Source organism: Apium graveolens, chromosome 8, assembly GCF_009905375.1.
Source record: "Apium graveolens cultivar Ventura chromosome 8, ASM990537v1, whole genome shotgun sequence".
NCBI lineage: Eukaryota > Viridiplantae > Streptophyta > Magnoliopsida > Apiales > Apiaceae > Apium > Apium graveolens.
Window position 1 is genome coordinate 143276749 of NC_133654.1, and position 72089 is coordinate 143348837.

Consider the following 72089-nt stretch of genomic DNA (forward strand, 5'->3'; position numbering starts at 1 on the left):
TTCATAGACGACATTCTGATCTATTCCAAAACAGAAGAGGAGCATGCAGAGCATTTGAGGATAGTTCTGGAAACACTGCGACAGAAGAAATTATACGCAAAGTTTTCCAAGTGTGAATTTTGGTTAAAAGAAGTACGATTTCTTGGGCACGTGATTAACAATAAAGGAGTGGAAGTGGATCCGTCAAAGATTGAAGCTATAGTCAACTGGAAAAGGCCAAAAACACCAACGGAAGTACGAAGTTTCATAGGATTAGTAGGTTACTACAGAAGATTCGTGCAAGATTTTGTGAAGATAGCTACACCATTGACAAAGCTCACCAGGAAGAACCAGAAGTTTGAATGGGACGAGAAGTGCGAGGAGAGTTTCCAAGAATTAAAGAATAGATTAGTGTCTTCACCAGTGCTAGTCTTGCCAGATGATCAAGGAAATTTTATGATCAACAGTGACGCGTCTTATAAAGGATTGGGATGTGTTTTGATGCAGCATGACAAAGTGATAACCTACACTTTAAGACAGTTGTTACCACATAAAGAGAAGTATCTGACGCATGATCTCGAATTGGCAGCTATAGTGTTTGCATTGAAGATATGGAGGCATTATCTGTATGGAGAAAAGTGTGAGATCTACACGGACCACAAGAGTTCGAAGTATATCTTTACCCAGAAGAAATTGAACATGGGGGAGAGAAGATGGCTCGAATTGATCAAGAACTACGACTGTACCATCAACTATCATCTAGGAAAATCAAATGTGGTGGCAGACGCTCTGAACAGGAAAGAAAGGTTAAATATGATTACTTCATCTGAGGAATTAATCAAGGAATTTGAGAAGCTTGAAATAGAGGTTAGTAATCCAAGTATGTCTATAGATGTGTTGTGTGCAATGTCTTTTCAACCAGAATTATTAGAGAAGATAAGAAGATGTCAGGAAGAAGTCATGAGCCATGAACGAGATAGTTTGACAGGAGAAGAGATAGGGAGTCAAAAGGATGATAAAGAGATATTAAGATTTTCTTCCAGAATATGGATACCCAATGTAGCCGAGCTGAAGGATGAAATTCTTCGAGACGCTCACAACTCTAGATACCCAATTCATCCCGGAAGTACGAAGATGTATAGAGACTTAAGAGAATTTTTTTGGTGGCCAAGTATGAAGAACGAAATTGCAGAATGGGTAAGTAAGTGTTACACTTGCCAGCGAGTTAAAACGGAACATCAAAGGCCCAGTGGATTGTTACAACCATTGGACATTCCAGAATGGAAGTGGGAGCACATTGCGATGGATTTTTTAGTTGGATTACCGAGGACCAAGTCAAATCATGATGCTATTTGGGTTATTATTGACAGATTGACGAAGTCAGCGCATTTTCTTCCTATCAACGAGAGATTCTCAATGGATAAATTGGTTCAGTTATACCTGAAGGAAATTGTAGTTCGATATGGAGTTCCAGTATCCATAGTTTTAGACAGAGATCCTCGATTTAATTCAAGATTTTGGAGAAGTTTTCAAGATTGCCTCGGAACGAAGCTGAACATGAGTACCGCGTATCATCCGCAGACAGACGGTCAAAGTGAAAGGACGATTCAGACTATTGAAGATATGCTAAGGGTATGTGCGCTAGACTTTGAAGGAAGTTGGGACGAACATTTGCCATTGGTTGAATTCTCCTACAACAATAGTTATCATGTCAGTATTGGAATGCCGCCTTACGAAGCTTTGTACGGGAGAAGATACAGATCTCCAATATATTGGGAAGAAGTTGGTGATAGAAAGATTTTGGGTCCAGAATTAATCCAGCAGACAAAAGAGAAAATAGAACTCATTCGGAAAAGATTAGTAGCGGCTCAAGATCATCAACACAAATATGCTGATCCTACCAGAAAGGATATGGAATTTGAAGTTGATGAAGCAGTGTTATTGAAGATTTCACCTTGGAAGGGTTTATCAAGATTTAGAAAGAAAGGAAAGCTGAGTCCGAGCTATGTTGGCCCTTTTGAGATTTTGAAGCGTGTGGGAAAGGTTGCTTACGAGTTAGCATTACCATCTCACATGCAACATATTCACAACGTGTTCCACGTGTCAATGTTGAACCGTTATTTTCCTTACTCAAACCATGTGATAGAATATGAGCCGATCGAGATTCAGCCAGATTTATCTTTTGTAGAGCGACCAGTGCAGATTTTAGATAAGAAAGAAAGAGTGCTTAGGAATAAGTCTATGTCTTTAGTGCGAGTCTTGTGGAGGAATCCCAAAATTGAGGAGTCGACCTGGGAGTTGGAAAGCAAAATGTGATCCAAGTATGCTCACTTGTTTTCTTAGGCTGATTCTGAGGACAGAATCCTGTTAAGGGGGGAAGGATGTAATATCCGGGAAAATTATGTGAATATTACATGTTAAATGAATTAATATAATGTATTTTATAAATTTAAAAGTGATTATTGCCATTAGATTAAATGTTATAACTGCTATGTGTATTTCCGTGCGAGCCAGAAAAATTTTCAATTAATTATTATGTGTTTAAGCCGCAATTATATGAATCGATATGTAATTTGGAATCATATTTAATTGTGTCTTTATCGAGTTACCTGTTTTATCTCATTTATATGCATCTGAATGTATTTTGTACATATTCGGGTTTTCTGTTAATTTAAGTATCGTTTGGTTTTTCAAAAATAAACGGACCGAGACCCCACCGGGATATTAAACCTCAAAAAATCTGTGTTTTTTATAAATTTATTCGTATTTTAAATACCCAATATTTTTGCATTCTCGAAATATTCGCAATTTTTGGGGAATTTTGATATAAATATTGTATTTAGTTAAAAATTATATTTTTATAGCATTTCCCCGCAAATTATTATATTTGGGCTTGTGATTTTAAATTACGATATAAAATGATACCGACTTGTGAATTATCAGGATTAATTTTTGGGTATCAATAAACCTCGTACTTATCTGTACAATTAAATAAAAAAATTAGAACTAAGCAGATAATCACTCTCATATCTATCCCTCTCGTTTATCTACGAACCTCGACTCAAAGAAATTCAACTTTTGATCGATCCATCTATTCATTTGTATTGATCTTGGTGCTGTATTAAAGCCCTGATCGAGACGGCCGTGTTGATATCTGAATCACTTAATAAGGTCGAGTTTTCTGAACCACCCTTGTTCGTCGGAATCGATGGAATTGGGACTTCTAATTTCTTGAATCATTGGATTGTTTTGATGATTGTATAAGATTATAGAATTGATAAGGACTGTTTTGATGTATAAATCGCATAGTTTCGACCCTGTTTTGCTTAAAATTTGAAATTGGCCTATTTTTCAAAATAATCTTGTGATTTTGTGTGTGAATTTATGATGTTCTTGTTCCTGTTAATCGATTATACATGTTCCAGGCTTTATTTTCATATATGATTCATTAATTATGGTTGAGAAATCACGAAAGTAAGGTTTTCGCCGGATTTTATGAGTTCACCGGCCGTCATGGTGAATTTTGATCGGAAATCGCTGTTCTTTAATTGTTTTTGTGTTTGTGGCTTCGAGTGAGGTGTTTAGAGGGAGTAGGGTGAGGTTGGATTGAATTCAGAAGGAAAGGAGAGTGTTTCAGTGACGTTCGGGGCTTGCCGGAGTCCGGCTAGAACCGCCGGAAACTGGGTTTAATCCCAGAAACCGGTGAGTTTATGCCCGACCCAGACGGGTCATGAACGACCTGGTTTTAACCCGTTCCCCTGACCCGTTTTTAATCTGAATTTCCCCAATTCCCTTTTCAAAAATATGTTTGTGCAATTTTCTTTTAATTTTAATTCAAAAATATAATTTGATTTAATTAATTATTTATGAGTTTAATTAATTGATATGCTTCGGCATACCGATGTTGCTCCGCGGCTGATCACCGGCGCCAACACACCGTCGTTCGAGGATTCTAATCCCAAAACAAAATGCATATACAAATGTTGTTTATTATCAAATATATATCAGTTTTGTTACTGTTCAGGTATTGTGGTTTGGTTTGTTCATCATATATATTGTTGTTGTTGTTCTAAATCATAAGCTATATACTACTTGCTGAGTATTTCTTTCGCTCATACTTGTTTCATATCCCGATTCTTTCAGCTAGGCCAGGACAAGCTTGAGTTCCAGGTCTGACCAAAAGTTGTGTGCTTGTAGATAGTTTGGTGTGTTTTCCAGGTAGACAGTTTGGGACGTTTGGCTTGTCTAGAGGTTTGTAATAAAATTTGAATAAGTTGTAAAACTAATTAGACTTATGGTTGGTGTGGTTGCAGCCGTGTGATGTGGCTGTGTGCGATGCTTCTCTGTGGTTTGGGTTTACAGTTGGGCCGGGCATTTTGGGCCTTACTGTTGGGCCTATTTTTGCAGTTGGGTTTCTGGTTGTTGGGCCTTGTTGGGCTGTTTGAGTGTTGTTGGTTTGGATTTTTGTGGGCTGTTTATGTTTTGTTGGGTTGTATTATTGCAGATTTTAATTTTTTTAAAATTCCATTATTACAGGGAATTATTGATTAACATTCTTGATATTAATTTTTTGTGTTGGAAATAAATTTTAAAATAATCGGTATAATTTATTTGGGAACCCGTAATATATCGGGCACCAATAAATTGTGCCGCCGTTGACGATGAACTTCGGTGAGTCAATGGTGGACGGTGATGACGATGTTCTGAGTCCTAAATTCTATAAATAAATAAAATAAAATAATTATGTAAATTATGTTTGGATTTAAATAACTAATCTTGATTGGTATTGGATTGTACGGAATAATGTTGTGGATTGTTGAGAATTGTTGACGTCGATTATAATCGACGGGTAGTCTTATAAATAAAGAAGTTGCTGCCAAAATTTTCTAAAAAAAAATATATTTGTAATCGTACATAATTATGTTTTACGTGATATTCCTATTTATGTTCGAGAAATATAATTACATGGTTATATTTATAATAATATTACGAGTCGGGTTGTCGGATTTGGGGTTATTAGGATTTGAGGATATCAAGCATGTCGGTATAACTAATTAGGGTATTCTGTAATTGTAGATCCCAGTCGAGTTGTTCCAGGATCAAAGTCAGTGTGAAAGCTATTAGGGTTTGTAAAGCGTTGCAAGGCAAGTATCCCTGACCATTCTTTTATGGTTCAGTGTATATGAATAGCTAAATGTTTTATTCTCGTAATCGAACAGAAACGTTTTAAGTTACGTATCCCCCGTAGTTATAAAATCACTGTTTTCGAATTGTTTTGGGGAGAAGTAACTTCAAAAGGTACCTATCTCGAATGAAATGATTTGCGAATTGGATTTTTATATGTGTGCTGGTTAAATAAATGGTTTTGAAATGAGATAGGTACGAGTGTTTTGAAAACTGGATAAAACGGTCAGATATGGGATACATTGGGGATAGAGTAGGCCTATTGAGGTGGCGTAAGAGGCTAATTCAGTTGCGCACATTATAAAACCGATTAGTCCAGCAGGTCAGAGACCTAGCTAGTCTCTGAGTTCCGGAACAGGTAAATGGGATGGCAGTTAGAGCCGTCTGGTATTGATAGCCTGATCAGCTGTCTTCACATATCCGCTATATATCTGATTGGGATTTGTGAATTATATAAAAGCATGATTGATTGATACAACGGTTTTTATAAAATGATTAGCATGCTAAAATTGGACTCTGGTATTACGCAGCACACTATAATGTTATTTTCACAAAGCATGCTAGTTAGTGATATCCAGTTACTTTGATTATCATTATGAAATGTTGATATCATGATTACAGCTCTGTTCCCATTATTGTTACATTACTGTTTTAATCTGTTATTCATATTTGGTACTGCTGAGCGATTATGCTCACCCTTGCAAACTGTTATGTATATTTCACAGATGCCTAAAAGATCAGTCAGACCGACCCGTGTTCCCGCCCCTACTGGACCTGGCTCCTCTGAGGTAGTTTGTATCAGACCATGAGGTCTGAAGAGTTGCAGAATAAAGTTAGTGTGTCTTAGATAGTGAATAAAGAGTTTGTAATAATGAGAATCTGAATTATACTTGAACCTGGATCGGATCTTGGTTTGGGGTCAAATTAGTATATTTTAATAATATCTCTATTGTTATAATTTTGGGTAATTTGTTTAGTGACGTCAACTCCTGACCCCGGGGTTGAGGTCGTCACAGTTGGTATCAGAGCTACAGGTTCAAGTCCCTGATTCAGGTTAGGGATTGTGTCAAGTAGGTGATAATGTGAGTCTTTAAGTGTGAGTCAGCAACTCTTATAGAGGAGCAAACCTTTAGAGTCAGTCGAGGGTTCCGACGGCGTTACCCTGACATCTATTAAATGTTTTGATAGAATTGCCTTGACCTGGTTGTGTCTTGTCTGTATACTATTATGTTGACAGTGGCCTATTGCGATTTCGAGTTCTCCATCTCGGGCTTCTGATTCGGATAGCTCAGATTCGGAGAAACCCCTTGATGTTGTTGCCGAGGAGACCCCTATGCCTCCTCCACCAGTCCCTTCTTTTGTGCCTCGATGTAACACCCCCAAATCCGGGGTCGGGGATCCGGGTTGTCACGAGTTCCATTTCCCTTAATAACACCCAATCTTAATAATTAATTGACTACTCTATACTGTGACCCCATAATAAACACACACACCACACGTTATAGTCTCAGAGATGAACATCCAAAAATAATCACAATTCATTTTATTCCACAATTATCTGCCAATACACCTTAAAAGGTTTTCTGAATAAAATTTACATTTTCTTTGCCATTATTACAATTCATAAATATACATAAATCTGGTACATCAAAAGTTGAAGCCTAGCCTATTGGTAGTTCCTACCTCAGCTACAGCGACATCAATGCCCATAGGAAGCTGCGGAACGTTTCCTATCCGCTCGCGAATTGGGAGCTTGGTCCTGTTCATCTTGTCTATCTGATGTTGTATGATGGAAGAAGAAAGCAAGGGTGAGCAGCAAGCCCACCAAAATAGTATGTATAATGATTTACAGTATATGAGCCTTCTCATAGTATTCATGAAAGTCTTGGTCAAAAGAAATGAACCAAGTTGATATCTTAATGCGATGAAGTCGCAAAATATTCAGTATATATACATATATACTTTTCAAAATCTTGGAAGTCCTCTTCCATGTATAATATACACAAAGTTCCAGTTTATAACTGTATAAAAATATCGTTGCAAGGTGATCTCATATATCTAACCTTGTCTCAACATTTTTCTGAAAGTCTTTGATATGCATAAGATAATCATTTACTAGATATAAGTTTAAAAGATGAAGTTACAAGATACTCCAATATACTTATATCTTTTCCGAATACTACTTGAACTACCACCGTTCAAGTTATAATTAGTTTCAAAAGTTCATCACACTGATGAGACTACAAGATAAGACTTGAATAGATTCAATCTTTGAAATATTTTGAAGGAAATGAAGTTATTATATACTTCATTAAGTCCCGATATATATATACACCTATATATATACATACATTTCCTGAAAACCTCTGTCATGTAAAGTATGAACAGAATTGCAATATCCAATAAATTTGGAAATGAAAGAATTTTGGCATAAACCTGATATCTTGCTGATCAGGCAAAGATACCAATAAGTAACCTTTTCTACTAGTAGATGGACGAATTCCCCACTGGTCATCACCCTGGTCGCAATAGGACCTTATGCTGGACTGCCACTCAGCCACTTATGCATTTGATGGACTCCCACTGAGCCACTTACACTATCATGGACGCCCACTGAGCCCATGTTGCTTATGCCGACTCAATAGATGGACTTACTTCCCGAACGTTGGGTAAGTAATCAATTCATTTACCAAAACTGCAACCTTGTTGCGAATATAAAATACACCACAGAGCCGGATCCCTCAGGTTTTGAGAGAGTATTTAAATTCCCTTAAAAAGGAAGATCTTAAATATAAAAATGAGTTTTGGGATCCGCTCTAACTTTTAAAAATCACTTTGAAGACTCGAAAACACTTTAAAGAGTGTTTGGAGTAAAGCTGATTTAATGAAGTAAATCAGTCCCCATATATTTAGAAAATGTCTGAATATTATTATTTAAATAATATTCTCATAAAGATAATCCTTATAAAAATAATCGAAGTAGAAGTATTAAAACTTATACTTGAAATGGATATTAAATAACCAAAGATATACTTATATAAAAGTACTATCTTTATTTGAATAACCGAAAATAAGTTTGATTATTGACACCTTATTCTTTAATAAAATAAAGAATATATTTCAGTAATAAGCGGAGTCATAATACCTCGAATGAATATTATAAATAATATTCATAAAATAAAGGAGTCATACATCCTCGAATGAATATCCAAGTAATATTCAATAATAATATAAAGGAGTCATAAGCCCTCGAATAATATTCGAAATAATATTCAATAAATAATATAAAGTTATCGAATAAACCTTATTCGATTAATAGTTTTGAAAACTATAACCATATATATATATATATAAATATATATATATATAAAAATCTACTCGGGATCCTCGACTCCCGGTTTTAGAAAATGTTTTCACCTTTGGGTCCCTATACTAAGGGTATATGCAAATTACTACTATTCTCTAGCATAGGTATTATCAACTGAACCAACAGATATATTTGGCAAGAATACGAAACAGGCATGCATATATATATACCATATCAGCATGCTTCAATATATCGCAACATTTGCTAATTAACCAACATGCATCTATCGCAAGATAATGCATATACATATATACATCACAACAACAGTATAACGGGTAGAAAACTTGCCTGAGCGACTGGGGGTTACGAATGGCTTGGAACGAGTCTGGTAACCTATAAGCAACAAGTAAGTTGGAATTAAACCAAAGTCACTTGTAAATCTATACTTTAACTAACTTAGACTCTAACGCTTGTTTTGCGCTTATTGATTCTCTTAAGTCACTCGGGTACCCTCGGCTCCACCATTTTTAATAATTTAACCTTTACGAGTTTTAAGGTGATTCCTTCGCGAGTGTCTTACCAACTGCCTAACACTCTTACCATAATTGTTTCATACATTAATTAACCCATTTTGGTCTTTAACCTATGTTTCAAAGTAAGGCGAGGGGAAATGTTTCTTTCTCGAAACGCCGTTACTTGAAACGGTCGTTTCTCCTAAACCGTGCATCGGAATCGAACGAACTACATATCAAAACGAAGCTCGTAACATGAGCTATCTAAACATGGCAATGGTCAACATCTAGCAGGGGGTTCTCGGGTCCTAATGTTATGCACAAAAACAGTCTAAAGTAAATCGGACATTACGACGGCTATGTTTACGCGATTTCCCAAATTTAAACCATTCAAAACCAACCACAATTCAACCCCAAATCAATCATACAACCAACATCCATCCAAACCACATCATAACAGCCCCAACAAATCCACATTAACCATTTATACTTATTCCCCACATGAACTAAAAGCTTTACTTAGGTTCCTTAACTAATTATCAAGATTTACAACTCCACCAATACCACAAAACCAACTAATCTCTACAAACTCAACCAAACTTCAAACAATCAAGCATCATGCTTCACATATACTATATCAATCATATTCAATCCTAATTACTCAAAACTAAAGCTAGGGTTTGTAGTTTATACCTTCCTTGGAGAGTGAAGAATCAAGAGAATGACTTGGAATCACCCTTAAAGTCCTTATCCAAGCTTAATCTAAACAAAACTTCAAGAACACAAATTTTAGTTCTTGAAAAACACTATTCACCATCTTCTTCCATGATTTATAGAAAAAGATTGGCTTGGAATTAGAAGCTTAAACTTATAGGAAGTATGTAACTATCCATGGGGAAGCTTAGATAATTACCTTGCTAAATAGTAAGTGGTGGAGCTTGGATCTTCATTTTTTAAGAAAGAAGCCGAGAGCATGAAGAAGAAGAAAGAGAGATTTTTGTGTTTTGATGAAAATGATTTGCTTGGCTTGGTTGATTTGATTTTGTTTTTGTTTTAGTTAATTACCTAATTAACCTTGGACTTTGTGTGGTTCTCATTCAACCACACCTCCTTCCTTCCCATGTCATGCTTGTGTCATCCTCATGATGTCATCCTCCCCTCCTTGTCCTCTTCTCATTGGTTGGGTGACATCATCTTCTCTTATCCCTTTGATTAACTTCCTAATTGCTTGCCTAATGATCGTTGATCTATTATACGGTTCGCTTAACTTTCGTTTTCGTTTATCGTTTGAGGGATCATACCCGGGATCTTATTACTTAGGTTCCCTTAACCTTTCTCAATACATTATATTCTTTTTTATGATCCTCTATTATAATCCTTGAATTTAAATCCTTTTAATCATGTTACCTTATACTCAATTCTTTCGGTATCTGGTGGATTTTCGGGAAAAAATCAAAGTGTTCGAATTTGGATTCTGACGATCTTTACATACACTTATATCCCATATAAAGTACTAATAAGACCTCAGAATAACAATAGAAGAACCCCTACATAGTGTGGCATGAGAAGTTTTCTTATTCAACAAAATCACTATTCATAAGGGTTTCAAAAATTCCAAAATTTGGGGTTATTACAGTCTCCCCTCCTTAAAAGGATTCCGTCCCGGAATCAGATAGAAAATGAATAGGGATACTCTCTTAACATTGCACTTTCTAACTCTCGAGTAAATTTTCCCACATTGTGGTCCTACCACCAAACTCTGCCTAGTTTGATAACCCTTCTCCTAAGCACTTGTTCCTTTTCTCTCTATACCCTTCCTGGTTGCTCCATATAGGTTACGTCTGGTTGCATGTCTATGCGCTCATATGCCCCTATTTGTCTGGCATCCGAATTACACTTTCTTAACATTGATACGTGGAACACGTTATGAACTTGCTACAGGTTCGGGGGTAGGGCTAGCTCATATGCTAACTTCCCAACGTCTTAATATATCCAAGGGTCCAACAAATTGTAGACTTAGCTTTCCTTTCTTTCCGAACCTCATCAATCCTTTCCAAGGGTTTCCAAGGGGATACCTATAACATTACTAGGCCCTCTATTTCATACTCTTTGCCCTTTTTGAGTCAAATCAGCATACCTCTTATGTCCATCTTTGGCTACTACCAGCCGTCCTCTGATTAAATCTATTAAATCCTTGGTCCTTTGGACCACTGCTGGTTCGAGCATCTTGCGCTCTACAACTTCATCCTAACATAAGGGAGATCGACATTATCTACCCTCAAGGATCTCATAAGGCGACATCTCGATAATGACATATGATCTATTGTCATAAGAAACTCAATCCGTGTTAAGTGATCATTCCAATTTCTTTCAAGTCTATTGCACAGACTCTCATTATAACTTTTAGCATTAGAGCTTTTGCTTCTCAATACCCATTCTTTTCCAGTTCGTAATCGCTACTACCTTCCGTTCCTAATATTATACTGGTTATACATCTGCTCGTTAGCATTCTATAACCTTTTAATACACGCGTCAACCTTAGTATCACGAATGTGTTTCCATTCCGAATACCACCATAACTTTACTACTCCTTTTTCAGTTGCTTCTATTTTCCAAAGTTTGATCCATCATGTAGAAGTAAAAGAATTTATTGAGAGATCATTATGATCATGAACACTTGTTATATCGCATAGTTAGTACAGAAGGTGGCCAGCCTTTAGTACTTGACAAGCAATTAAATAATAGACGGTATCCTACTAGGCTTCTATCACACAGATAGATAGTCATTCGGCAATACCTCCCCTTCTGGAAGGGTTGTTCTTCTCAGTTTATATGAAATGAAAAGAAGAGAAAAGAACGAACTGAAGAGAATTGTATATATGAAAAAATATACTGCCACAAAATATCTGGCTTGGAATCTACCTCTGAACTATAGAGGTCTGTCATAGGAGAACAAAACATATATGTATTTATATCAACATCAAGTATTATAGCATCGTATTTCATATGCCTAAATATTTTTTGCTATTCCGTCCATCATTCTATGGACCCAGGCTCTTCCTTGAGCTTATACACAATCACCTTTGAAACTCCCTCGATTTCGAAAATCGAACCTGGGATCTCATTCTAGACATCATCGTTACTAGAGTTCTATGCTTGCACCGCAACCTTCCTCGTATAATAATACGACTCTCTATTGATAAGAAAGAATAAATATACAATAGGTAGATACTCTACTTAATTAGTCTATCAATGATAACTTATACACTACCACGACCCGATTAGTGGTACTCAATCTCAACACCCATTCCAATACAACTCTCACGGTTGTAATCAGCTCAATACTCGCAGAATCATTGCTGCCTTACTATAGTCCACCACTGACCTACTGTAGTCATTCATTTTCCATGAAGTCTTAATAGCTAACCATACGGAGTCCATACATATCGTATCGAATTCTTCTAAGGAGGTAACATAATCACCATTCATGATTCATGAAGAACACTCCTGATCCTGACATACATACATGACATGAAGCAAATAAAATTGCAGAAGAGTTTCCATCAAAGCAACGATAGCAGGTTAATACCATTCTTAATTATATGCCTCAAATAGAAGACTTAACTCAAAGGTTCGTCTAGTCCTTTTTGAAACATGGTCCTGGCTTATCTCAAGATAGTATCTTCTGAGATAGATAGCCTGCTTATGGCGATTACACGAATTAAACCTTTACCGAACTACTATTACGGTTGGGTATTGCACAGTCATCAGAAGGAATGTCAATCTTCCAAACCATAATACAACCTTCATAGCTTTAACCATCATCACTGTATTCCTTTGGCACAAGCGCCTATAATTATCCTCTTACCTTTTAAAGTGTCGGCCACCTCTTTGGCCTTTCCTGATAGTAAAATTTCCTTACAGTCAATGTCATTTTAACCACTTCCAAATAAATTTTCTACCTTATTCCAATCACCGCTTATGTGAAGAAGTTTTCCTTAAAATCAGACGAGTTAAAAAAAAATATCACCATTTTTCCATAAGTTATTGCCTCAGTCTTTATAGGCTAATCACTATCAAGACTGACTCTCAATCATACTTAGAACATCTTTTATCTTAAGTCCTAATTGCCCTGAACAATTTCGACCATTACTGGTTCGATCCATACTTTCTCGTGGTTTAACACGTGCCCCCCTTGGCATCATTATAATTACGTCATATTTCCTTTATCAACATTTCTATTCTTGAGAATTTTGAATATTACCTTTCTCCTTGTAAAACCTCTAAGGTTATCCTTCAATTGTTCCTCCTGTATTCCCTAGATACAGGGCATATCAAAATACCATTTACTATTACTAGAACCATTGTCTATATACTTCTGAAAAATTTCTCCACTGATTCTTAAAGGTTGTTGTTACCTTAATCCTTTCCAATTCATACTGTCAAAACTCATACTATCCCTATTAAGGGTGAAATGCCAACCTTTATGCATTCCCCTAGGATTCATTTTAAGTTACCGATGTTCTATCCTTAATTCCACCTTTAAAAGGTACCTGCATCCTTCCATGGATAAATCAAGTCATATATCCCTGATAAGGGTGTCTTATTCCATCATTCCCACCTCGATAGTATATACCTAATTTCACAATAACATCTGTATTCAAAATGAGGTCAATCAATATGGCCTCCAAAAGATAACAACGGTTATCCGCTTTTCTTTTCCTGATTTGGTAACGATAACAAGGATGTTCTGGAAGATATTGGTCGTGTTCAACGTGAACTTCTTCTTAATAATTCCTTATTTACTTATGTTGTTTATCTCAACAGTCATCTCAATATTGGGATATCTTTCATATCTGGCGTCTTCCTTTCTGGGTATCAAGCCACCGGTCTTACACTTCACATTCTTGAAGGTCACTTCCTTCATCCAATTTTCCTACTTTCTTACTTTCTTGTCTCCTTATTCTATCCGCGTCTCATTATTTATCCGTCGAACTATCTCAAGGTTTCCTCAAATCCTCCCAACTCACAGGGGATAAAATATATGTATCTCTTATGCCTTCAACCATCAATTTTAACTCATGGTGAATCACCCTCATCCTGATGATTACATACTTTTCTATTTCTATTGCTACGAGTCTTTAGGGTTTCCTCATACCCAACTCCCTTATCATTCCTCAAACTCTATTGCCTTTATATTCCTTTCCACTTCAATTTCTTTTTATTTTCCTTTCTCTTATCATTATTTCATGAACCAACACAACATAAGCATTGATTTCAAACATCCCGTCATTCTGGATTCGTGCCCTTAGAACAAATCTTGACAACTTTTACAACTTAAAGTCACAATTCATCATACTCGTCTGCCTTTGTTCTGGCTCTAAAGCTTTTACACTCTCTCCATAACCTCGGGAATTACTTTCCCGAAAACAATTGGCTGAACCTTAATCAGTTTATCATAACCTCTGGCTCCGTGCCTTTCTTGGTCTTTCACCAGCGGGTGGCCTCTCTCTTAGGAGGGTAGGTGACAAAAACAGTCCTTTGTGGTTCATCAATCATTTAGAATCTCAAATGATTCCTCTATTTCCTTTAGCCAGGCTCTTGCCTCGGCTGGGTCAGCTTGTTCCTTGGAACTCTGAGAGCTTAGCGACTTAAAGGTCATGAAAGAATTTCCTACCGCATTGTTTCCTCAAGGTGGTGGTTGGGGATAATAGTCTAAGTTCTTTTTAGACAGGTCCATGAATTGCCGTATAGGAGTACCTTCTTGGGTCTCCTTTCCTTACTCGACTTTCTGTTTCCTTAGTATGAAATGTTTCATCCTACTCCCCATAATTGGGGTCATCATTTAATTTAAAATCCTGATTTTCCACTCCATTATGTCATGGGTTCCTTCTATCTTGATGGCGACCTCCCTGACTATCACGTTCAGGGTTTGCTCTAAATCTTATTCCTCAACTAGCTTTCATCTAAGATTTCATCTTTAGGCTCTTGAACATTTGGAACCCAAATTCTGTAGGAATACCTCATTATTCCTTTATCATCTTTCTCGGTATTAATCTCATATTTATTTGTTGGCTCTCTGCCTTCATTCATTACCTTTTTCTGGCACAATATGCTCTTTTCTAATAATTCGGTCTTTATTGCAATCTCAAACAGCTTTTCGGTACCGGCTCCGGTTACCTTCACTTCTATTTCCATCTTCTCAAAATCTCTTATAAACTCTCTCAAAGACATTATCATCTTGAGTCTCTCCTTTTTACGAGTAAGCCGCGTTAAAGGGGCTACTATCTTTACAAACTTGAACGAACCTCCGGTAGTGACCGGCCAATCCTACCTCTGGTAGTCGACTAACCATGGTCATCAATTCATCAGTAGTCCTTTATCCAATCTTGTCAAGATCCTCCATGGGATCCTCCTCAACAACTATCCCTTCTAGGACAACATCCTCAACCGCTACATCCTCAATATCAACATCATCCGGTCCTGCATTAGGACACTCTATCGGATCCACAATCCGATCTCCAATTAGTAATAAAACATCATCGCGCTGTTGCTCCTCAACCTCAGGGTTCGGAGTCCCGCTACTATATACGATAACGAACTACGCTCCTATCACGATATTTATAAGGGTTCCCATAAGGGTTTTAACTGTCAGTACTACGTTAGGTAGCCCGACTATGAACTTGGCAAGAGTTCTTATTTATCTTAGTGTACTTATTATCTTAACGTCACTTCATCTCTGAGGTTTATAACGCTTAGCTCTGATACCACTTCTGCTACACCCCCAAATCCGGGGTCGGGGATCCGGGTTGTCACGAGTTCCATTTCCCTTAATAACACCCAATCTTAATAATTAATTGACTACTCTGTACTGTGACCCCATAATAAACACACACACCACACGTTATAGTCTCAGAGATGAACATCCAAAAATAATCACAATTCATTTTATTCCACAATTATCTGCCAATACACCTTAAAAGGTTTTCTGAATAAAATTTACATTTTCTTTGCCATTATTACAATTCATAAATATACATAAATCTGGTACATCAAAAGTTGAAGCCTAGCCTATTGGTAGTTCCTACCTCAGCTACAGCGATATCAATGCCCATAGGAAGCTGCGGAACGTTTCCTATCCGCTCACGAATTGGGAGCTTGGTCCTGTTCATCTTGTCTATCTGATGTTGTGTGATGGAAGAAGAAAGCAAGGGTGAGCAGCAAGCCCACCAAAATAATATGTATAATGATTTACAGTATATGAGCCTTCTCATAGTATTCATGAAAGTCTTGGTCAAAAGAAATGAACCAAGTTGATATCTTAATGCGATGAAGTCGCAAAATATTCAGTATATATACATATATACTTTTCAAAATCTTGGAAGTCCTCTTCCATGTATAATATACATAAAGTTCCAGTTTATAACTGTATAAAAATATCGTTGCAAGGTGATCTCATATATCTAACCTTGTCTCAAAGTTTTTCTGAAAGTCTTTGATATGCATAAGATAATCATTTACTAGATATAAGTTTAAAAGATGAAGTTACAAGATACTCCAATATACTTATATCTTTTCCGAATACTACTTGAACTACCACCGTTCAAGTTATAATTAGTTTCAAAAGTTCATCACACTGATGAGACTACAAGATAAGACTTGAATAGATTCAATCTTTGAAATATTTTGAAGGAAATGAAGTTATTATATACTTCATTAAGTCCCGATATATATATACACCTATATATACATACGTTTCCTGAAAACCTCTGTCATGTAAAGTATGAACAGAATTGCAATATCCAATAAATTTGGAAAGGAAAGAATTTTGGCATAAACCTGATATCTTGCTGATCAGGCAAAGATACCAATAAGTAACCTTTTCTACTAGTAGATGGACAAATTCCCCACTGGTCATCACCCTGGTCGCAATAGGACCTTATGCTGGACTGCCACTCAGCAACTTATGCATTTGATGGACTCCCACTGAGCCACTTACACTATCATGGACGCCCACTGAGCCCATGTTGCTTATGCCGACTCAATAGATGGACTTACTTCCCGAACGTTGGGTAAGTAATCAATTCATTTACCAAAACTGCAACCTTGTTGCGAATATAAAATACACCACAGAGCCGGATCCCTCAGGTTTTGAGCGAGTATTTAAATCCCCTTAAAAAGGAAGATCTTAAATATAAAAATGAGTTTTGGGATCCGCTCTAACTTTTAAAAATCATTTTGAAGACTCGAAAACACTTTAAAGAGTGTTTGGAGTAAAGCTGATTTAATGAAGTAAATCAGTCCCCATATATTTAGAAAATGTCTGAATATTATTATTTAAATAATATTCTCATAAAGATAATCCTTATAAAAATAATCGAAGTAGAAGTATTAAAACTTATACTTGAAATGGATATTAAATAACCAAAGATATACTTATATAAAAGTACTATCTTTATTTGAATAACCGAAAATAAGTTTGATTATTGACACCTTATTCTTTAATAAAATAAAGAATATATTTCAGTAATAAGCGGAGTCATAATACCTCGAATGAATATTATAAATAATATTCATAAAATAAAGGAGTCATACATCCTCGAATGAATATCCAAGTAATATTCAATAATAATATAAAGGAGTCATAAGCCCTCGAAGAATATTCGAAATAATATTCAATAAATAATATAAAGTTATCGAATAAACCTTATTCGATTAATAGTTTTGAAAACTATAACCATATATATATATAAATATATATATATATAAAAATCTACTCGGGATCCTCGACTCCCGGTTTTAGAAAATGTTTTCACCTTTGGGTCCCTATACTAAGGGTATATGCAAATTACTGCTATTCTCTAGCATAGGTATTATCAACTGAACCAACAGATATATTTGGCAAGAATACGAAACAGGCATGCATATATATATACCATATCAGAATGCTTCAATATATCGCAACATTTGCTAATTAACCAACATGCATCTATCGCAAGATAATGCATATACATATATACATCACAACAACAGTATAACGGGTAGAAAACTTGAGATGAGAGGGGCAAATCAAGGTGTTAGTTTTAAGTCTTTTCAAGCAGTGAAGCCCCCAGAGTTTAAAGGAGGTAGATCCTGTTGCTGCCAGGATATGGTTTAAGGAAATGGAAAAGGCGTTTGCGCTCACCAAGGTGAGTGAGGATTTAAAAACTGATTATGCTAGTTATTTTCTGAGAAATGATTCGAATTATTGGTGGGAATCTACGTGAGCCCTAGAAGGAGAAGGTCCAGTTCCCTGGGCCAGATTCACAGAGTTGTTCTTGGAAAAGTATTTCCCAGCCTGTCTCCAAAGTCAAATGGAGATGGAGTTTTTGGAGCTGAAACAAGGAAATAGGAGTGTCACGGAATATGAAGCGAAGTTTACGGAATTGGCTCGTATAGCACCGGAATATGTGAGTTCAGAAGCCCAATGAGCAAAGCGGTTTCAACAAATATTGAAGCCAGAAATAAGGAGTGGAGTTATAGCCTTACAACTCAAGAAATATACTTCGGTAGTCCAGGCTGCCTTGATAATAGAGAGTGATCAGAAGTTAGCTGTAAAGGAGCAGGGTGAAAAGAAGAGGAAATTTGAAAGTGGACCTGCAAAGTCAGAATCAGGAATAACGAGTCGGAAGTTTCAGCGTTGGTTCGGCAGAAATAAGAATAAAAAGTTTAAAGGGCAGAACTTTCCCCAAGTTAAGCCCGATGCAACATCAGTTAATTCTGCCCCGACGAGGATGAGTAAACCAGTAGTTGATTGTAAGACGTGTGGGAAAAAGCACAGTGGACAGTGCCAAGAGAATGTTAATTATTTTAAGTGTGGACAGAAAGGTCACTATTCTACGGAGTGTAAGTCTGAGATTCAAAGAGTTACTTGTTTTAGTTGCGGCAAAGTGGGACACATAGCTAGGAATTGCAAGTCAGTGACCCAAGGTAATGCGGGAAGGAATGTGTCTCAAGGACCAGCAACCAGTACTGTAAGAGCTAGGACTTTTAAGATGACCCAGAAGTCTCCAGTTCATGATTCTGATGTGGTTGCAGGTACGCTTACTCTAAATTCCGTACCTGTTAACGTTTTGTTTGATTCGGGAGTGTCCAAATTTTTTATATCTGTGAGTTATGTGAATAAAATGCAATTGATGCTAGAAGATTTAAATGAACCCTTAACTATAGAAGTGGCTAATAAGGATAAAGTACTTGTAAAACAATTTTGTCCAAGTTGTTCCCTAGAGATTTCGGGGTATATGTTCCCTGTTGACTTAATACCCTTCGAGTTGGGAGACTTTGATGTTATTCTAGGTATGGATTGTTTGTCTCGATATAGGGCAAATATTGATTATAAGAAAAAGAGAGTTATTATATACACCTCCGATAATAGAAGGATCAGTTACCAAGGGCAAAGGCAAGATAGAAAGTTTCTCTCAATGATGCAAGCAAGAAGATTGTTGAGACAAGGATGTGAAGCGTACTTGGCTCATGAAGTGGATACAAAGAAAGAGACCCCTATTTTGGATGACATCCCTATAGTAAGAGGATTCTCAGATGTTTTTCCAGAAGAATTACCAGGATTGCCACCTGATCGTGAGACAGAGTTTTCCATTGATTTGGTACCTGGAGCTGAACCAGTTTCTAAGGCTCCATACAGAATGGCTCCGATTGAAATGAAAGAATTGGCTAAGCAACTTCAGGAGTTATTGGATAAAGGAGTTATTCGACCCAGTGTTTCCCCGTGGGGTGCTCCAGTGTTATTTGTGAAGAAAAAGGATGGAAGTATGAGATTGTGTATTGATTACAGAGAGCTGAATAAGTTGACGATAAAGAATAAATATCCTTTGCCGCGGATCGATGATTTGTTTGACCAGCTTAAAGGAGCATGTTACTTTTCAAAGATTGACTTAAGGTCTGGCTACCACCAATTGAAGATAAAGCCCGAGGATATCCCCAAGACTGCATTTTGAACAAGGTATGGCCATTACGAGTTTCTAGTAATGTCATTTGGATTGACGAATGTGCCAGCAGCTTTCATGGATTTGATGAATAGGGTATACAAGGAGTATCTGGATAAGTTTATTATTGTATTTATTGATGACATCCTCATATACTCGAAGAATCCAGAAGATCACGCGGTGCATCTGCAGATTGCCCTTCAAAAGTTAAGAGAAAAGCAGTTGTATGCTAAGTTTTCTAAGTGTGAGTTTTGGCTAACGGAAAGTACAATTCCTTGGTCACGTAATAAGTAAAGAAGGTATCAAAGTAGACCCGGTAAAGATTGAAGCCGTATCAAAATGGGAGCAACCGAAAACACCAATGGAAATAAGAAGTTTTCTTGGATTAGCAGGATATTATCGAAGGTTTGTGAAAAATTTCTCAAAGATTGCATCCCCGCTAACCAAGTTAACCAGGAAGAATGAGAAGTTCGTTTGGACGGAAAAGTGTGAAGAGAGTTTCCAGGAGTTAAAACGAAGATTAGTGACGGCTCCAGTGTTAGTATTGCCAGATGAGACGGGAAACTTTGTAATTTATAGTGATGCTTCTCTGAAAGGATTGGGATGTGTGTTAATGCAGTATGACAAAGTGATTGCGTATGCCTTCAGACAACTAAAACCTCACGAATAAAAATATCCAGTTCATGACCTTGAATTGGCGGCTATTATATTTGCTTTAAAGTTATGGCGTCACTACTTATATGGAGAGAAATGTGATATTTACACTGATCATAAGAGCTTGAAGTACATATTCACGCAGAAAGATCTGAACATGAGGCAGAGAAGGTGGTTAGAGTTGATTAAGGACTATGATTTTTCGATTAATTATCACCCAGGTAAAGCCAATGTAGTGGCTGATACCTTAAGTAGGAAGGAAATATTGAATATGGTTAAGATTGCTGAAGAGTTGGCACGAGACTTAGAAAGAATGGAAATTAAAGTTCGAGGATCTAGCGAAAGTCAAGAGCAACTATATGAAATTACTTTTCAACCGGCCTTGATGGAAAAGATTAGAAGATGTCAAGAAGGAGTTATGGAATAGGAGTTGGATACTTTGACAGGAGAAAAGTTGTGTACTCAAAAAGATAGTCAAGGTTTATATAGGTTTTCATCCAGAGTTTGGATTCCTGATGTAACAGAGTTGAAGAACGAAGTATTACAGGAAGCACATAACTCTAGGTTTTCTATTCACCCTGGTAGTACCAAGATGTACCAGGATTTGAAGAAAAATTTCTGGTGGCCAGGAATGAAGAAGGATAATGCCAATTGGGTAAGTAAATGTCACGTGTGTCAGATGGTGAAAGCAGAACATCAATGACCGAGTGGATTGTTACAACCTCTGGAGATTCCTCAATGGAAATGGGAAGACATGGCTATGGATTTTGTAGTGGGATTGCCAAAGACGAGAGCGAATCATGATGCTATTTGGGTAATCATTGATAGATTGACTAAGTCGGCGCATTTCCTTCCGATTAATGAGAGGTATTCATTGGAAAGGCTAGTGAAGTTATACTTGAATGAGATAGTTACCAAACATGGAGTTCCTGTTTCTATAGTGTCGGATCGAGACCCTAGATTTAATTCCAGGTTCTGGACTAAATTCCAAGAGTGCCTAGGAACGAAATTGAATATGAGCACCGCCTATCACCCTCAGACGGATGGCCAAAGTGAGAGAACGATTCAGACCATAGAGGATATGTTGAGAGTCTGTGTTCTAGATTTTAAGGGTAATTGGGACGAGCACCTACCTTTGATTGAGTTCTCGTATAATAACAGCTACCATGCCAGTATAGGGATGCCACCTTATGAAGCTTTGTATGGGCGAAAGTGTAGATCACCATTGTCCTGGGATGAGGTAGGAGAAAAGAAAGTGTTAGGCCCTAAGTTGGTTCACCAGACTAGAGATGCCATAGTGTTAATTCGGAAAAGATTGGAAGCAGCTCAAAATAGACAAAGAAAATACGCAGATTTGCATAAGAAAGACATGGACTTTGAGATAGGAGCTTTGGTGTTACTAAAAGTATCGCCTTGGAAAGGGTTAGTACAATTTGGTCAGAAGGGTAAACTTAGCCCTAGATTTATAGGACCCTTTGAGGTTTTGAAGAGAGTGGGAAAGGTTGCTTATGAGATAGCGTTACCACCGCAGTGGCAGCACATTCATAATATGTTCCACGTATCTATGTTGAAGCCCTATGTCCCTAATTCGAATCAAATTATAGAATATGAACCGATTGAGCTTCAACCAGATTTGTCCTATGTAGAACAACCGGTTCAAATCCTAGACCGTAAGGGACGAGTCCTTAGAAATAAGTCAATTCCTATAGTAAAAGTTTTATAGAGAAATCCTCGAGTAGAAGTGTCTACTTGGGAATTAGAGTCAGACATGCTTGATAAATATCCTCACTTGTTTAGCTGAGTCAGATTCTGGGGACAGAATCTTTTTAAGGGGGAAAGGATATAACGACTCGTGTATTTTTTTTATTTTTATTTTATACTTGGAAGTGTAATAAAAGTTTAAGTAAATAAATAAAAGGTGTGTATTGATTTTGGCAGCGATTATTGATTGTTATTTAATTAATTATGATTTGTTGATATGTGGAATTGGAATTATGTGATTTATTGGTAAGATATGTGATTTTATTTTGTTTGTAAAAGTGATTTTATTGTAATTTTAATTCCATAAATATTGGGGTTGTCTTAAAAATTGGTTTTCTAATTTTATAATTTCAATAATTATTTTTAGGACTTTATAAAATTGAGAAATCAATATTTTGTTAATTATTCATTTTTTAATGAATTTCTGAGTGTGTTAAATGCTAAAATCCATATTTAATTGTGGGAATCTTTAAAAATTATGAAACTTACATTTTATTAAGTTCGTATTATTTTAAGAATTTTAAAATTATTTTGGAAATTTTCGGAAGTCGTTTTACCCGCGCGTTGATTCGTTTATTTGTTAAAAGTGGGTATAAATTGTGTATTTAAAAATTAGTTTAAAATTTTGAAAGTTATGTTTTTAACTACTTCGGAATATATCGAATCTTTTTGGATTTGTTGGAATCTATTTCAACATGTTATCAATATTATTTGGTTCGTTAAAAGTGTATTATCGGGATATAAAAGGGGTTCCGGGGATTCAGAATTCTGAATTAATAATAAACCAACACGTATCCCATTTTCACAGGATACGTGTTGGCTGCAGTTGTTTTTCTTTGTGCCATTTCAGTTTCTCTCTCAGTCTCAATCTCTCGCTCTCTCTCATCTCTGTCTCTCTCGCACTCCATCTCTCTCAAAATCTCTCTTCTCTCATCTCTGTCGTTATCTCTCTTCACTCTCTCTTCTCGTTTCTTGTTTTCCCCGTGTTTCGGCTGCCCTGTTCTGTCGCTGTTTCTGTTTTCCGGCCGTTTTCGGTGAGCCGCCGCTTGAATTCCTTGCTTGGCTGGTTCGATTGTGCTGTTAATTTGTGTATATGCATGTGGTTATATATATTTGTTCCTATGTGAGTAAGTGTGTGTGTGTGTTTGTGATGTGCGTGTATGTTTGTGATTTGTGTATGTGTTCTGCGCGGTGGCGCGTGTGTTGGTATGGTTGCAGCCGTGTGCTGTGGCTGTGTGCGATGCTTCTCTGTGGTTTGGGCTTGCAGTTGGGCCGGACATTTTGGGCCTTACTGTTGGGCCTGTTTTTGCAGTTGGGTTTCTGGTTGTTGGGCCTTGTTAGGATGTTTGAGTGTTGTTGGTTTGGATTTTTGTGGGCTGTTTATGTTCTGTTGGGTTGGATTATTGCAGATTTTAATTTTTTTTAAAATTCCATTATTGCAGGGAATTATTGATTAACATTCGTGATATTAATTTTTCGTGTTGGAAATAAATTTTAAAATAATCGGTATAATTTATTTGGGAACCCGTAATATATCGTGCACCAATAAATTGTGCCGCCATTGACGATGAACTTCGGTGAGTCAACGGTGGACGGTGATGACGATGTTCTGAGTCCTAAATTTTATAAATAAATAAAATAAAATAATTATGTAAATTATGTTTGGATTTAAATAACTAATCTTGATTGGTATTGGATTGTATGGAATAATGTTGTGGATTGTTGAGAATTGTTGACGTCGATTATAATCGACGGGTAGTCTTATAAATAAAGAAGTTGCTGCCAAAATTTTCTAAAAAAAATATATTTGTAACCGTACATAATTATGTTTTACGTGATATTCCTATTTATGTTCGAGAAATATAATTACATGGTTATATGTATAATAATATTACGAGTTGGGTTGTCAGATTTGGGGTTATTAGGATTTGAGGATATCAAGCATGTCGGTATAACTAATTAGGGTATTCTGTAATTGTAGATCCCAGTCGAGTTGTTCCAGGATCAAAGTCAGCGTGAACGCTATTAGGGTTTGTAAAGCATTGCAAGGCAAGTACCCCTGACCATTCTTTTATGGTTCAGTGTATATGAATAGCTAAATGTTTTATTCTCGTAATGGAACAGAAACGTTTTAAGTTACGTATCCCCCGTAGTTATAAAATCACTATTTTCGAATTGTTTGGGGAGAAGTAACTTCGAAAGGTACCTATCTCGAATGAAATGATTTGCGAACTGGATTTTTATATGTGTGCTGGTTAAATAAATGGTTTTGAAATGAGATAGGTACGAGTGTTTTGAAAACTGGATAAAACGGTCAGATATGGGATACATTGGGGCCAGAGTAGGCCTATTGAGGTGGTGTAAGAGGCTAATTCGGTTGCGCGCATTATAAAACCGATTAGTCCAATAGGTCAGAGACCTAGCTAGTCTCTGAGTTCCGGAACAGGTAAATGGGATGGCAGTTAGAGCCGTCTGGTGTTGATAGCCTGATCAGCTGTCTTCACATATCCGCTATGTATCTGATTGGGATTTATGAATTATATGAAAGCATGATTGATTGATACAGCGGTTTTTATAAAATGATTAGCATGCTAAAATTGGACTCTGGTATTACGCAACACACTATAATGTTGTTTTCACAAAGCATGCTAGTTAGTGATATCCAGTTACTTTGATTATCATTATGAAATGTTGATATCATGATTACAGCTCTGTTCCCATTATTTTTACATTACTGTTTTAATCTTTTATTCATATTTGGTACTGCTGAGCGATTATGCTCACCCTTACAAACTGTAATGTATATTTCGCAGATGCCTAGAAGATCAGTCAGACCGACCCGTGTTCCCGCCCATACTGGACCTGGCTCCTCTGAGGTAGTTTGTATCAAACCATGAGGTCTGAAGAGTTGCTGAATAAAGTTAATGTGTCTTAGATAGTGAATAAAGAGTTTGTAATAATGAGAATCTGAATTATACTTGAACCTGGATCGGATCTTGGTTTGGGGTCAAGTTAGTATATTTTAATAATATCTCTATTGTTATAATTTTGGGTAATTGTGTTTAGTGACGTCAACTCCTGACCCCGGGGTTGAGGTCGTCACAACTGTGCCAATAACCATGGAGCTAAAAGAAACTTGTATGTGCAAAGGTTTTCGATCAACATTGACTGGACCAACTTTCTAGTGGTTTATTGGGTTACCAAATGGGAACATAGGGATTTTCGCAGATTTGGTGAACGCCTTCAATTTGCAGTTTGCGAGCAATAGAGTGTTTGCAAAGACCACGAGTGATCTTTTAAAGATTGTTCAACGATACAGGGAGCCCTTAGGGATTACTTAACTCGATTCAACAGAGAGAAGGTGACCATCACGAATTATGATGTACAGACAACCATAGAAGCTTTTAGAAGAGGACCAGAAAAGGACTCACCACTCTATGATGAACGCACGAACTATCCGTGTAGAACCATGAATGATGTGCAAGATAACCCGCTAGAACAAGTAAGACCGGAGGAAGACCGAAGGGAAGAAGATGACAAATATTACCGCTCTATTAGAAAAATAATCACACCAAGGTCCAGGGATTACAAACCATACTCAAGGAATCAACGTGAAGAGTCACATGTCTACTCCACATGAGAACATGTTCATTGGAGGAAAGATCCAACTTTACCTCCCACGTATGATAGTTATGGATTTGATATAACACCATCATCCATGATCAAAGAATTCAAGAAACTCGGGGATGTGGTTAAGTGGCCTTTCAAATCAAACAAACCCAAGAATCCAGATTCTAGATTGTGATGTGATTTTCACGCAAATTATGGACACAAGGCTTATGACTGTGTAGCATTGAGGAAAGAAATTCCGACCTTTATCAAGAAAGGATATTTGTCAGAATTCATGACAAAGTCAGCATACGTAAAGAGCGAACGTCACCACGACAACCACCACCTCCACTTCATCATAAGGTAATCAACTTCATAGCTGGAGGGTCAAATGTATATGGAGCAACTTACTCTCAAGCCAAGAGACTTACACGGAATAAGGGTACGAATGTTGCACATACATATCTCTAGATTAACAATTCTGCAAGAGTTTACTTCGATGAAGGAGAAATGGGACACCTAAGAGAACCTCGGTATGCCATCATAGTAATTTCGCTACCAGTTGGGAATTATCTAATCAAGTGAATTCTTGTTGATAATGGCAGTGCATCAAACATAACAATGCTCTCAATGTTGTAACAAATGGGATTGGATGAAAGTGACATGTTGAAAAGGTCGACCACGCTTGTAGGCTTCAGTGGAGAAACAAAAAGAACCATGGGAGAAATCTCACTGTCGACATATACACAATGTGTCAATATGTTGTAGAAATTTGTAGTATTTGATTGTGACTCAACATACAACATAATTCTGGGATAATCTTGGATTCATGATCTAAGAGCCATATCGTCAACATAACATCAAGTGATAAAGTTCCCAATGCCTTTGGGAGTACAACAAATCTTGGGAGACTAGGAGATGTCAAGAGAATATTATAAGGCGTGTTTGAAGCGTAGTGTGCAATCTGAAGAAAAAGCAAAACCAGTGGTGGCAGTATCAAGATCGGAGAAATTGGCTGAAATTGATCTTTTCACATGGGATAAAAAGTACTAGTTGGAGAAGACCTTTCTCCAACAATTGAAGCTAATCTGATGGAATTTCTGACATCACGCTTGGATTCATTTGTTTGGGAACATGAAGACATCACCGACATAAATCCTAATGTTATCACTCACAGATAAAATGTTGACCCTACATACACTCCTGTCCAGCAGAAACAACATATTTAGAAGAAAGAAATAAGATCATCAATGAAGAAGTCAATAGACAACTCAAGGTTGGAATGATAAGGGAGGTAGACTGTCCAGAATGGTTGGCTAATGTCGTCATAGTTCAGAAGAAAAATGGGAAATGGAGGGTTTGTGTCAATTATACAGACTTAAACAAAACATGTCCTAGAGATCCATACCCATTACCACAAATTGACACAATGGTGGACTCAACAACAGGACATGAGTTGCTCACATTCTTAGATGCTTTAAGTGGTTTTAACCAGATTCAATGGAGCTGTCTGATGTTGATAAAACCACCTTCAGCGCCGAGAGGGGCATATATTGCTACATTGTCGTGCCATTTGGCTTGAGAAATGCAAGTTCCATATTTCAACGATTAGTCAACAAAATGTTTAAAAATTGAATTGGAAAAACTATGGAAGTATACATCGACGACATGGTGGTCAAGTCGGAATAAGCAAAAAATGACATAAAAGATTTGCAAGAAGCATTTTCCATATTGAAAGCATTCAACAGGAAACTGAATCCATTAAAATACAATTTCGTAGTGTCATCAGGGAAATTTTCAGGCCACATGGTCATCAAGAGGGGTATAGAGCGAGCCCAGATCAGATCAAAGCAATTTTTAAGTTAACTAGCCCATCAAATGTCAAAGACGTGCAGAAACTAACCGAGCGCGTAGAAGTTTTGAATAGATTCATGTCACGACCATCAGATAGGTGCAGATTATTTTATGACGTACTGAGGAAGAATAAGGGATTTGATTGGACAAAATAACATGAAGCTGCGATGACAGGATTAAAAAAATACTTGATGAACCCCGCGTTGTTGACAAATCCATGCCCATGATAAGACCTTTATGTATATTTATCAGTCACGGAAATGCTATGAGTGGAGTTCTGGTGAAAGAGGATAAAGGAACCCAATCTCCAATATACTATGTTAGCAAGAGTTTAATAAAGACATAAACCATATATCATGTTAGTGTTTATGCCCTAGAGACAACACTATTATGTTTATATTATAAAACATTTGGATTATTAATTATGATTCTAAGGATTATTCTTTAGTAATTTATTATATCTTTATTTTATGCGATAAAATGTTAGATTAATAAATATCCTTAGAATATGATATGTAAATTTGTATCTCTAAGTACGTGACTTAGAAATGAGATTATGAGAATAGTATTGATATTCCTAAAGGTCCCTAGTCAAGTATTATTGTTAAGGGACGATAATAAATACATTGAGACTAGTGTGTTTGTCGACTGATGATCACATCTCATTGATCATAGGTATGGTGATACTAAAGTCAAAACAAAGTCACATGTATTAAATACATGGTGATGGATTGACCCGTTATGATATACTACATGTGTAAAGTGTCATAAGTTAATCTCACAGTGATAATGATGTATTGGTCCTTTGACCTGAAGTCATTATATTTCTATACGAGAATTAATATACTTTGATACTATTGAAAGTTATCCTTGATAATAAAAGTAGACATTGGGTATATTATGAATCGTATAAGAAATATGAATGATCTAGATGGGATTTAGCCCTCCTTTATCAAAGGAGTGATATTATTAGCCTCTTGATTGAGTAAGACTATTGAATGTATGGTCGTGCTCAAATAGTGATTTGTTAAATAGTTTACTCATTGATCAAGGAAAGAAGGATTAAACGCTTGCAGAGGATGACACAATGCATGCCTCGATTTTGATCTATAATATAAGGCTAAAGGGATTATATTACATTGTACATTATTCACGAAAGGTTTAATTGAATCATCAATTATTATTACTTGCGGAGCAATGATGTATTACTAGATGCCACTCATTGTTTATAATTTTATTATTAGAAATAAAATTATTGCCAATGTAATAATAACCTAAAGGGTCACACACAAAGAACATTTAAAACGGAGTGTTATATAAATTATAAATTTAAATATTTTATTGTTAATTCGAATTTAATTATATAATTAATTAAGTGAGACTTGATTAATTGTATATATATTAGAATTCGAATTTAATAATAATATAAACTCAAAATCAGAATGGGTCCTTTTAGAAGCCCATTAAGATTAGGGTTATGCCCAAATACTCTCTCCCTATATATACATTAGGATGTATATTTTTAGGGTTTAGTTGACACATCACGTTTTTGAGAAAACCCTAGCAGCTCTACATCTTAGAGAGGCTAGAGAGAGAGAGAGAAAAGAGGCAACCAAATCGTCTAGTACCGGCTCCGGCGATCGTTGGACGATCGGGCGTTCGTGTGGATACCTTGGAGAGCAGATCTTCGAAAGGAGGGCTGCTGTGTTGGTTCATCAAGATCTGTACATTCATCAAAATCAGAAGGAAATCTTTATTAAGGTAAACATCTAATCTCCGAATTAAATGACTTGTTTCTCATGGATCCTGCATTTGGGGTTTCGTTTTTCATATTTATTTTTGATTTTTCCATTGCGTTTGTGTCATGAATCCCAAAAATGGCATCAGAGCTACTTGCGAAACGTTTTAATTTGGTTGTATGTTTATAATTTTGATATAAGTGAGCATATATATAATTTTTGGTGCGTGTATATGCCTATATATATAATATTCATGATGTATTTTATAATCATGTTATGGTTGTATGTATCGTTGTGTGAGTATATATGATATACTTTGTTTTTATTATGGAGATTGTATACGATCTGATTTCTGAAAAAAAGTTGAACGGATTTGGTGAAATCTGAGTCTAGTGTCTGATTTTTGCAAACGATATGTGTTTTCCGACTAGAAACGGGTCACTGAGCAAGACTAACGAAGTCATGTTCGCGTCTGTAAGCCATTGGATGTCGTTACAGGCCTCGAAATAGCGATTTTTAGTTTTTAGAAAGCTGATTTTAATTTTCTGAATTTTGGTAAATATATTGTGTTTGATTAAATAGTCTGAACTATGATATATGATACCATGTTAAGATTATAAATGTTTTATTATGTGTCATGTGATATCATGGTGTTTGGTTATGGCCTTAAGACCCTTTAGTTAATGGTTTTTTATTTATGGTTTTGGTTTCTAAATATGACTTGCATGTCGTTTATTCTTTGTAATTCATTTATCTCGAATGTAACTCCATTTACTTATATAAGTACAGTAGTATAGGTTGTTTTTTTTGGGTTTCGAGCACATAAACGTAACGAAAATAGTAATTGAAACGTGAAAAATTAGAGTTTTCGAAACTCACCGCAGGATCCTTGCGAAAAATAGATATTTAATTCGTAGATCAAATTGTTTATCTTAAGAAGCTTTACAATTATGGTTGTCAAAAGGAGATCCTAACTTTAACCGAACACCACGTATCCCGCCTTACACGATCTATGTCGTAGAGGTATCCACACGAAAGCTGGTACGGAGGAGGCGTGTACCAGCACCAAGAACGGACCTGTTTTCCACTCTCTCACTCTCTCACCTTTAGTTTCTAGGGTTTTATGTTATTATCTAATAAAAACATAACCCTAATTTTAGCCTTAATGATGTTTATATAGAGAGGCCAAAAACTGTCCTAACCCTAATCCAAGTTAGAGTTTATTAAAATCTGAAATTCTATTTATTTAATAATTAAGTTTAACATAATTACTAAATAACGACTAAATTTCGGATTTAATAATATACAAATTTGAAATTCATTTATCCCATTAATTAAGTTCAACTTAATTAATAATAAATCATTCAAATTTCCTTTTTAATTCAAATCCGAATTTGAATTAAATATTCCTCCATGCTTTCTTTGTGCGACCCTATAAGTTATTATTATGTTGGCAATAATTTAAATATCTCATATTTAAATTAAAAACAATGAGTGGCATATAGTAATATATCATTGCTACCCAAGTAATAATAATTAAATCGATGATCGATTAAACCTTTCGTGAATAATATACAATATAATATGATCCCTTTAACCAAATATTATAGATTAAACTAGAGGCATGTAATGTGTCATCCTCATTAATGTTTAATTCAGGTTTCCTTGATCAATGAGTAGACTATCATATCAAATTAACATTTGTGCATGGCCACACATTTTATAGTCTAGCTCACACAAGAGGCCAATAATATCACTCCTAAAATAGGAGGGTTAAATCCCATTCAGATCATTCATATTTCTCATACAATTCATAATATACCAAATGTCCACTTTCATCATTACCCGGTCAAGGATAATTTAATGGAATCAATGTATATTAATTCTCGTATAGAAATATAATGACTTCAAGTCTAAGGACCATTACATCATTATCACTTTGAGAATTACTTATGACACAACAGACATATAGAAGCTCACATTGGGTCTGTCCAGCACCATGTACATATACATCTATCTATGTTTTTTACTTTGGTATCACTATACCTATGATCAATGAGATGTGATCATCAGTCAACAAACACACCAGTCTTAATGCATTATTATTGTCCTTTAATAATAATACTCGACTAGGGACCTTTAGAAATATTGATACTATTCTCATAATCTCATTTCTAAGTCATGCTGTAATAACTCGAATTTTTGAGACTTTGTAAAATGCTTAATGAATAGTAACCCTGACAGACGGGAAAAACTTTTTAGCCCACATTATGTTGCACGAGAAATTGAGTTTCGGAGTTGATAACATGATTATACGTACAAAATAAGTGTATGTAAATGATATTAGTTTTTGAAGAAAACAAACTTTGAAAATGACAGTATCTACGAACCGTCAAGGATTACGGGTGTGACGCCCTCAATCTCGGGTCAAGTTTTCGAAGACATACTAAACCCCGATTAAATACTAACAGGATCTAAACAGGATTAAGTTTGAGACAAAATTACAACTACCAACCAAAATAAAAAAATTACAACCCAAAATATTAATGAATTCAATTTCATTCGATTCCTAAATGGAACCGACAGATAACCCATTATATCTGAACCAACTTAAAGAATCCTTCCATCTACTACGCATGCTCACACTCACTGCTACCTTCTCTGGCATCTGGAAACCTATGACACGGTAGGGACTGCCAGGAACGCTCATGCGAGCTGAACGCCTAAGTCTGGCCATCTTCTTTCTTAACTGCCATGGTTAGAGCAAAGCAAATATAAATGAACACAAAAGCTCAGCAAGTAACTACATAGCAGTTCTATAAAGCAATAATAATAACAATAGCAAAATCTGAGCCATTCTATTTTTAAATCTTTAGGTGGCAAATTTCTATCTTTGGCTATACAAAGGTTATGAAGAAAGGCTTGGGCTTTCAAGAATCAAGGATCAAGATAGGGTGAAAGCCGACATTCATCACAATTCAATAGCAGAAATCATATCAGAAAAGCATAATAATATCATGGAACAAGATATATGGTATCATGGCATCATTATTCAAATCAAAACTTTTTATCCAAATCATTGCTCAAAATCATTTTATGACGCTACAAATTACACCCGGTGATCAACCGCGAAGTAATCTCGAACCGCGCTAGGTTCTCAAATATAATGGGATCCCTAGGCTATATGTGAGCCTATCAATAAGTGTGAAAAGGACTTGCGTCTAGGTCCAATCCACTAAGTTAAGAAATTTTTTTCCCCTTTGGGAATTCTCAAGAAAACATTTTGCCCCTTTGGCAATTCAAATTTTAAAAACTTTGCATTTTTATAAGAATTAGATGCCAGAAAGAATAACATTTCAAAAGTTCTTAAGGCATGAAAGAATCAAATCAATCTTTAAGGGATCCCAAACAATAAGACTACGATCAACAATCAGAGGATTAGGATTACGAGATTCTTATCAAAAGAAGAATTATCCTCATACTAGAGGGGTCATCAAGGATGAACATCAATGATTCAACAAATAAGGAAGAAGTATTGAAAAAGAGTTATAATGATAATCAACAAAGGTATGGGTGTCTGATATCAAGTGTAGTACATGGCGTACAATCAGTTATAAAGTTTGGATATGGAAATAAAGGATAGTTATCAAATAAATGTAGTTCAAGGAATTCGAATTATAAACAATGGTCAATATAGCGAATTATTGAAGCAATACTAGGAATCAAGTTCGAGGTATTCACGAGAATTAATGATCAAGGAAAAGGTATTCAAGATAATTAATCAACAAAGCAAAGGTATTCAAGTTAATGAAGAATTCAGGTTACTCAAGATATTTCACAAGGGAATTCATAAAGGTTCTCTTAGGGTTTACGAGATCATAGGGTGACAAAGGAAATAGGAAATGTAATCGGGTATGAATCAATCAAGTGGTTGTAAACCGTCGAACATGATTCAATAACAAGTTATCACAAGAATCAATATTAGGGTTTCTCAGAAATCAGTAACAGATTTATCACAAGTATAAAAAAAATCACTACTTTATTATGGCATTAACACTATCAATTCATAAGACAAGGCAAAGTTACTTGCCTTAAATCGTTTTCCTGCTTTACTGAAATTGAAACTGAACTACTGAAGCTGAACTACTGCCACCTAAGTTTCCTTTCCCTTTTCTAGCCTGAATGCCTCCACTATTTGAATCTACAACCCTGAATGCCTCAGCAATCTGAATCTACAATCCAAAATATAATCCTTAATTAGATACATATTCGCACTCAACATTTCCTGAATGTCTAGCGATTATCGCAACTCGCATTAAAGCTTAACTTATATACACGAGTACAATCATAGAATATTCACATAGCACTTAGTAGTATATACTTATATACTTAACTCGTATATTCAAGCATAATTATAGAGTACTCATGTAACACATAGCGAGTATATACTTGTATACTTAAATCTATATCTTAACAAAACAATCACGATCTAAATAACTCGACAACCAAACAACTATTCCTTAATTTTTAACTATAAAATTCGAACCAAAACAAATGGTACCAAGCCAAGAAATCAACATGCAACCACTTAACTTGACATGCAACTTACCAAACATATTTTATACACCAAATCAATCTTACACAAACCATATAATTAGACTCTAAAATCAAATTGACCAAACAACTTGAATCAACCCTTTTTTAATACCATATACCATTCGGCTTTTTCAATAAAACACAAACAATTTATCAAATATCGACATGCAAGGTTCCATTTACAATTTAAACCTATTTTAATCCATTCCAAACAAGAACACTTCTTGAAATCATTTCTTTTAAATCAAAAACCGAACCAAAATATTATTTTTAAACAAGATCTTAACATGCATAAATCCAATCATTTATTCCTTTAAAAATCGAATGAAATCCATGCTTTAATAATCAAAACTTAACTTATTCATACTTATCTACTCACATATCCAATATAAACCAAATTCTATTTCCAAATTAAACGATAACCCAATTAACAACAAAACAACTTGTAGAATCGACATGCAATCAATCAACTCAACATGCAATACTCTAAATCACAAATCCAACTTAATTAAACCTATGATCTAATCATTTAACCCATCTTCTTTCCAAACCAAACATAATATAACTTTATTACACTTAGGACTTTACATGCATGCATGTTGTGCATATGTTGTGTACTTGATGATTTCACAAACAAAACACCTAAGTAGATTTTACTTAGTGAAATAATGTAGCACTCGACGGATAAGAATTCTAGTCCCGACGGATAAATCTTTATAGTCCCGACGGATAATGATTTATTATCCATCGAGTGAGTAGCTTATGTAATAATAAGTCTATAGCACATTTCTGCATACACCTTTGTATAGATTCTGTAGTAGCATATAAGTCATGTTGACTTTAACTAGATATGCAGAATAGGTTGATTAATTGTACATAGATGATGTCTTGTAATTCTGCATAAATGAATTGAAGTCAAGTGCCAAAATAGCTACCGACGGATGATTAACAAAGCCATCGACGGATGATCAAATGGCTATCAACGGATGTTTTATATAGCAGTCGACAGATGATCAATGAAGCCATCAACGGATGATCATAAAGTCGACGGATGATCATGTACCCAACGGATAAAGAATTCAAACATCAGTTGACAGTGACAACTGGTCACATGCGTTGGGATGTATGCAAATAGAATGAGGAAGCCTATTAACTGGGTAATAGAGAACAAAGTAACAAAGCATTAGACCCGATAGTTTTTATAATGATCCTGTCTTTTGACTTTGTAATCTTAGTATTATATAAACCAAGAAGTAGCAAATAGAAACCAAGATCTGAGATACAAAAAGTGAGAAACATTTATAAGCAGAATTATTAGCATTTCTCTGTATTCTCAGTAGTTCAAATTTGTAAGCAGCTGTGAGCATTCTTGCACACAGAGTTCTCTTGATATAATATATATATCTCTGGTGGAATTGTTTAAATCCACCAGAAAGTTTTTAAAGACTCTTGTTTTTAATTACTTATGTTTTGATTCACTTAAGTTTTTATTCTGTATTGTGCTAATCAAAACACTTATATTTATATTCGAGTTTCAACAATTTTATTTTAAGAAAAAGGTTCAAGAATTCCATTCAACCCCTCTTCTGTAATTCTTGCTATATTGTTAAGGGACTAACAATTGGTATCAGAGCAAGCTCTTAATCAACAAAGAGTTTAAAGATCAAAACAATTCTGCAAGATGAACAAGAGGGATGTTGGAGTCAAGATTCCTTTTCTAGATAAAGATAATTACCATCATTAGAAGGTAAAGATGCATCTTCATATGCTTTCTCAAAATGAGGCCTATGTGGACTTCATAGAAAGAGGCCCTCATGTTCCAATGAGAGCTGCAGCAGGAAACAAGCCATCAGTTCCCAAGCCAAGGCATGAATGGTCTGATCCTGACATTGAACAAGTCAGGAAGGATAAAAAGGCCGTGAATATTCTGTTTAATGGAGTTGATGCAGACATGTTTGACAACATTATCAACTGCAAAACTGCCAAGGAAGTCTGGGATACTATACAGAAAATCTGTGATGGCATTGAGCAAGTTAGAGAAAATAAGATGTAGCTCTTGATTCAGCAATATGAGCATTTTCACAATGAGGAAAGTGAGTCTCTCGCTGACATTTTTAGTAGGTTTCAAAAACTACTAAATGCTCTTAAGTTGCATGGGAGAGTCTATCAGACTAAAGACTCTAATTTGAAATTCCTTAGATCTTTTCCAAAGGAATGGAAACTAATGACAGTCTCATTAAGAAACTCACAAGATTATAAGGAGTTTACTTTGGAGAGACTGTATGGCATCCTAAAAACCTATGAGCTTGAAATAGAGCAGGATGAAAGGATAGAGAGAGGAAAGAAGAAAGGAGTATCAATTGCACCAGTTGCTGAGTTGGAAAAGGAGAAGGAAGTGAAGATGGAAGTTGTTGAATCAACTTCAAAGGTCTGTGAGAACAAGGGCAAGGGGCTTGCAGAAGAAAGTGAAGATTCATTGAGCCAAGATGACATGGAGGACATTGATGAGCACCTAGCATTTCTTTCCAGAAGATTTGCCAAGCTCAAGTTCAAGAAGAACTTTGGAGCAGGCAAGCCAAATAGAAACATGGTGGATAAGTCAAAATTCAAATGTTTCAAATGTGGCTTGGCAGGGCATTTTGCCAATGAGTGTAGAAAGTCAGATTCCAGTAAGAAAAAGTTTGAGTCTATGGATTATAAGAAAAAAATAATTTGATCTACTCAAACAAAAGGAAAGGGCTTTTATTACACAAGAAAATGACTGGGCAGCAGATGGTCTGGATGAAGATGAAGATGTCAGCTATGTCAATCTAGCCCTAATGGCTAAGTGTGATGAGACAGAGATAAGTTCCTCAAGCAATCAAGTAATTACCACAAACCTTGCACATTTATCTAAGGTTGAGTGTAATGATGCCATAAATGACATGTCTACAGAGTTATATCACTTGCGTGTCACACTTAAGTCTCTTACCAAAGAAACTGCTAAAATCAAAGAAAACAATCTGTTTTTAAGTGAGAGGAATAATGTGCTTGAGTCTCTGTTTATTGATTTTGAGAAATTAAGAATTGAGTGTAAGATTGCTAAGGAGGAATTAACTGAGTCCTTGAAAAAGGAAGAAATCTTAAAGAAGCAGCTCGAGCCTGAACAAGAGGTGATTAAAGCATGGAAAACATCCAGGGATGTCCATGCTCAAATCACCAAAGTTCAAGGAATCGAGTCTTTCTGTGATGAAGCCTGGAAAAAGAACAAAGAGAAACTAGAACCTAATTTGGTAGATGCACTGCTAACAGATGTAGACTCGACGGATGATGAGGACTATCCGTCGGATAACAAAAAGTGTTATCCGTCGAATGATGAAAATCCTCATCCGTCGGCTGTGAGCAAGCCCATTAGCAAAGCCAAACTAATTAAGCTGAATGAGAAGTATGGGTCTGTTTCCAAGAACTTTGTTTCAGGAGAGTCAAGTCAAGTTAAGAAAGGGAAAAAGGCTAATGTTGGTCACACGACAGTCAAACAGTTAAGTGACAGACTTGAGAAAATTGAGGTAAAAACAGAGACTAAAAGGAAAAATAATAGGAATGGTAAAGTAGGGATTAATAAACACAATAACTACACACCTGATAATTATGCTCCTAAAAAAATCTGTGTCAAGTATGGTAGTGTAAATCATTTATCTGTTAATTGCAAATCTTCCAGGCCTACTCCCATGTATGTTCAGTCTCAATTTCCTAACATGAATGCCATGCCTCCCATGCCTGTTAATGTTATGCCTACACAGAACATGAATGCAGAGTTTGCTAATATGCCATTTGCATCTAATCCTTATTATGCTGCATATAGTATGCCACAAATGCTATTTAGCATGCCTTACTGGAATAACATGTTTACACCAAGCATGTCATTTCCTGTTAGTCATAATATGCATGATAATTCTGTTGCAATGAATGGTTTCAAAGGTCCAACCCAAATGACTAAGGAAGAATCTGAAATTCCTAAGTCAAATGATACAAGACCTAAGAAACAAAAAAAAAGCTAACAAGGCAGGACCCAAGGAAACTTGGGTACCAAAATCAACTTGATTTGATTTTGATGTGTGCAGGGAAACATAAGGAATCTTTGGTACTTGGATAGTGGTTGTTCAAGACACATGACTGGTGATTCTACCCTGCTCACAGAGTTTAAGGAGAGAGCTGGCCCAAGTATTACTTTTGGAGATGACAACAAGGGTTATATTGTGGGATATGGCTTGATTTCAAAGGACAATGTCATCATTGAGGAGGTTGCATTAGTGGATGGTCTCAAACACAATCTGTTGAGTATCAGCCAACTTTGTGACAAAGGCAATTCAGTAACCTTCAACTCAGAAGTCTGTGTTGTGACTAATAAAAGAAGCAACAAAGTGGTACTCACTGGTGTGAGAAAAGGAAATGTGTATCTAGCTGATTTCAATTCATCCAAAGCAGTGTCTGTAACTTGTCTTCTCAGTAAAACAAGTCAGGATGAAAGTTGGCTATGGCACAAGAAGCTATCCCATTTAAACTTCAAGACCATGAATGAGCTGGTAAAGAAAGAACTGGTAAGAGGTATTCCTCTAGTGGAGTTTTCAAAGGATGGACTGTGTGATGCCTGCCAAAAAGGGAAGCAAATCAAAGCATCATTCAGGAAGAAACTTGATTCAATAATTGAAGAGCGTTTGCAACTGCTTCACATGGATTTGTTTGGACCAGTCAATGTATTGTCCATCTCAAGGAAAAGATTTTACCTAGTAATTGTAGATGATTTCTCAAAGTTCTCTTGGACATATTTCCTAAAGTCTAAAGATGAGGCTAGTGAAATCATCATCAATCACATAAGGCAAGTCAACAATCATCCTGATTTCAAAGTTAGAAGAATCAGGAGTGACAATGGAACTGAGTTCAAGAATTCTGTCATGAGAGCATTTTGTGAGGAAAAAGGGATTATGCATGAGTTTTCAGCAGCAAGGACTCTACAACAGAATGGAGTAGTGGAAAGGAAGAACAGATCACTTATTGAAGCTGCAAGGACAATGCTTGAAAAATTTAAATTACCAACATATTTCTGGGCTGAAGCTGTAAATACTGCATGCTACACTCAAAACATTTCTCGGGTTAATCAAGCAAGATGCATGACTCCCTATCAATTGTTCAAGAACAAGAAGCCAACTCTAAACTTTCTTCATGTCTTTGGCTGCAAATGCTATATCCTGAGAAATCAAACTAATCAAAATGGGAAGTTTGATGCTAAAGCAGATGAAGGAATTTTTGTTGGATATGCTGTTGGTAAAGCATATAGAGTCTACAATCTAAGAACCAACATTGTTATGGAATCTATACATGTTATGTTTGATGATAAAAAGATTGAAGGACTGAAAGATGGAGATTACCATGAGAGCCTCAAATTCGACAACGTGGAGATGGTTAGTGATGACAGTGATGATGAAAGTGATCAAGAAACAGTGTCTAAGGATAATGCAGACAAATCTACTACAAATGAAGCACAAAACTCAACATCTGTCGAGGTGCATAATGCTTCATCCATCGGAAGGCAATCTGCGTTATCCGTCGGGAGACAACCTGCCTCATCCGTCGGTACTCAAAATTCACCATCCGTCGGGTTATCAAAAGGAGCAGGAGGTCAAGACAGATCACCTATAGAAAGTTCCCCTTTCTCAAATCAAAGATCCACAAACTCAGGGGGAGTTTCTAGCAATCAAACTCAATCACACATCAAGACAACTATGAGATCTCTTCATCTAGAGCTAATCTACCTCAACAAAGGAAATGGACAAAAGATCACCCCTTTGAGCTTATCATTGGTGATGTTTCCTCTAGAGTTCAAACAAGAAGAGCAACTCAGGAAGAATGTTTATACATCAGCTTTCTATCAAAGGAAGAACCAAAGAAGGTAGAAGAAGCTTTATTGGATCCTGATTGGATTTTAGCTATGCAGGAGGAGCTAAACCAATTTGAAAGGAATAAAGTATGGAAGCTGGTACCCAAGCCTAAAGGAAAGAATCCAACAGACACCAAGTGGGTATTCAGAAACAAGATGGATGAAAAAGGCATAGTAGTCAGGAATAAAGCTAGATTGGTTGCTAAGGGCTATTGTCAGCAAGAAGGAATTGAATTTGATGAAACATTTGCTCCTGTTGCAAGACTTGAAGCCATCAGAATCTTCTTAGCCTATGCAGCCCATGCCAATTCAAGGTCTATCAAATGGATGTCAAAAGTGCCTTTCTAAATGGAGATTTGGAGGAAGAAATATATGTCAGTCAACCTCCTGGTTTTGAAGATCCAAATTTTCCAGAATATGTATATTATCTTCTGAAAGCACTTTATGGACTGAAGCAAGCACCTAGAGTCTGGTATGACACCTTATCAAAGTTCCTTTTGGAAAATCACTTCACAAGAGGTACTGTAGATAAAACTTTATTTTTCAGAAATGTTAATGGCTCTAGTATACTTGTTCAAATTTATGTAGATGATATTATTTTTGGCTCTACATATGAGAAACTTTGTAAAAAGTTTGCCAAATTGATGCAAAGTAAGTATGAAATGAGTATGATGGGAGAACTAACTTACTTTCTTGGTTTACAAGTTAAGCAAGTTAGTGATGGAATATTCATTAGTCAACCGAAATATATTTTTGATCTTTTAAAGAAGTTTGATCTAATGGATTGCACATCTGCAAAAACTCCCATGGCCACTGCAACTAAGCTTGAATTAAACACTACTGAAAAGTCTGTGGATATTTCAAGTTATAGAGGCATGGTTGGCTCACTTCTGTACTTAACAGCTAGTAGGCCAGATATAATGTTTGCTACATGTTTATGTGCCAGATTTCAGGCTGATCCTAGAGAATCTCACTTGATAGCTATTAAGAGAATTTTCAGATATCTCAAGGGAACACCAAACCTTGGCATTTGGTACCCTCGACATTCTGGTTTTGATCTAACTGGTTATTCAGATGCAGATTATGCAAGTTGTATAATTGATAGAAGAAGTACAACGGGAACCTGTCAATTTCTAGGAAACAAGCTTGTGTCCTGGTTCAGTAAAAAGCAAAATTCAGTTTCTACTTCTACAGCTGAAGCTGGATATATTGCTGCTGGCAGTTGCTGTGCACAGATTTTATGGATGAAAAATCAATTGCTAGAATATGGTTTGCAAGTTGAGAGAATTCCTATTTTCTGTGATAACACAAGTGCAATTGCCATCACTGAAAATCCAATGCAACATTCAAGGACAAAGCACATAGATATTGTAACGACCGGGAAATTTACGTTGTATTATATCATATTTATAATAAAATATGTGAATTAATATGTCATTTATATGTGATTAAATGTGTTGAGTCATTAAACCATAACTGCTACGTGTTACGTGTTATCTGTTTTGATCCAAACGTGTTTTGGATATTTATTGAGTGTTTTATCGTAAGTTATATATTTTATATCAAAACTCGTACAGCTCAAAACCATGTTTTAAAAGCCCGTATTTCAAACAAAATCATTGGCCCTATTTTGCCAAAAATGCCCTATACCATATCGCTATTCTGAACCCCTAGACGTTTTACAAATTTACCTTTTTCGCGAAAAACGACTTTTCCGGGCCCCTTCGGGTACCAAAAACCCCACAAAAATCACATTTTTATTTTTATATGATCATGAAATTATCATATATCATTTTTCTTTGCATTTTTGTAATATTCACAATTTTTGGGAATTTTTGACATTTATTTTGTATTTATTAAATATTTAAAAATTCATTATTAATACCCAAAAATTATAAAAATTGGGGCCAAATATTTTTATTAGGAGTGTAATTAGAACCTTAATTTTACTTAGGGGTATTATTTTCATAAATATAAATACCTGATTTATTGTTAATTTTTCAGTTAATTTTAATTAAAAATTAGGAAATAATCAGAAAATAGAAAAAGAAAAGGGGATTAGGGTTTGTGTGGGTGAAGAACAGGCAGAGAATCAAAGCTACTTTTGATCGTGATTCCGGAGTCCAAATCTTTCATATAAGTATTCGTTTTGAAGCCCAAGAATCGTAGTTTCTGATTATGCAAGTATTTTTATTGTTTGATTACGTGATTTTAATTTCATATTTTCGGGTTTGAAGTTCTGGTTGTTGTTTGATGTTTTGATGATTACGAATGTGTAGATCGTTAAATTCCCTGTCGATACATGTCTGTTTTGTCGAGTTTGGTTTGGTTGTTGGTGTCTCCGGAAAACCACCGCTAGCGGCGGCTGTTCTTCGTTTTCTAGTGGTGTTGCCGACGAACGAAGAAGGAGAAGGACAAGGGAAGGTTGTAGGCTTGATTATCGAACAAAAACGAAGAGAGAGCAGCCTAGCATCGCGTGGTTTGTTGTCGATTCGAATCGCCGGAAAACCAGCTCGCCGGCGTCGGGTTTTTTCCGGGTAGCTGCTGTTCTTGGAGACCCGGGTTCGACACGGTTTCCAACCCGTTTTCGACCCGGGATTGATCCAAAAACCCTAACCCTGAAACCCTGTTTTGTGTTTCTGGTTTTTATATATTTATTTTATTTTTCTAAAAATTAAAAATTAGTTTTAGTAATTCTAAAAAAATTAAATAAAAATCAGTTTTGAATTTTGAAAAATAATATTATTAATTTCGGAATTATTTTATTAAATTATAAATTCGAATTTAATTAACTAATTAATTATTTAATTATTTATCTATTTATTTATTAGTTATCTAATTAATTAATAATTAGGTAATTAATTAATAATTAGGTAATTAATTAATAAATAAAGATTAAATAATACGATTAATGATCCAATAATTAGTAAATATTATGAGTAACTCGTATCTATACGAGTAGTGATTCGATAATGAGAATTATTATTCGAGCGTTAGTTATTCGAATAATATTGCAGTAATTGTTTGTATCGTATAATTAAATACCGATAATTAATTGATTAACGAATCGTTTAAATTTCAATAATAATATATTAGTTCGGTAGTATTCGAGAATAGTACGTAGCTCGTATTTATACGAGTAATTGATTGTTGAGTTGGATTATGATTCGAATAATGACTCAATTGTTTAATAATTAACGTACCAGTTCATGATATCGATTATTTATTTATAAATAATCGATCTAATCAAATAAATAACGATGAATTGTAAATATTTGTAATAAATTGTGATTAATCCTAATAATTTGGGATTAATTATTTTAAATTAGTAAATAATTATCTATTAATTATTTATTAGTTATTTATTTATTAAATATTTAAAAAGTGATTAATTATTTCGATAATTAGTCACATAATTTTCAATAAATCATAACTTCTTCATTTTAACTGCAAAAATTATGGAAAAATTATTTTTGACTTTGATTTTCTTAATTAATTATTTAAAAATTATTTTGGGATTTAAAAATTAGCAATAATTATTTATATTGAATAATAAATTGAATTATCAGTGTTTAATTGATAATAATTCAACCGTTAGTCCGATTTGAGCGAAACGAAAGCCTGTTGACTCAGAAAAATGAATTCTTCTCACTACAAATAATATAAAGACCTAATTTCTTCTCAAAATTAGTTGACTCTATTGATTGCTTGATTATCAGTCGAAATGCGTGCCGAGATGAGTTCGAAAAATTCCGGAAAAATGGGAAATGAAGCAGAAGGTGATCAACGGAGCAATCAGCGAGTCGATTTTGATTCTAAAAATAATTTTAACTATAAAAACGATTATGTGCTTATGTGGTTATGTGTATTATGTGGTTAATCGAGTCTTACTTGCTTATATGTAATATTCGAGTTGGTTATAAGCGTATGGGTAGATAGTAGGAACAAAATAAAGTCGATTTAAGATGCAAATTGAAGTACAAAATGAATTAACCAGTCTATTTTGCTAACAGAAGCTAAGCCAGCAAGGCAGGTCCAGTAGGGGATAGACGAAAGTGATTTAATTGCAGTAAGTCGCGCAGAAGGCAAGTTTCTCCCCTATTTTATTTTCCAGAATAGTAATATTCTCTTCAGATTCTTCTTACATTTGCATTACTTTTATTCCTTTATTCATATCTCAGTTCGATTCTTGAATTATTCTTTTCATTTGAATTTATTATTCATATTCCAATTGTTACTCACATTTATTGATATATCTTGGTGATTAGAATATATCAAAACATACGGATTTGTTCTGGTTGCTATTTCAGGGACTGGATAATACTACTTTTAAGATTAAGTCTACTTAATCCTAAGGACCGGGACATAACCGGATCCTTGAGATGGGCCGTAGTGCCTGGGTGCCCGACATGATCTATATAGTGAGATATAGATCTGTACTGTATCCTGGTTGATCCGCAGGGTATAGCTGTGAACTTGAGTCCAGTGTAGTTCATTTGTATTCGCCAACAATGACCTTCTTTTGATTCTTATGAGGTTATATCTTTGCAGATATACCTGGGATACGGATTCAGTTATATTGCTTTAACATTGTGTATATTTTGTAGACTTGTTGAGCAATTTTTGGCTCACCCCTTTTTCTTGGTATTCACCTTATTATTTCAGTTAAGAAGGAATATGAAACCCGTCAGGACACGAGTAGTAAAGAAGCGGGTCAAGCCTCGGGATCCTCTTATACCCAAGGTGTTGATCCCAATCCAGGAAGAAAGCTTTGAGTTGCCCGAGCAGGTAGAGTGTTGATAGATAGTATGTGTGTTTGAATAAAAGCTGGACTTATTTTAAAATGAGTTAGACAATGGTTTGTAATAAAGAAAGTTTGTGAGATTCTAAATGTTGGTTTGTAATAAAAGTAGTTAGTGGTTCTTGTTTTCATACTTCAACCTAAAAAGGTCCTGGTAGTGATTAAGGGGTTTAGTTTTATTTCTTTATTATTTATTAATAAGCTTGTACATGTTTGGTGATTAGCTCGTAACCCCCAGACTTATACCCCGGGTTTGGAGGGCGTTACAGTTTGGCATCAGAGCTGTAGGTTTGGTCCCTGAAAACAAGAACATTAGGATTAATATAGGATAGAGATATCACATAAGATAGGGATAGTTAGATTAGGAAGAATAGTGTTAGGATTTAAGTCAGATTAGAATAGGGAAATATAAATCTTAGAATTATTTAGTGACCTTTTCTTTTCTTTGGTATATTATTAGATGGCTTCTTCGTCAGAGCGGACTGAGTCAGACCCAGTACTAGCCCCAGCATCATTGCAGATTTTTCCTCCATTTCCACCACCTCCACCATTACCACCTGGACCAGCACCAGAGATACCACCTCCACTAGAGGTACCAGACTTTGTTGATTATTTCCCTTATTTTGAGCCAGAGATGCCTGACTTTCCACCTTTGGAGTTTCCGATGTTTGATGTTCCTGATATGATTAATCTTCCTCAGTGGGAGTACTTAGAGCCGCAGATTCCAGTACCGCAGCCTGAGATTACAGATATTCCACAGATGGAGCCAGAGGCAGAGCCACCAGTGTATGCACCTATGGAGCAACCATTCTTATTTCCTGCCCCTTTAGCTATTTATGCCCCTGTTCCCGGGGTATATCAGTTTCCACAGCAGGAGTTCATGGATGAGATAGTAGTCGATGGGCCGTTACCTTCTCGAGGTTCTAGCACAGATCTTCGTGAGCATCATACAGTTACTTATTAGCGTTTTCAGGCGGAGAGAGAGGAGAGGGTTCGATGGCAGATTCAGTGCAGGGAGATCCTTGGATTGTTTGAGACGTAGGCAGATGGTCCCATCCGAGCATTACGATCAGATTACATACTGAGGGAGAGGTTACGTCAGATTCACCGAGTTAGTTCTCAGCAGCTTATGGATCTGAGACAACAGGATATTAGTGCAGAGACAGCATATCGTAGAGCATTGGGACTTACCGAGGCAGTGCTAGAGGCATTGCAGGAGGAGTTGAGTCACGTGCCACCAGGGTTCTGAGTCAGGGACAGTTGAGATAGTGACTTCAGAGTATAGATGTATATAGAGGCAGCATAGTATAACCTAGTGAGTAGTATGTATGTGTGTACTAGTAGTTTAACCTGTTGTAGGTTTTTGACCTGTAGTGGTAGTATGACTTGTAGCCCCGATGACTTCCAGCGGAGCGAGACTTTTTGTATCAAGCATTTACACCTGAGGCTGGTGTCATATATATAAACTGAACTTTTCAAATTTCTTTTATTTAAATTTCAGTCTTTCCAGTTTTACAGCATTTACTTTCACTTTACTGCTTTACAGTCTTTTATACTATAATTCCTGTTGAAAAAAAAAATAAAAACAGAAAAGGACAACCATTTTATTTAACTGCTTACATTTCTAGTTTTATATTCAGCAACTGTTTTCCTTATATAAATCATGTTATTAATACAGGTTAAATTGTTTTTCTTACATACTGTCAATTGTTTATTAAACTGTTAAATAAATATCACCTGTTTTATTATCAGAAGAAGATGGCACCAAAAAGAAAGACTAGGGCTGAGACCTCTAACAATAATTCCGAAGGCCAGACTAATGAAACCATGAACCAAATATTCCATCTGATGCAATAACAGATGGTAATGATGCAGCAGTAGATGCAGCATCAGCAACATCAGATATAACAACAACAACCACCTTATCATGAGCCTCAACCTGTTGTTACTTTTAAGCAGTTTCAGTCAGTTAAACCTCCAGAATTTGATGGGTCTACTGATCCTATTAAAACTACCACCTGGTTAAAGGAAATAAAGAAAGCTTTTGTACTGGTGAAGGTAGGTGAGGACCAGAAGACTGATTTTGCTAGTTACTTATTGAAAGGAGAGGCAAATTATTGGTGGGAATCTAAAAAGGCTTTAGAGGGTGAAGATGTTATTGCTTGGGATAGGTTTAAAGAGTTATTTTTAGAGAAGCATTTTCCTCGCTACGTAAGGAATCAGATGCATATAAAGTTTTTAGAGCAGAAGCAGGGAAGTATGTCTGTAACAGAATATGAAGCCAAATTCAATGAATTGGCTAGGTTTGTTTCGGAATAGGTTGACACTGAAGAGAAACGAGTGCAGAGATTTCAGGAGGGATTTCGACCATGGATATGCGGACAAGTTACAATTTTTGAATTAACAACATATACCGCTATAGTCCAGAAAGCTTTAATCATCGAAGGGGAAAGTGAAAGATCTCAACGAGACAGAGGACAGGGAAGTTTCCCAGACCGTTCCAGCAGAAAGCCAGGATTTCAAGCCCGGGCAAATCTAAATTTCAAAAGGATAGGACAGGGTACACAAAAAGCAGGTAATCGTTCCCAAGTCTCCAACCAGCAGGGAATTGTTAAGGTTCCAGTGCCATATTGCAAAACTTGTGGACCTAAGCATACCGACGTATGTATTAAAGCAAATGTGACATGTTTCGAATGCAAGCAGAAAAGGCATTACTCTAACGAATGTCCGAATGGAAAAACAGTAGAAATCACTTGTTATCAATGCGGAAAGAAAGGGCATATCGCTAGGAATTGTAAAGGACCAGCAATGGCAACCAGTATTCCGAAAGTATTGGCATTACCTCCGGCACCACCACCAAATCAACCCAGAGCAAGGACTTTTAACATGACCATGAAAGAAGTAGTACGGAAACCAAGTGTGATTGCGGGTACGCTTTTGGTGAACTCCGTAGATTCAAAAGTACTAATTGATTCTGGAGCTACCCGTTCATTTATTTCTGAAGAATTTCTTGATAAGTTACATTGCGAAATTGAATGGTTGGGCGAGACGTTAATTATAAAATTAGCGAATGACGACCAAGTTCCGGTAGATCGAGTATGTCCTGCGTGTGATGTAGAAGTAGCCGGAAATCATTTTTCTATAGATTTAATTCATTTTAAGCTAGGAGAATTCGATATCATTTTGGGAATGGATTGGTTAGCATGTCATAAAGCTCAGATAGATTGCGTGAATAAGAAAGTTGAATTGCGAACTGCGGAAAATGCAACGGTAATATTCAAGGGTGAAAAGAAGCAGAATAAATTTCTCACTGTAGTGCAGACCAAATGATTGCTTTGACAAGGATGTGAGACGTACATAGCTTACGTATTAAATACTGAAAAAGAAAGTCCTAGAATAGAAGACATTGTAGTTGTATGTGAATTTCCGGACGTCTTTCTAGACGAGCTTCCAGGATTACCGCCAGATCGAGAAATCGAGTTCACGATTGATCTAACACCAGGTACAGAACCAGTTTCAAAAGCTCCGTATCGAATGGCTCCAGTTGAGATGAAGGAATTGTCAATGCAACTGCAAGATCTTCTAGACCGAGGCATTATTCGACCTAGTGTATCCCCATGGGGTGCACCAGTATTATTTGTGAAGAAGAAGGATGGCAGCATGCGATTATGCATCGACTATAGGGAATTGAATAAGCTCACTATCAAGAACAAGTATCCTTTACCGAGAATCGATGATTTGTTCGACCAGCTAAAAGGAGCTGCATGGTTTTCGAAGATAGATTTATGCTCAGGTTATCATCAATTGAAGATTAAAGCGGAAGATATTCCAAAGACTGCGTTTCGTACGAGATATGAGCATTACAAGTTTTTGGTAATGGCATTCGGTTTGACAAACACGCCAGCAATATTCATGGATTTAATGAACAGGGTATTCAAGAAATATTTGGATAAATTCGTGATTGTATTCATTGATGACATCTTGATTTTCTCCAAGACGGAAGAAGAGCATGCGGAACACTTAAGAATAGCTTTAGAAATTCTGAGGAAAGAGCAACTATATGCAAAATTCTCAAAATGTGAATTCTGGTTAAGGGAAGTACAATTTCTAGGGCATATCATCAGTAGAGAAGGCATCCAAGTTGATCCAGCAAAGATTGAAGCTGTGTTGAATTGGAAAAGACCAAAGACGCCGACAGAAGTTCAAAGTTTCTTGGGATTGGCAGGGTATTATCGAAGATTTATCAAAGATTTTGCGAAAATAGCAACACCGCTGACTAAGTTAACTCGAAAAGTGAAAAGTTTGAATGGAAAGATAAATGTGAAGAAAGTTTTCAAGAGTTGAAGAATCGGTTGGTGACCGCACCAATATTGGTATTGCCAGGCGAGCAAGGAAATTTCGTCATTTATAGTGACGCTTCGTATCGCGGGCTAGGATGTGTATTGATGCAACATGGTAATGTCATTGCATATGCTTCGAGACAACTTAAACCCCATGAGCAGAAATATCCTACGCATGATCTGGAATTGGCAGCGATCGTATTTGCATTGAAGCTTTGGAGACATTATCTCTACAGTGAAAAATGCGAAATCTACACGGATCATAAAAGTCTGAAGTATATCTTTACGCAAAAGGAACTGAACATGCGACAACGTCGATGGTTGGAATTGATTAAAGATTACGATGTTACAATCAGTTAACATCCAGGAAAAGCAAATATTGGAGTGGATGCGTTGAGCAGGAAAGAGAGATTGAATTGGTTAACTTCATGTGAAGAATTGGCCAAGGAATTTGACAAATTAGAAATTGAGATTCACATTCCCAATGAATCTGCAGGAACTATCTACGCTATGACTTTCCAACCGGAGTTGCTAGAAAAGATTCGTTGTTGTCAAGATGAAGTGATGAGTCAAGATGACGACTTAACGGGAGAAGAGATCACAACTCAGAAAGATAATGAAGGAATTTTACGCTTTGCATCGAGAATCTGGATCCCTAACGTGGCAGAATTAAAAGAAGAAATAATGCGGGATGCGCACAATTCGAAATATTCCATTCATCCAGGAAGCACAAAAAAGTATCGCGATCTGAAGGAAAACTTTTGGTGGCCGAATATGAAGAAGGAAATAGCGGAATGGGTGAGTAAATGCTACACATGCCAGCGAGTTAAAGTGGAACATCAACGTCCGAGCGGATTATTACAATCGTTAGACATTCCAGAATGGAAATGGGAACATCTAGTGATGGATTTTGTGGTAGGACTACCAAGGACTAGGGCAAATCATGATGCGATATGGGTAATCATTGACAGACTTACGAAGTCGGCACATTTTCTACCAATTAATGAAAGATTTTCGCTCGACAAATTAGTGCACATGTATCTCAAGGAAATTGTGATGCGACATGGAGTTCCAATATCTATTGTATCGGATCGAGATCCTCGTTTCAACTCAAGATTTTGGAGACAATTTCAAGAATGCCTTGGGACTAAATTAAACACGAGTACCGCTTATCATCCGCAAACCGACGGGCAAAGTGAAAGAACTATCCAAACGATTGAAGACATGCTACGAGTTTGTGCGATCGATTTTGAAGGCAGTTGGGATGAACATCTACCCCTAGTGGAATTTTTTTATAATAACAGCTATCACGCCAGTATTGGAATGCCACTGTATGAAGCACTATATGGGAGAAAATGCAGATCACCAGTGCACTAGGATGAAGTTGGAGAACGTAAAATTTTGGGTCCAGAACTAATTCAGCAGACGAAAGAAAAGATTGAACTTATTCAGAAATGACTCGATGCAGCGCAAAACAGGCAACACAAATATGCAGACCAAGCAAGGAAGAATATGGACTATCAGGAAGGAGAACACGTATTGCTCAAAATATCGCCATGGAAAGGATTGACTAGATTTGGAAATAAGGGTAAATTGAAACCACGATACGTCGGACCATTTGAAATTTTGAAGAAAGTAGGGAAACTTGCATACGAATTAGCGTTACCGCCTCATATGCAACACATTCACAATATGTTCCACGTGTCAATGCTTAAGCGATATAATCCTGATTCTAGGCATGTAATAGAATATGAACCGATAGATATCCAACCAGATTTGTCTTTTGTAGAGCAGCCGGTAAGAATTTTAGATCGACGAGAGAAAGTGTTGAGAAATAAGTTTGTATATTTAGTGCGAGTGTTGTGGAGAAACCCAGTGGTTGAAGAATCAACCTTGGAACTTGAAAGTGAAATGTTAGAGAAATACCCTCATTTGTTTTCGTAGAAGATTCTGAGGACAAAATCCTATTTAGAGGGGGAGAATGTAACGACCGGGAAATTTACGTTGTATTATATCATATTTATAATAAAATATGTGTATTAATATGTCATTTATATGTGATTAAATGTGTTGAGTCATTAAACCTTAACTGCTACGTGTTACGTGTTATCTGTTTTGATCCAAACGTGTTTTGGATATTTATTGAGTGTTTTATCGTAAGTTATATATTTTATATTAAAACCCGTACAGCTCAAAACCATATTTTAAAAGCCCGTATTTCAAACAAAATCATTGGCCATATTTTGCCAAAAATGCCCTATACCATATCGCTATTCTGAACCCCTAGACGTTTTACAAATTTACCTTTTTCGCGAAAAACGACTTTTCCGGGCCCCTTCGGGTACCAAAAACCCCACAAAAATCACATTTTTATTTTTATATGATCATGAAATTATCATATATCATTTTTCTTTGCATTTTTGTAATATTCACAATTTTTGGGAATTTTTGACATTTATTTTGTATTTATTAAATATTTAAAAATTCATTATTAATACCCAAAAATTATAAAAATTGGGGCCAAATATTTTTATTAGGAGTGTAATTAGACCCTTAATTTTACTTAGGGGTATTATTTTCATAAATATAAATACCTGATTTATTGTTAATTTTCAGTTAATTTTAATTAAAAATCAGAAAATAATCAGATAATAAAAAAAGAAAAGGGGATTAGGGTTTGTGTGGGTGAAGAACAGGCAGAGAATCAAAGCTACTTTTGATCGTGATTCCGGAGTCCAAATCGTTCATGTAAGTATTCGTTTTGAAGCCCAAGAATCGTAGTTTCTGATTATGCAAGTATTTTTAGTGTTTGATTACGTGATTTTAATTTCATATTTTCGAGTTTAATTCTTGAATTTGGGTTTGAAGTTCTGGTTGTTGTTTGATGTTTTGATGATTACGATTGTGTAGATCGCTAAATTCCCTGTCGATACATGTCTGTTTCGTCGAGTTTGGTTTGGTTGTTGGTGTCGTCGAAAAACCGCCGCTAGAAGGACAAGGGAAGGTTGTAGGCTTGATTATCGAACAAAAACGAAGAGAGAGCAGCCTAGCATCGTGTGGTTCGTTGTCGATTCGAATCGCCGGAAAACCAGCCCGCCGGCGTCGGGTTTTTTCCTGGTAGCCGCTGTTCTTGAAGACCCGGGTTCGACCCGGTTTCCAACCCGGTTTCGACTCGGGATTGATCCAAAAACCCTAACCCTGAAACCCTGTTTTGTGTTTCTGGTTTTTATATATTTATTTTATTTTTCAAAAAATCAGAAATTAGTTTCAGTAATTCTAAAAAAATTAAATAAAAATCAGTTTTGAATTTTGAAAAATAATTATTATTTTTGAATTATTTTATTAAATTATAAATTCGAATTTAATTATTTAATTAATTATTTAATTATTTATCTAATTATTTATTAGTTATCTAATTAATTAATAATTAGGTAATTAATTAATAATTATGTAATTAATTAATAAATAAGGATTAAATAATACGGTTAATGATCCGATAATTAGTAAATATTATGAGTAACTCGTATCTATTCGAGTAGTGATTCGATAATGAGAATTATTATTCGAGCGTTAGTTATTCGAATAATATTGCAGTAATTATTCGTATCGTATAATTAAATACCGATAATTAATTGATTAACGAATCGTTTAAATTCCAATAATAATATATTAGTTCGGTAGTATTCGAGAATAGTGTGTAGCTCGTATTTATACGAGTAATTGATTGTTGAGTTGGATTATGATTCGAATAATGACTCAATTGTTTAATAATTAACGTACCAGTTAATGATATCGATTATTTATTTATAAATAATCGATCTAATCAAATAAATAACGATGAATTGTAAATATTTGTAATAAATTATGATTAATCCTAATAATTTGGGATTAATTATTTTAAATTAGTAAATAATTATCTATTAATTACTTATTAGTTATTTATTTATTAAATATTTAAAAAGTGATTAATTATTTCGATAATTAGTCACATAATTTTCAATAAATCATAACTTCTTCATTTTAACTCCAAAAATTATAGAAAAAATATTTTTGACTTTGATTTTCTTAAATAATTATTTAAAAATTATTTTGGGATTTAAAAATTAGCAATAATTATTTATATTGAATAATAAATTGAATTATCAATGTTTAATTGATAATAATTCAACCGTTAGTCCGATTTGAGCGAAACGAAAGCCTGTTGACTCAGAAAAATGAATTCTTCTCACTAAAAATAATATGAAGACCTAATTTCTTCTCGAAATTTATTGACTCTATTGATTGCTTGATTATCAGTCAAAATGCGTGCCGAGACGAGTTCGAAAAATTCCGGAAAAATGGGAAATAAAGCAGAATGTGATCAACGGAGCAATCAGCTAGTCAATTTTGATTCTAAAAATTATTTTAACTATAAAAACGATTATGTGCTTATGTGCTTATGTGTATTATGTGGTTAATCGAGTCTTACTTGCTTATATGTAATATTCGAGTTGGTTATAAGCGTATGGGTAGATAGTAGGAACAAAATGAAGTCGATTTAAGATGCAAATTGAAGTACAAAATGAATTAACCAATCTATTTTGCTAACAGAAGCTAAGCCAGCAAGGAAGGTCCAGTAGGGGATAGACGAAAGTGATTTAATTACAGTAAGTCGCGCAGAAGGCAAGTTTCTCCCCTATTCTATTTTCCAGAATAGTGATATTCTCTTCAGATTCTTATTACATTTGTATTACTTTAATTACTTTATTCATATCTCAGTTCGATTCTTGAATTATTCTTTTCATTTGAATTTATTATTCATATTCCAATTGTTACTCACATTTATTGATATATCTTGGTGATTAGAATATATCAAAGCATACTGATTTGTTCCGATTGTTATTTCAGGGACTGGATAATACTACTTTTAAGATTAAGTCTACTTAATCCTAAGGACCGGGACATAACCGGATCCTTGAGATGGGCCGTAGTGCCTGGGTGCCCAACGGGATCTATATAGTGAGATATAGATCTGTACTGTATCCTGGCTGATCAGCAGGGTATAGCTGCGAACTTGAGTCCAGTGTAGTTCATTTGTATTCGACAGCAATGACCTTCTTTTGATTCTTATGAGGTTATATCTTTGCAGATATACCTGGGATACGGATTCAGTTATATTGCTTTAACATTGTGTATATTTTGTAGACTTGTTGAGCAATTTTTGGCTCACCCCTTTTTCTTGGTATTCACCTTATTATTTCAGTTAAGAAGGAATATGAAACCCGTCAGGACACGAGTAGTAAAGAAGCGGGTCAAGCCTCGGGATCCTCTTATACCCAAGGTGTTGATCCCAATCCAGGAAGAAAGCTTTGAGTTGCCCGAGCAGGTAGAGTGTTGATAGATAGTATGTGTGTTTGAATAAAAGCTGGACTTATTTTAAAATGAGTTAGACAATGGTTTGTAATAAAGAAAGTTTGTGAGATTCTAAATGTTGGTTTGTAATAAAAGTAGTTAGTGGTTTTTATTTTCATACTTCAACCTAAAAAGGTCCTGTTAGTGATTAAGGGGTTTAGTTTATTTCTTTATTATTTATTAAGAAGCTTGTACAGGTTTGGTGATTAGCTCGTAACCCCCAGATTTATACCCCGGGTTTGGAGGGGGTTACAGATATCAAGTACCATTACATAAGGGAACATGTAATGAATGGTACTATGGAACTACATTTTGTTCCAAGTGAGAAGCAACTTCCAGATATCTTTACCAAGCCACTAGATGAATCCACGTTTTCAAGGTTGGTAAGTGAGTTAGGTATACTTAATTACTCTTAAATTTATCTGAGTTATTTTACAAGTTGTTATGCAGCCAGAAAGTTAATTGATTTTTCAATTCTGGATGAAATTTTTTGGCTAAGTCAAAATTTACATCTCGATGGATGACCCTTATCCATCGAGTTTGGTCATCCGTCGACACACTATTTGCTAATAAAAATCAGTTACTTTTCTGGAATATCTTATGTCTCGATGGATAACAGTTTATCCTCATCCGTTGAATTTTCTTAATCTCGGCAGTTAATTCCCTGTACATTATCTATCGAGTATACTTACAGTCTATAAGCATAACACGACGGATAATAGGTGGAATTTTTACAGTTTATTTTTAAACGGCTATTTTAGGCAATTTCTATTGGTTAATTTACTTTACTTTATTATTTTTATCAGTTATTTTTGAGATAGTATAAAAGCTTATTTCATTGTAATTATTTTCTTTTATCATTCTCAAATTCAACTGCTCTAATTTCATTCTCTCTCAAGCAATTATTCTCCTTCTCTTCAAGCTTTCATTCTCTAACAATGGCACCTGTAGTAAATATTATGTCTCAAACTGGGTTCATTTATGAGAAGAACAACTTCACTGCATTGGTCAATAAGGGTATTCAACAATCAGAGGACTACCACAAGATGATGGACTTTGTAAAGAATTGCAAGCTCAATTACGCCATGCTGGAATTACCCACAATCTTCTGTGAAGTTGTTGAAGAGATGTGGACCACTGCTATCTAGAACTCTACTGACAAGACCATCTCTCTAACCATCAAAGGGCCAATCATCACAAGGATGTGCCAATGTTCTACTTTCCTTAATGCAGGCACCTCAGGTAAGTGAGGTAAGTTCATCCATCCCTACAACTATTCCAACCTCCACAATTTCTTTGATTTCAGGAGTAGTTATGGAAACTGTACCAATGACCAAACAGTTGCCTACCAAAGCTGCCAAACCTACTACTATTTCCAAATCCAAATCAAAGAAAACCCCCTCTGGTATCTCTCAAAAGATACCAGTTGAAAAATCCACCAAAGCCAAAGAGGGGAGTGTGAAGGAGGGTAAGTTAGGTGAGGGAAGGGGTGAACATCAAAGAAACCCCAAGAATAAGGTTGGAGAGTTGAGTGAATCCCAGCCTAGCCATACTGCAGTTTCCCAACAAACTGCAGTGCTTAAAAAGGATAAAAGCTCACTTCTAGCTGCATCCTCCCAAAAGGATGTAGTTATTGAACAAAGCTCTCAACCAAGAGCACATGCCAAGAGGGTTAGGGACACAAGCTCACCCCAAACTTATACAAGAAAGAAGAAATCTAAAACCTCTGGGGATGCACAGGATACACACACAGTGCAAACTGGTGCTAAAGACACAGTCCGTCCCTGCACTCTCTCAAATTCAGTTTGACGTGGCTCCAATAAATGTGGAGTCACAGTCAAAATCTCTAGTTATAGAAGCACCTCAAACACCATACTCACCAATAAATTCTCTGGATGTGGATATGATAAACACATCAATTCCTGATTCCCCTTCTTTAACTCTGTTGGGGAAGCCAAAATCTAGTACAAGTGAGCATCATCTTTTAGATGATTTGTTGGCTCACTTGCCAATTCTTTCAGAAACTGTTGTGACATCTGTGCCCCAAATATCTTCAATCATCACAGAGTCAACAATAGTTTCTCTTCCCAACTCATTCATTTCTACTCTCTCGACGGATATTGCTCATCTGTCGAGTAGTGATTGTATCCTGACGGATAAGCCTAACAACAGTTATCCGTCAGATAGCATTACCACTCACTCGATGGATATCACTCATCCGTCGAGTATCTCTGAACAACTTCAAACTTCAATTATTTCAAGTGCCGAAGATTTGGTGGTTGTACAGTCACTCTTAGGATTGAGAGAGGAGAGTGTCTTGAGTGAGAGGTTGGGTTGTTCCCAGGCAAAAAGAGAGGAAATGAGTGAAAATCTGCAATCCATTTCTTCAGGATTGGCAAAAGGGAGTGAGAGGAGTCCCACCTTAGTAGGTGAAGGTGAGGGTGTGAGGGTGGGGAGCCAGGGTGAGACCCTGATGCAATAAAAGAGAGAATATGAGAGAAAAGCAGGTACAGAGGATATAAGGGTGGATCCAGCCAGTGCTCATAAGTTAATAATTGTGGATGATGCTGAAAAGGAAAGACAATTTCAGTAACATTACAAAGCTGTAATTGATAACATTTCCTTGGATGCTGACACTTTTACTCATCCTGTGTCAGCCTATCAACTGTTGGCTGCTCAGGGCAATGAAGAGGCAGAAAAGACTTTGAATCTGGTGCATACTTCAGAATCTCTACAAAGGGATAAAGCTGCTGTCAATTTAATGCCTCCTACAGCTGGTGAGCCATCTGAAGAATTTGGAGTAAATTCTAATGATGATGACTCTATTTCATTTGATGGAAGCATGAACTTAGGGGGAGATGAAGGCCCAAGTTCTATTCCAGATTTACCAGAATGGGCCTTGACAAAGGAGTCTACACCAGGACAATTTAATGTCTCCTTGGTCAAACAAATCATGTATATCCAAAAGGTCATTCAGAAGAGCTCAAATGCTGGTACCAAGGCTATTCTTCAAGCTCACCTAAATTCTCTACATCACATAAAGCTACAACAATTAAGACAGAATCTGAGTGTGGATGAACTAAAAAAGGATATAGCTGACTTGAAGACCTACAATTCTGAGAAGCTGGATTCAGTCATGCCATATGGTACCATGCAGGATCTATTACTGAGACTGAGAAGAGAATCAGATGCTGAAAAGAAGCTGGTCAAGTTGGAAGACAGAGTTCAAGTTACTGAAAATTCTGTGGCCACCATTCTTCAAAATCAACAGTCTCAGACCAATCTTCTCATGCAACTGGCTAAAGCACAAGGCCTGACTCCTCAACTTGATGATAACAAAAAAGGGGAGAAAGGACCAAGTGAGGGGGAGAAGCTTCAGATACAAATCACCAAGGTAATTGTGCCATCAATTACTATCTCAAAGCCACCAGTTGCAGATGGTATAAATCTGATTCAAGCAGTAGCAGCCAACTTGAAAGCTGCTGAAAAGTTGAGTTTGATCAACTGGGAGAAGATTGATGAGGAGATACAGAAGAAGTTCCAACTTGTCAAGGAGCCAGTTAAGTCAGCCATCCATCACTCACAAGTCAAGCAAATCAGTGTGAATGAGATGAGCATGAACTATCTGGAAAGTGGACAATCTTCCTGCATCAAGTCTCCAAAGGCTGAAATGATTCTTAAACCAAGGGCAAACTATTCAAAATCATCCTTGAAGAACCCCTTGGATACTGTGTATGAGACACCCAAGCCTAATAAGAAAAAGCTTTTATCATGATCAATTGTTTTCTACAAAGATCCAACTGATTCAGCTTCAAAAATGAGAATTGCTAAGATATTCAGAAATGAAAAGGAAATTTGTGTGGTAGCTGGACATCCTCAATTTGCTCAAGCAAAGAGAGAAGAACAAGCCAGATTGAAGCAGGAAAAGAAGCAAGCTATTCTAGATGCAAAGAAGGCTAAATAAAAGAAAGAGTAGATTGCTATCTTGGCCAAGCTACAGGTTGTGAATTCATCACAACAAATTCCCTCTCAATCATCTGAAGCTACTGAATCAAGGTAACATGTTGAAGAACAGAAGAAATCTCCAAGAAAGAAAGAATTGGCTAAAAGAACAAAAAGGAAACTGGATATTGTTGACAAGGAATTGGGAGATCAATTTCCTAAGGAACCCACACCAGCTACAACTCAAGCATCAAAGCCCTCTGTGGTATTTGAAGATATAAAGGTGGTGGATCCCTACAGGAATATTCATGATGAACCTATTGTACCCAAGGATGAGCCAATAGAATGGGATAACATACCAATTCCTGACTTCAGTCTACCAATCCTTCGCAAGCCAAAAAGGACAAAGTCAAGAGCAGTCAAGAAGGTGAAGCTGTCACCTCTCAAATCCAAATCTGTAGTCAAAGCTCAGCCCAAAGTCAATAAGGGAGACTACTTGTACTTGTGTGACATCAAAGAATTTTCTGATCTAAACTTCTATCTTGATGAACTAGATGAAGTGAGGGGAATTGATGCATACAGAAACCTACCTGAAAGGTTAGTGTTCAAGTACAAAGGAGGAAAGGAGATTCAGTGGCCACTTCACATGATTCTTCAAGAGAGTGAAGCTGTACTGATTAAAGTTTATTCATCCTTTAAGAAGAACTTTGGGTTCAATGTCACTGCAAGAAGACTAGTATTGAAGAAGATTGAAGAACTAAGGAGTGTTAGAGCTAAATATGCACTCCCAAAGACTCTAATCATCCCATACACAGGGAGAAGAGTGCATCTAAGGCCCTACTGGATGATGGAGTTCATGGATGACAAAGGTGTGAGAAGATTCTTCATAATAGAAGACCAACTGAGCATCTCCAGCAATGAGACTCTCTTGGAAATGCAAGAAAAACTAAATCTCTCAGAATCTGATGAACCGGAATTCCACAGGCAGCTCCAAAATCAGATTGATGAAAACAACAGAAAGCTTGGAAGAAGATCTAGACCTTCAAGGAACTAGATAAATCTGTTCAGGATAGAGGAGCATCTTGAAAATGACTGTGAGCCAAACTTTGTACATTTTGATTATTTGAAGCACTTTCAGTATTATCTACTTTTCTTTAAAGCTGTATGTTTAGGATGTTTTGTTATCATCAAGTTTCTCTTAATTTATGGCTACAATTCCAGTAGACATAAATTGGGGGAGATTGTTGTGCATATGTTGTGTACTTGATGATTTCACAAACAAAACACCTAAGTAGATTTTACTTAGTGAAATAATGTAGCACTCGACGGATAAGAATTCTAGTCCCGACGGATAAATCTTTATAGTCCCGACGGATAATGATTTATTATCCATCGAGTGAGTAGCTTATGTAATAATAAGTCTATAGCACATTTTTGCATACACCTTTGTATAGATTCTGTAATAGCATATAAGTCATGTTGACTTTAACTAGATATGCAGAATAGGTTGATTAATTGTACATTGATGATATCTTGTAATTCTGCATAAATGAATTGAATTCAAGTGCAAAAATAGCTACCGACGGATGATTAACAAAGCCATCGGCGGATGATCAAATGGCTATCAACGAATGTTTTATATAGCAGTCGACGGATGATCAATGAATCCATCAACAGATGATCATAAAGTCGACGGATGATCATGTACCCAACGGATAAAGAATTCAAACATCAGTTGACAGTGACAACTGGTCACATGCGTCGGGATGTATGCAAATGGAATGAGGAAGCCTATTAACTGGGTAATAGAGAACAAATAACAAAGCATTAGACCCGATAGTTTTTATAATGATCCTGTCTTTTGACTTTATAATCTTGGTATTATATAAACCAAGAAGTAGCAAATAGAAACCAAGATCTGAGATACAAAAAGTGAGAAACATTTGTAAGCAGAATTATTAGCATTTCTCTGTATTATCCGTAGTTCAAATTTGTAAGCAGCTGTGAGCATTCTTGCACACAGAGTTCTCTCGATATAATATATATATCTCTGGTGAAATTGTTTAAATCCACCAGAAAGTTTTTAAAGACTCTTGTTTTTAATTACTTATGTTTTGATTCACTTAAGTTTTTATTCCGCATTGTGCTAATCAAAACACTTATATTTATATTCGAGTTTGAACATTTTTATTTTAAGAAAAAGGTTCAAGAATTCCATTCAACCCCCTTCTGTAATTCTTGCTATATTGTTAAGGGACTAACAATGCAAGGAAAACAACTCAAAAACAAAGGTTTATATATATATATATTTCATCAAAACCAATCGAACATTAAAACCCTTTTGCAAAACTCATTCATTCGAATCAAAAACCAAATCTTTGAACCAAAACCCTTTGTAAAATTTGAATCAAAATCAAAACCCACCTTTTTAATAGAAAAAGTAGAACCTCTCTACAAAACAAACCAAGAAAATTACTTAATTTATGCACTATACTATCTCTTAAGGTCATACACTAAGAAATTGTATTTTCTTAGATATAACCAAGAGATTTTGATGCAAAAACTTCCTTAAACGCTTACATGCAAAGATTATATGGATAGAGAATTGAAAAGGATGAAGATCAATGGAAAAATATTTAAATTTGAGTTAGAATTGGGTGTTACATGTAGGATAGAGAAAGAGAGAGAGTTCGGGTAAGAGGGAGAGAAAGAGAGGGAGAGAGCCGAAAGAGAGAGGAAAGAGAGAGGGGGGAGATAAAAGAAATGAGGTGTGTGCAAGTGGAGAGTGAGAATGACACACTTTTGATTTTATTCTCCCATATGCAAGGTTAGTGGAATTGGGAATTTACCAGTATACCCTTCCCTCACTACTAGCACAAAATACATGCAAGGATGATATGGTCATTTGGCTAAGTTGAAATGAGATAGTGGGTGGTTAATGACACAACTACCCCTCTCTTATATTGTGAGTGGAAATGCATGCAAGGGAAATTAGGTAATCTAATAATTATTAATCTAATTTATTACAAAGAATACATTTTATAAATAAAACCATGAATCTATAAATTACAAGAGTGACATCATAAAATAGCTTATAATCTTAGGAATTTAAAAAAATAAAATTTGAAATTTATAAATAAAAATTATTTTAAAAATTATTTTTCTTAAAGAATAAAAATGCATTCAAAACCTATATAAATAGCAATTAATGCACTTCTTATTTTCTAAAATTCCAAATAATATCATACAAGCAAATAATCACATAATCATGCACCTTAACATAGATTCACATATCACGTATCGTAATGAAATATACTTAATAACAAAATTTTCCTTTTTACTAATATTCATTCTTCGCGTAACGGGTCGCGTCCTGACTGACGACCCGACGCTGAGCGTTTTCAACTACGCTTCACAATCATTCTCTTTATTTCAGCTGACACGTTAAATTGGAATATAATATTTATTTAAATATTTCCATTCTCACATAATAACACATAATTCACATAATTACACTTTACTCGCATAATTAATTCACGAAAATTCCCAGTCGTTACAACGGGAATCATAATATAATTACAAATTTAAAATCCTACGGATTTATATCCAAGAACGATAATTCAAAACATAAAGAATGTATACGAAATGATTTACACCGTGAACCGTTTACGAGAAATCATTACGTAAACGATTAAGCGACCAAGCAAACTCGTGAACGAATAAATAAACAAATCGAACCAAATGAATTAAACTAACTAACCAAGTCAAGGAAGTAATCATGGCTAGGTTACCAAATAGTAACCTAAGCTAGGTAGGGATGATCACCTAAGCTAGCAAATAGTAATCATGAACAATGCAAGGGAGTACTTAGCTAGTAACCTAGCTTTGAATTTATGCAAGCTAGCAAATATATGTGTTAGGAATATATGTGCATTAGTTTGATGATATGTTTAACAAAACACTTAAGTAGAAATCTAGTGTTTGTAGCCTCAACGGATAAGACCACTTTGGCTATCCGTTGATGGTGTAGCTTTACTTAGAAATAAGTCTAGTGTTGTAGCACATTTCAGTCTCTGAATTTGAGATATAATTCTTAAATGTTGAGGGAAATTATAAGTCATGTTGACTACTAAAGGATATGCAGATAGGAAGGCCAATTGTAAATATTTCATGCCTTGTAATTTTGTATAAATGAAATGGTGTCAATGGATAACTTAAAGACCTTCAACGGATGAGAAACAAAGCTTCAATGGATGTCTCTAAAGCTTCAATGGATAACATCCTTCAACGGATGAGTGCATCAACGGATAGAGCTTCAACTGCTAACACATCAACGGATAAAGCCATCAACGGATGAAGGCTTCAACGGATGTTCTGTTAAATAGCAGTTGACAAGTGGTAGTTGTACCTACAAATAGAGGCACATGGGTTGACAGAGAAAACTGAGATGTGGTAGCCTATTTCAGGAACATCAGAAAAAGCAGCCGTTCTACTCTAGCATAAAGAGGCAATAGTCAACAATGCACTGGAGTAAAATGGAGAAGAAACAAGTGGAGAACTTATTTTATTATTGTACTTTTTATCTTTGTCTTCACTTGTAAACTTGGTGTTATATAAACCAAGTAGCAGCTAGTAATTAGAATAGAATTTTTCCAGAGCTGTTTAGAAAAATCTTGAGAAAAATTATCTAGTTTGTACTAGGATGCAGCTGTGATCAACTTCTTGAATCACAGATTTTCTGAAATACCATCTCTGGTGGAACAACAAATCCACCAGAAAAGTTTTTAAGGTCTGTTGTGTTCTGTACTTTTGTGCTTGAATATATATCTGTCTGTATTAGCTTAAAGCAATTCACACACTTGTTTATCTTAAACACAAAGCCTTTGAAACTGCTCAAAACTTGAAAAAGTTTTGAGATTTACATTCAACCCCCCTTCTGTAAAGTCAAAATTGTTCTGTCAACGGATGTTCATTATCCGTTGAAAGTCATATACATTTCTGGAAGTTTTATCCGTCAACGGATAAAACTGAAGTGATCTTCAACGGATGACAGTTTACCTTATCCGTTGAAATATCATATCAGTCGATTCAAGTGTTTCACAGCCGTTGATTCTATTGTCTTAACCGTTGATACTCATACATACAGCTGTATGTATTTGTTTTAAAGGTAGTTTGTAGAATACTTACAGTTTATTCTTAAACGGCTGAAATTCACTTACATATATTTATTGTTTAATCTCTTATTTATGTTTTTAATTTGAGAAAGTATATAAGCCCTTCTGATTTTTCATTTTTACTTTACGCTTTCTTGAAATTACAAAGCTTTTACCATTTTCTCTCTGCAAAACCTTCAAGTTATTCTCTGCAATTTCTACTCACAACAATGGCACCAGTAGTAAAGATTATATCTCAATCTGGGTTCATCTATGAGAAGAACAATTTCATAGCTTTGGTAGAAAAGAATGAAGCCCACTCAGATTATCACAAAATGATGGACTTCATCAAAAACTGTAAACTTAGCTATGCAATGCTGGAAGCCCCAACGATTTACTGTGAAGTAGTTGAGGAAATTTGGACAACTGCTGAGTTCAACTCCATAGATATGACTATCTCCTTCACTCTCAAAGGTAAAAATCACTGTGTTAACTGTGATGACTTACTAGCATGTTTTAAATTACCTGAGAACAATGCCATGACACCACACACTGATAATGATGTATCCAACATGTTAGATTCCATAGGTTATTCTCTTAACTCTGCTAGTTTAGGGAGTATTAAAAGAAAAGGCCTTAGGAAAGAATGGAGTTTTCTTGGGGATGCCTTTATCAAGGTTTTCTCTGGGAAAATTAGCAATTTTGATGCCATAACTTCATCTCTTGTTAATATGCTCTATATGCTTGTTTCTGATAGGTATTTTAATTTTAGCAACTATGTTATGCTAGAATTGGGTACTAGATTAGGTAACAAAGCTAATAGACCTAATAACATCTATTATGCTAGATTCTTTATGTTATTGGCTAACCATGTTGCTGAAGGTTTGGTCATTACGAATGAGAATGATAAACTCAAGTGCTGGGCACAAGAGAAAAGAGTTCTTGCAGATTTATTGAGAATGGATCTCAACAGCAGTGTGCCATTGGTATATTTACCAATCATGAATGCACCTCAGGTAGGTGAGGTAATTGCTTCTACAACTCCTACTTCTTCCAACCCCTCTATTTCTTTATCTTCTAGTGTGGCCATGGAATCTGTGACAATGCCCCAACAGATTCCTACCAAGGTCACCAAAACTAAACTTTCAAAATCAAAGACAAAGAAAACCACCTCTGTTGTTTCTCAAAAGACAACAGTTGTAACACCTACCATTAACCCTGAGGGGAGTGAACAGGGTGTGAGTGGTGAGGGGAGGGGTGAACATCAAAGAAACCCCCAGGATAAGGAAGGAGAGAAAAGTGCTTCCCAAGCTAGCCAAGCCACAGTTTCTCAAAAAGCTATGGTGGTTGAAAAGGTTACTAGCATATCCCTAGCTGCATCCTCCCAAAAGGATGTAACTATTGAAAATAGTTCCTAACCAGGAACACACAAACGAGGGAGGGACACTAAAGCCAAACACTCACCAACAAAAGCCTTTATTAGAAGAAAGAGAGCTAGAACCCAATCTTCTACACAGGGTGCACACACTGCACAGATACATCCATCCGTATCTATGCCTTCTCAAACTCAGTTTGATGTGGCTCCAACAAATGTGGAGTCACAGCCCCATTCTCTCACAATTAACACACATCAATCACCACACACTTCCTCACCATCTCTAGATGTGGATATGTTATTCCCATCAATTCCTGATTCTCCCTCTTTACAACTCAGGGAGGAGCCCCACTCAAATACAGGTGTCATCGTCTTTTAGATGATTTATTGGATCACCCGCAAATTCTTTCAGATGTAATTGAAGGATCTGTGTCACCAAAACTCATATCAATCTACACAGATTTAACAGTTATATCACTTTCAATTTCTACTTCTTTTCCTTCTTCAACGGATATCACTCATCCGTTGACAAGTGGTTGTTCTTCAACGGATAAGCTTAACAGCAGTTATCCGTTGATACCATCAGTTTCACCTTCAACGGCTATTCCTCATCCGTTGATAGTCTCTACACACACAACTGAAACAATTCCAAGTGTAGAAGACTTGATTACTGTACAATCACTTCTAGGACTGAGGGAAGGGAGTGACAATTTGAGTGAAAGGCTGGGTTGCTCCCAGGCAAAAGGAGAGATTGAGAGCTCAAATATGCATGCTATTTCTTCCAGCATGGCAAAAGTAAGTGAGAGGAGTACCACCTTAGTAGGTGAAGGTGAGGGAGTGAGTTGTGTGAGCCAGGGGGAGCCCCTGATGCAAGAACATAGAGAAAATGAGAGAAAGGCAGGCACAACAGATATAAGGATGGATCCAGCCATTGCTAGTGAGTCAATGATTGTGAGTGATGCTGAAAAGGAAAGACAATTTCAGCAACATTACAAAGCTGTAATTGATAACATTTCCTTGGATGCTGACACTTTTACTCATCCTGTTTCAGCCTATCAAGTATTGGTTGCACAGGGCAATGTGGAGGCAGAAAAGACACTACATCTAGTACATACAACAACATCTCTTCAAAGGGACAAAACTGCTATTAACAAGATGCCTTCAACAGCTGGTGAGTCATTTGAAGAATTTGGAGTAAATTCTGATGATGATGACTTTGTTTCTTCTGATGGAAGCATGAACTTAGGGGGAGATGAAGGCCCTAGTTCTATTCCAAATCTACCTGAATGGGCCTTCATAAAGGAGTCTACAACAGGGCAATTCAATGTCTCCTTAGTCAAACAAATCAGTACTATCAAACAGGCCATTCAGAAAACTTCTCATGCTGGTACAAAGGCTATCCTTACAGCTCACTTGGACTCACTGCATCTCATGAAGTTGCAGCAAGTAAGACAGAATCTGAGTGTGGATGAACTCAGAAAGGATATTGCTGACTTGAAATCCTACAATTCTGAAAAATTGGATTCAGTCATGCCCTGTGGTACAATGCAGGACATTTTGTTGAGATTGAAAAAGGAATCACATACTGAAAAGAGGCTGGCCAAATTGGAAGACAGAGTTCAAGTTATTGAAGATTCTGTGGCGACCATTCTTCACAACTAAAAATCTCAAACAAATCTACTAATGCAGCTGGCAAAAGCACAGGGCTTGACCCCTCTCCTTGATGATAACAAAAAGGGGGAGAGTAAAAGGGAAGGGGAAGGAGAGCCATCTACAAAAATCCAAATATCTAAAGTGCTAGTTCCTGCCATCACTACTTCTCCAATCATTCAAATCAAAGGAAAGCCTGATGGAATTGATTTAATCCAGCTAGCAGCAGCTGAAATTCAAGTGAAAGAGCAAATGAGGAGAATTGATGAAAGGATGCAACAGCTGTTTGGCTCAACACAAGATAAATCAATATCTATGAAACATAGCACAAAGGTTGAACCAATCAATATGGAGCACAAGCCAGAAAGGAGAAATAAGGTTGGAGAGACTTCTTTCAAGAATCTAAAACCTATGGTTCTCAAGCCCAACACCAGATCCAGCAAGGACTCCACAAAGAACCCTCTAGACTTTGCTCAGATGAAAGAAGTGGACTTTCCTCTTCCAAAGCCTGATGAAGACAAAGTTTTGGGTACTAGCATCACAAAACACAAGGAGACCATGAATGAGGCAGTAAGGAGAAACATGGCTATTATCTTTAGAGAGGGAAAGAGCATATGTGTGATGCAAGGACATCCCAAATTCTCAATAGCCAAGAGGGAAGAAACCAAAAGGTTAAAGAAAGAAGCTGAAAAACTCAAGGCTGACAAAAGAGCACAAGCAAAGCTTGAACAAAAGCTAAAGTCAAGTCTAGTTGAAAATGAGAAAGGAATTGAAGTCAGGGGTGAAGACAAGATTGCAAACTTAGATGAGGTTTTTGGGAGTATATTTGGTGAAAGCATGGAGGAAAAAGAGGAATGGCAGAAGGGAAACAGAAGAAAGGCCAAGGCACATAGAAGGAGTGAAGGCAACACTGAAGAAACTAAATCTCTACCTTCCATACCTGAACCCTTTGTTACTGATCCCACTATAAACATCCATGGTGAACCAATCATCCCAAAAGAGGAACCTATTGATTGGGACACCATCAATTTGCCTACCTTTTTAACCACTCTTCCACTACCAAAGAAACAGAAAAGAAAATCCAAATCTACACCTCCCCTAAACTCTAAGAAATTCACTCAAAAACATAAACCTAACCCTAAGCCACCCATTTCTAAAGATGATTATGTTCACATCTGTGACATAAAAGAAATTTTAGACATTGAACTCTATCTGGATGAGCTGGAGGATGTAAGGGGAATTGCTGCTTACAGACAGCTACCAGAGAGATTGGTGTTCAGATACAAAGGAGCTGGGGAAAGAACATGGCCTCTCTACAGGATTCTGAATGAAGGCTACTCTACCTTGATCAGAGTCTTTTCAGCCATACAAAAGGATTCTGGCTTTACCAGGACTGCCAAGACTGAAATTCTCAACAAGATTGCCAACATAAGGAAAACTTGGAGGGAGCCCAATGCTTTGCCCAGAACCTTACTCATTCAAGAAAGGGGAACTACAATTCACAAATCACCTCATTGGTTGATGGAATTCAGAGATGATAAAGGAGTCAGAAGATTTTTCAGACTTGAAGACCAACTCAAGATTTCCAGCAATGAAACTCTCAAAGAAATGCAATCTAAGTTGGATATCAGTGATGAAGATGAAGCTCAATTCTTCAGACAACTCCAACTCCAAATTGAGGAAAATGACAAAGGGCTAGGAAAGAAAACCAGGGATCAAAGAAGAAAAAGATGATTTGCTCAGGCTAGTGGAGCACCCTTGGAAATACTGTAAATCTTCAATTACCTTCTAGTACATACACTTTTGCAGCACTCTTTAATTTTCTACTTAGTTTCAGTTCATATATTTGTTAAGTGTTTTGTTATCATCAAGTTAACCTTGAATTTATGTCTACAATTCTTATAGACATAAATAGGGGGAGATTGTTAGGAATATATGTGCATTAGTTTGATGATATGTTTAACAAAACACTTAAGTAGAAATCTAGTGTTTGTAGCCTCAACGGATAAGACCACTTTGGCTATCCGTTGATGGTGTAGCTTTACTTAGAAATAAGTCTAGTGTTGTAGCACATTTCAGTCTCTGAATTTGAGATATAATTCTTAAATGTTGAGGGAAATTATAAGTCATGTTGACTACTAAAGGATATGCAGATAGGAAGGCCAATTGTAAATATTTCATGCCTTGTAATTTTGTATAAATGAAATGGTGTCAATGGATAACTTAAAGACCTTCAACGGATGAGAAACAAAGCTTCAACGGATGTCTCTAAAGCTTCAACGGATAACATCCTTCAACGGATGAGTGCATCAACGGATAGAGCTTCCACTGCTAACACATCAACGGATAAAGCCATCAACGGATGAAGGCTTCAACGGATGTTCTGTTAAATAGCAGTTGACAAGTGGTAGTTATACCTACAAACAGAGGCACATGGGTTGACAGAGACAACTGAGATGTGGTAGCCTATTTCAGGAACATCAGAAAAAGCAGCCGTTCTACTCTAGCATAAAGAGGCAATAGTCAACAATGCACTGGAGTAAAATGGAGAAGAAACAAGTGGAGAACTTATTTTATTATTGTACTTTTTATCTTTGTCTTCACTTGTAAACTTGGTGTTATATAAACCAAGTAGCAGCTAGTAATTAGAATAGAATTTTTCCAGAGCCGTTTAGAAAAATCTTGAGAAAAATAATCTAGTGTGTACTAGGATGCAGCTGTGATCAACTTCTTGAATCACAGATTTTCTGAAATACCATCTCTGGTGGAACAACAAATCCACCAGAAAAGTATTTAAGGTCTGTTATGTTCTGTAGTTTTGTGCTTGAATATATATCTGTCTGTATTAGCTTAAAGCAATTCACACACTTGTTTATCTTAAACACAAAGCCTTTGAAACTGCTCAAAACTTGAAAAAGTTTTGAGATTTACATTCAACCCCCCTTCTGTAAATCTCATTGTTAGTTCACTAGGAATAACAATATGTATTAGATATGCATATTTAAGATGATACATACACATAAACACAATATTTCAAGAGAAGAAATAAGAAGCATCAAATAAATTTCTCTCTCTCCCTCACATTCTTTCCATTCGGCCCTCACCAAGAAGAAGAAGAAAATCAAATTTAAAACCCTAAGTTCTAGTCATGGATAAAATCCCCCATTAATTTCGAAGCTTCATACATGCTAAATTAAGGTAAGATAAATTTTTAAGTTCATTTCATTGAGGTTTGTTGGTTGAATTAAATTCAAGAAAGAGGATAATGAATAGTATGAATAATAACTTTTCTTTGGTTTCTTGATTTTAATGGTTGATTTAGGTTCCAAAAACCGTACCAAGCACTCCCAAGACTTCACCATCATTAATAGCACACCTCAAGCTTTCAAGAAAGGTATAAATCTTTGACCCATATTTATTTAAGGTTTAAGTTCAAGCATTTTTATTTAAGGTTACGAACATAGTTTTAGTGGTTGATTTGTTGTAATCTTGATGTTTAGTTAATTAGTTCTAAGGTTGATGATTGTTACCTCAAGAATATGATGTTCTTGAAAGGAGTTAGTGTGGGTATTATGATTTGATGATTTTTGGTGTTAGTATAGAGATTTAAGGCCTAAACAAAACTTGGAACGTAATCGTAATCTCGCTAAAACGAACAAAACACAATGTTAAGTTTCTGCAGAGAGTCCCAAGTATATAAACTATAGTTTATTGAAATGTAACACATGATTATGATAGATAATGTTATAAGGATCGTTTGGGCGCTTGAATCGCTTGATTCCGATTTACGAATCAAACGTTATGACCGTTTTAGTAAAAGTAATTTACGCGACAAAAACTGCTACGAATTATGAATTTTGGGAATAGAATTGACCGACTTAAAAATATTCATAAATTATGAAACTTTTACAGGGTGTATTAATTAGAGTTACTTCAATTTTATAAAAATTTCAAGTAAAAATAATAATTTTTCAATTTTATAAAAATATCAGAACCGAGACCGCGCGTTTAGAAAACTGTTAAGAATTATAAGCGGAGCCGACGATGAAAATATAAACGGATATAAGATATTTCGAAAAGGATGCGATCATGACATGAATGAATACTTAAAAGAATGATAAGAGTTAAATGAGTTGCGAGGATGATTAATAAGTAGCGAGTATGTATGGGTCGCCATAAATAAGAACGGGATCTAACGAAAATGGTTTATGTTTATGGTTATAGATTTCCAAGCGGACCCTAGAGCATCCTCCACCTCAAAGTACCCAGGCAAGTTTACGAACCCAACTCCATATACTGTTGTGTTGTGAAAAGATCGTTTTATTATCTCTTGCATAAATTCCATGCTTGCCATGATACTAAGTATTTGAGTTTTCGCATATATAGCGATGATATACGATATGTATATGTCGTAGAATGTTTTAATGCCGCCATAAGCGTGATTATAATTATAAAACCGAGAGTCGGTCAGAGTTTTAAGATGAAAACCCGGAAATCATTCCGGTGATATTTTGGACGATTAAAGTCCGCAGTTATTTTATTCCAAGGGACTCGATGTCCACATGCGAAACATTAAATACCTCGAACTTTTATTAAAATGATTTCCAAAGATCGTATTCCCTCAACTATATTTAATTACTCGAATAATGGATATTGTTTCATTTATTCATTTAATATAGGATAATGATTCTCAAATGATTATTTATTTCAAACTCGATTAATTATTAAAGATTACTTTAATTATATAAACATACATTATTTGAGGAATATTATTTCAAATATCCTTTTAAAGTATAATTATTCGAGGTTTAATTATTTAAGGATAATTATTTAAATATTAATTATTTATGAAATGATTTAATATGATATAAAATTCATAAAACCTGATTTAAAATACTTTCTGAATTTCACAAAATCATTCGAATAGTTTCAGATCGTCGAAGAATATTATCTCGACTTATTTTAAATATTTTGAATATAGTTTCAAAAGAAACTCCCCCTCATTTATTAATCTGTTGACAACGATCAACTTACATTATCCTAGTACTTCCTTCGAAAATTCTCGAAAGTACATATATATAATATACATATGAGATGAATGATAAGTGGCATTTTATACCGCTTAGATATTCTTATAATGGCTGGAATTGATGTCTTGAAATCAAGTATTTTGTGTATTTGATGCGTTTTTCTAGTATTTTTGCATTTTAGGGTATAACTTGTGAATTTAGGGGGATTTCATCAAAATAAGCCTAGGGAAGTACTTGGAATCAGTTACGGGGAGTTGTGTGAAGAAATCAGCAAAATCAGGACCAGAAATTGGAATTTTCCAGAAGCTGTCCAGGC